Source organism: Spea bombifrons, chromosome 3, assembly GCF_027358695.1.
Source record: "Spea bombifrons isolate aSpeBom1 chromosome 3, aSpeBom1.2.pri, whole genome shotgun sequence".
Taxonomy (NCBI): domain Eukaryota; kingdom Metazoa; phylum Chordata; class Amphibia; order Anura; family Pelobatidae; genus Spea; species Spea bombifrons.
The window spans coordinates 55277902-55349990 of record NC_071089.1 but is presented as its reverse complement, the minus strand read 5'-3'; the positions used below and the strand labels follow the sequence as shown (position 1 = coordinate 55349990).

Below are 72089 nucleotides of genomic sequence, written 5' to 3'. Positions count from 1 at the left end.
GCTGTCACATTTTAAACTGCCCAATCCCGCGATAACCAGGAAGTTCGTCGGAAAAGGAGGAAAAAAAACGGATAAAAAAATCAAAAAATACAAAAAATACAAAAAAAAAATACAATACAAAAAAATATATATTAAAAAGATAATTACTGTTTTATTGTCCAATTGTTCATGGAGAGGGAATGTCAGGACCTGGGCCAGCAGGTCAGGTAGGAGCCCAGTTGTAGGGGATACCAGTGGTTCTGTCTGTATCCCTTGATCCATCATAACTGGTAGGTAGGTACAGACAGGCACACAACAGACAGAAAAGCAGGACTGGAATCGAAGAAAAAAAGGGAAACTGTGGCGAGGACAAGGGAACTGTGGCGAGGATAAGGGAACTGTGGCGAGGACAAGGGAACTATGGCGAGGACAAGGGAACTATGGCGAGGACAGGGGAATTCAGAATGGCAGGGCACGTGGCTTGGAAGCCCTCAGGCAGGGCACGTGGCTTGGAAGCCCTCAGGCAGGGCACGCGGCTTGGAAGCCCTCAGGCAGGGCACACGGCTTGGAAACGGCTAGACAGGCAGACAAGTCTGGGACACGCCGGGGTCTGGTACACAAATCTGGATCATGAATGTAGCCAAGGTCATACACAGGAGATCAGAATGAAGTACACAGAGCTTTAGCTGCTAGGAGACTAACAGGAGTCCAAGCCAAACAATGCAAAGGCCCACACTGAAGGGCAGAGCAGGTATATAAGGGCAGGGCTAAACTCAGGTAACATGGCTCGGCTGTCCCAAGTAATTAGAAAGGGGTGCTCCTGCAGAGACAGAGTAGGCAGGCTGCCTATGATATGAGTGGCATAGCTTTTACTTGAGGAAGGAAGCCACACGTGAGCAAGTTAGTTGAAAAACAGCGGTGTAAAGATATATTAGGACCTATAACGTTTAATCTGATGGCAGTTATATGATGTCTCTGACAGGAGCCCTGCAAAAGTAAAAGAAACACAATCTATGCATAACATACATGTTTTTACAAATATACATCGACTTGTACCTTTTGAAGGTTACATCCCCAATGACACACATCGTCATTCTGGCTGAGGGTCATCGTAATTGTCGTAATTGTAGTCTACAAGAGCTGAAGAGGCCAATTTTGCCAATATACATATATATATATATATATATATATATATATATATATATATATATATATATAGATAATTTATTTCCTGTTATTGTAACTTCCCAATTCTCTCCTCTCCTGTGAAATTTGAATGCATTTGTGAGACATCCGTTTATAGCAGGCAACTTATATGTGCATCCAGTAGGACAAGAAAACATTGAGGAAGCACGTGAAAGGTGCAGCCTTGCTACTAGTAAATGGTAAATCAAGAGAGATGACATGAGGAATATTTAACCATGGTAAAATAATAAAAGCCTGTCAATCATATTATATAACAAACCAAAATGACCAGCAGACATTTGTCTTGTTTGCCAGACGGCAAGTCTGGGCATGTGCTAATATACACACACTAACATGACAGTTTAGGTTTTCCTCCCATCATCTTACCTAAACAAAACCACTGCTGTCATCAGGGAGAAACATATATTCAAAATCTAATGTTGAATGGTCTATGTATTGAGTTGTTTGATGAGCACATGGTGCAAAACCCTTTCCTATATTTTTACATTTAGTAAATGGTGTGTCACCGTTTTATAGTAATTTTTCTTGTGATATAATATGGAACACACAAGTATGTTCTGCTTAAAAACTATTTAACCCTCAGTTGCTTAAATGTTCTAGGTGGGACAGCATTTGTTATGGTCCTACCATGGTCAATAACGATAATAGTACCTGACAGTTCTGAAGGGTTAAAACAATTTATCTTTCTTGTAACTTTTCTCCATTATCATTCCATCTCTGTTAGGAGTAGGAGTCATTTTGTACATTCAGACAATTAGTTACCCTGACTGGTTATTAACAGCCTGACAAGTAAGCTTGGAAGTTCACTCTTGATTGATTATTGCTCTGTGCCTGAGGTCACTATGGTAATGAACACATTTTGTCTGTTTTCCAGTTGATTTCATAGGTGGCTTTGATTCTTATGGCTATCAGGGACCCCAGAAGACATCCCACTTGCAGCTACAACCCATGTATATGTGAGTATTTAATTCTTAAATTTGAAAAGACAGCAATTGCATTGTGCTTTGTTGAATGTAGAGTGTAAAATACTGTGACAGAAACCATTAACTACATAATAAGATTTAACAAAGTATAGGAGGGAATTTATTTCTAGAGAAGAACAATGTTAAAATAAGGGGTCATAGTCTGAAACTAGAGGGTCAGAGGTTTAGATGTAATATAACAAAGTTATACTTTAATGAGAAGTTGAAAAAAAGGGTTCAAGAATGGTGTCAGGAACACAACAATGAGTGCAAGGTGTAGACTTGGCCTCCAAATTCCCCAGATCTCAATTAAATTGAGCATCTGTGGGGTGTGCTGGAAAAAAATTCCAATCCATGGAGGCCCCACCTCGCAATATACAGGACTGAAGGGATTTGCTGCTAGTGTCTTGGTGCCAGATACCACAGCACACCTTCAGAGGTCTAGTGGAGTCCATGCCTCGATGGGACAGGGCTGTCTTGGCCACAAAAAGGGACCTACACAGTATCTGGTAGGTGGTCATAATATTGTGGTATATTGGTGTATGTGTATAATTAGAATTACCTCCTAATTAAAGGCCTTTTTTAAATCAAATCAAAGTTCTTTTGAAATTCATAGATATTTTTTATTCAGTTGCAGTTGGCGGTAATTTTTTAAATTTAGTTGCTAGGGAATTTGCAGAATAACATCTGAACCAGTTTATTTTGCAAGTTACTCAAGAACTTTTGGTGAGAAAATTATTGAAGAGGAGAGAGGTTAAGAATATGTTTTTTTATGGATCAGTCAACAGTTCAGCCCTTTGATTGTGCCAGGAGCCTGGCTGCTGCCTTCTCCTCGTAGCCACCAGGAATACAATACTTCAATCTTGAGGTGGAACTAGCATCGAAGACAGCAGGAGACACTGCTCCTCACGAACCTTGGTGGCACTGTACCATAGCAATACAGTGCTTTACTGTCCTGACAAAGACAGCACCAAGACTTACCCCAATAACAAGACAGAACTCGTATTGAGGTAAAATAGGAATTGACTTTATTGGGGACACCACAGTTATTAATACACACAACATAATTGGATCAACTACTAGACAGTGCGGCACCTCCATAAAGTTCTATGATCAGTAATGCCCACCTGACAAATAGTCATTATTTCATAGTGGTACCAATGGAGAGCTCATGGTCTGAGGATGTTATATTCCAAAAATCGACTTGATCCAATATCGGGACCCTGAGCAACAGCGTCAGAAACATCCCCGGAATAGCTTGCGTGGTAGCCAGGCCAGAGATCCATAGAAGCGGCTGGGTAAACTCCATGGGTAAGGATGGGTAATAAAACCAGGGTTCCCAAATGAGCCCCCTCTCCGTAACCACCTCCGAGTGTTACCCACTCTGAGCATAGTGTAACCCCACAAGAGCAGCGTGGTGGGACAATTGATGTCCGTAGCAACGCAGTTTCAATTGTGAACTGGGCATTGCCACGGTTCCTAGCTGCTGTCAGAGCGCTTTTAGGCAATATAGGGCCCCTATAGCCGGCTAGTCTATGGGAGTCTGGTTAGGGCAGACCAGATGGGGTTTTCTGGTCACCATGTGCCCCCAATAAGAATAGAGTGACTTAGACATAAGAGGGGAATGTGAATCCTTGTAAACATTTAGGTGCCTGGTGTCAGAGCACTCAGCAGTGACATAAGATGTAGGTCCACCTACATGCTTTGCCCACAAAATGCTTCATCTCCTCCTTCTTAGCACCATGTGCCGTGTCTGATTTAAAGCTGTGTGGCCCTTTTATATTAGTGTTTTATGTGCTGGAGGTATGGCTCCTATATTTGATTAGAAGCAGTTTACTGCCAATGATTGGTAGCTTCAAGCAGCCTATTAGTGGCAACAGTCGTAGCAATCATGGTTTCTACTACAGGTAAGTCTTCTAATTTTTTAATCTTCTTTTAATTTCCGAAAAAGCATATTAAAGTACTTTCTGAGTTTAGTGGGCCTGTCAGGGACCTTCAATTGTCCCTTTAAGTATTGTGTACAATTACTTGCAGTCCTAGGACTGGGCTGCTGACCAGCAGAGCCATGGCGTAATTCTGGTTCTTGTGAATATGCACTTATATGTGCAAGCTACAAAGTACCTCTCTGAAACACCAGCTCTACCCAACCCCCCCCATCCTTTCACATAACCCCTTTTCTTCGGTATGCTCACCCTGCTTTTTGGATCCCTCTCAGTCTCTCTGGATCACTAAACTGTGTGCACAAATGTGGCATCAATAACAGTTGGTGGGAGGAATCCTGGTGCATTGCAGGACCAATCTCAGCATGATAAGACCAGTTCACTACTTTGCGTGAACTACCCTACAAATCAGAACTACCCTGCTTGAATTGGGAAGCGGGAGAGCATGTTGGGTGTGGTTGCTGTAAAAAATCCCTAAGGCTGCTAACTTAAACATTATATCAATATTTTGATTCAGTGTTTCAATTATTTGTTTAACATATAGTAACATATGTTAAAATATGTTTCAAGGACAATCATTGTTGAAAAACTATATTTCTTATTTTGGAGTAGTAATATGTTACAAAGTGATATATCTTATGTTAGTCTGTCCTGAAAGAAAAAAAAAACCCAACTGTATAAATTGAGTAGCTATTGATTTTGTGTTCTTTTGTAGGTCAAAATAAATCTGCATACAAATATGAGGAGCATTCCACATCTCTTCATGGAAACATTCCTTTGGTTTCAAGAGGGCATAGGTCTGTCTGAATTTACGGCGTAGAAGCAGAAAATGCCTTGTCCTAATAGTGCACAGGTGGAAGTATTAATAGATGTAATTTCACGGATCCCACAATCCAGACTAGGAACTATTTCATACCAGACGCTTTGGTGCCCTCTTGTGGAAACATCTCCAATGTTCTTTCTTTTTTGCACTGTTAGGCCTATATATATGACACTTTATGATCTAGATGAACACCTAAAACTGTGAATAATAAAAAGTGCCATAAAGACCTCTCAAGCGAAGGGCAGCAGGACACACTAAGTTGTTTTTTTTATTTTTTTTGCAGGTGGTTTCTATACATCATGTGCCTGTACTTTGCCTTAATCCAGCCAAAATGTCACTGTCAGAGGAAAATGTGCAGAAACTGCTGTAGGAGTAATTACTCTCTGTAAGACAGCTATCATTTTGCAAAGACTTTTACTATTCACAAGGATTGTTGTGCTCTGTGAACTGGATCTTATGATTGGACAGCACATTTATGTGCCATTACCGCTGCAATGTTAAACCTCCATGCTGATCACAGTTGTTTGTTAACCTAAGAAACAAACACAAGAAAAGTTGCCTTTGAGGGGGTTGTTACATTAAAATGAGACGACATCTCTGACAGTATTTGCATAGGTGTTATGATCACTCCAGTAATTTATTTCAATGGTGTAAAGTGCAATGACTATATATGGCAATATACTGCCCACAATTAATTACTATTTATATAAACCACAGTATATTTATTCACAGCAAACTACAGCTTCATCATAATGTCTATATGCTACATAGCCATCAGTTAAGTGACTTTGAAGCATTTAGGAGGCATTCATGAACAAGCAACTACTTCCAAGGGCTTTGTTTTGCTGTACTTTGGAAGTAGGCATTTAACGCTTTGCAGTGCATTGCGTGGTTTTCCTCTGACACCAAATGTATAACGTAGTAGGGGATTTTTTTTGTTTTCTAGTAATCCACTGATAAAACCCAGTACAAAAAAATTCAGAGGAAAAGAAAAAAAACTTGAACTTTATTGTTTGTGTTTTTTTTTAATGTATTTAGTACTTTACAAAATAAAAGTGGACATTGACAGATTTCTATACAAGAAGATAAAGTAGACATAGAACTAACAAATATTTTATACTTACAGTTGAAGTACAATATAGTGTATGTGAGTGCTTTTACTATGTGGAAGAAGGATTTTATTTTGTGAATATTTTGTGATGTCTGGAAAGTTGGTTAGTGTTTTAGAATTGCATATTTATTTCTTCCTGTGGTTGTGTGAATATAAAAAATGTTCTTTAGCTGAAAAAATGATACTGTAATGGGGGAATGTATTAGTAGTTTGTGTTTATAAATTACCGCAAAATATATACTTCTTGGATTTGTACCCTTTATTGAAAAAATATTACTTTAGAAATGAATCTGTTATATTTCAATTGCAGCAATTACTACATAGCTAAATTTGAGGCATGCCAAGAGATTAAGTAGAAGACGCTGGTTAAGTTAATGTGCAATTGTTGTTGGAATGCCTATGTGTATACAAAGCTCTTTTTAACGGTCAGTCCCTGTTTGGCCGCATGTTTTTCTCCCATATTACACTATATCTTTGTTCTCCTTAAAGTGGGTTTAAAATATTATTTACTTATTCTAGTTCCTATAGATTGAGAGTTATGCAATAAAAAATACACCCTGCATTGATTTGTGAAAATGCAGTTTTGCATTTTTGTCACGGTTTACCATGATATTCCAGGCAGTCCAGCCAGCTATTGTGTAACCAAAACTGCCATTCATAGAAAACTAACAGACTTGAATCTAGAAGCTGGAAGTGTGCTAGTCAATGTTTTACCAGGAACCATGGCTGTAAAAGATGAAGTTGCACTCACCAAAGGGTCAGTTTCAGCTGTCTCTTGGGATCCTTCAACAACCACTAGGGTCTGTGACATGGTAGAGGTCTGTGCATCTGGCAGCACAGACTTCTTCACTAGCAATTCACCCTTTAGGGACGAACATGGAACCCAGCACAAGAAGATGGACACAGCCGTGAAGTAGAAATCAATACAGGGCTGTGCCGGTGGTTGCACAGATCTTCATTACCACAGGTACAAATAGGCTAGGGAACCAAATCATTAAAGATGGTCCTACCAATGTGGTGTTCTACACCTGATCTGTCAACATGTCAATAGCTGTAGACTTTATATCCATTAATCATATACTGTGATGAAGCTATAATATAAAGTCACTAACATTACACTTGCTCTAACATGTCACATTTTATCCTGATTTATAGCATAATCCCCTTCATTTTTAGTTGGGACATCTGCGCACTGTGGCACAAGGCAGAGTGAAGGACTTCTTTGACTTTTTACTCGTCACTAAACAATAATTTATTTGTAATAAATGTCTACTGTGTTTTTTTTAAAGTATTTTTAATCACTCTATTGCCTAAGGATTTTATTTGTAAACGGCATGGGAGGTCCTATGCAAAAGATGGGTCTGGTATGAGGATAATCCTGCCAAAATTCTTACTTTGCAAAGGCAATCAAATGTCGACTCTTTGTTTCCTTGCAAGCTGGTGCGTACATATACATTTATAAAACACAGATCTGAACAAGTGTGGGCCTCACAGGCTAACTTTCTGTTGAATCAATTTTCTATTCCAAGTACCATTTAATTACATAACTTTTCCCACTATAGGTGTTTTGGAAACATTCAGTGCTAGGCATAGGTGTGAATAATACAAGAAAACCCATATTTCTAATTTAAAGTTTATTTCCTACCGAGCCCTACCCATTCTAGAAATATTTGACTGTTGAAAATGATAAGTTACAATTAAAAGTTTAAACTACTTTAGTGCACATAGGATGGGATCCAATTACTTTCAATAAAATAGTATCTTTAGAGTCTTGGAGTTCTCAAATTACCTGCAACTAACAAATCTGGATCTAGGAATTACCCAGTTATATTTTATTGGTACAAAGATAGGCTATTGGTGTGCCTTGAGGGACTGTTTCAGAAAATGTATGTAGATAATGCTTCATGCTTGAATCCATAGTAATTGTGAAAGAAAGACATACAATGGAAACTATAGTACCGAGTTCAATACAGATTTATGCCCACCTCTGTCCAGACCTTGGGACCAAGAAAGAGGCATTGGAGCTTTTAAGGAAACTATTCTCAATGGTTTTAGTTGCTTTAAATTTCGTTAGGTCAGCTTCATTCAGAGTAGCCTCAACTTTACAGTTCAAGTCAACAATTAATATTAAAACGGCTACCAAAAGAAAATCAATTTGCCTTCTCACAAAGAAGAGGTTAGCTGGCCCAGAACTTCCTGGACCCAAACACTTGTTAACCAACTTAACACCCCCACTCAACAGACAGACATGCCAACAGATGCAACTAAGCTGTAGGTGCACATTGATAAAGGCATAACCCAAAATGTGTACCCCAAAATGTTTGTGCTTCCACCTTGTCTATCATCCCATTTGTAGATTCATCTGCAACACCCCTGGAGCACTGTGTTTTCTTGGATTAATGCAATTTAGAGGCTTGCTAACAAACGTGAATGGAAGACGTAATGTCAGGACTGGGTTGGTAGCTAAGGCAGGAGGTGTAGAAACCCAGAAGCATGAAAAAGGATAGAAAGTGTAAACTGCTAACTTGTGCTGAAAAGATTACATAATGGAAACACTCACAGGAAAAATCTCAGGGATTAGTACACTATCGTTCACTATATGGTATTTTTGAATTATTGAATTCGGGTGTTTCAATCAGACCCATTGCCACAGGTACGTATAATCAAGCACCTGGCCATGCAGTCTGCATTTACAAACATTTCTGAAAAATCTGGTTTTTCTGAAGCACTCAGTGAATTCAAGCGTGGTACTGTGATAGGATTCCACCTTTTCAATAAATTAATTCAACACATTTTATTCCTGTTTATTCCGGCATTTAGGAACAGCAGCAACTCATGCTAGCCTCACATCACGAAGTGCAATAACAATAAAAGTGGTTTGTGCACTAAAATGATGAAAAGTGACACAAAATATAACAAAAAAATTAATATTAAATATATATTTGTTGTTCGGCTTGTCGTTGCATCAACCTTCCCAATCTGAGGTTGTCTTATGAATAGTTATTACAACTTTTGGTGGATGAAGGATATGAGGCTGTTTTTCATGGGTTGGGCTGTGCCCCTTATTTCCAGTGAAGAAAAATCTTAACCCTTTGCAACCTAATAAATTTTCACCATGTGTGCAAAGCAGGTCCAATGTAATTTTTGAAAAAAACCTGCGCTTTTAATTTAATAAAAAAAATGTTATATTTTCTTATAACTACAAAGCAATTAATAAATCCTATTTTTAAACCATATATATAAATACACAATGAATATTTTTCCATTGTATGGAACTTTTTTATAATCATCTTCATCTGTATTATAATATGGCTAATTCTTCCTTATAGTAGCGACATCTAGTGGTCTTGGTTTGCATTTTAATCTAAGGTCAGTTCCGGTCCAAGAGAAGACTCTGTGAAACAGCCCAGCAGCAAATAAAGATGGATGTTAATGTAGTCCCCAAGAGGTAGGATTAATAGCATGTAGTTGACCGAGCTAAACCCTTCATTGATGAATCTGTCCAATCTATTTGTAGTAAAATGTGTGTTGTGAGTTACACACAAAAACTATTTTGAGCAAAAATATTTATACCTCACTCCAAAATATATTAAATGTATAGTCCACATTGTAGAAGCTCTAAAGACTATTGATTTGAAACATTATTTTATATAGACCTAACATTACGGCAGAAAGTCATAAAACCATAATAAAGCCTTAATCAATTAATTAAAAACACATGCAATAACCCATTTCCAAAGTTAACCCATGCAAGTGCCATAAAATGTGTAATAAATGAATTACAAACAAAAAAAATGTATTCCCTGGAAAATCAAACCTAACTTTTATTAAGTAATCAATGAAATTAAAATATCAACAGGATGAATACTCGGAAGAAATATGCAGGGAAACTACCTGCTACAGAGATATAGCATGTAACAATGGTTTTGGGTCAGCAAAAAGATTTCCAAATCTTTACTATAAAGTAATAGCCATTAGGGAGGAGTGTGGTGAAAATGATCTATGGGTCTGACACAAATTTCACAGTGTGGATTGTCACACTTTCCTCAGGGAACTGCTTTATGCTTATTATACAATATTTTAAGGTTTGATTGCCCAGTATCTTCCTCCCTGTGGTCTTCTAATTATCAGCCTTTTGAGCCTCTATTTCTTTCTTCTGTATATTCTAAATAACTTAATTAGCTTTTAGCAATGTGGCACCAGTATTGGAAATAGATTCACAACAAGTTTAGTCAATAATTGCCTGGCCAATTTGAAAGTGGCACTTTATTGCACAGTCCTACTCAAGGATCTGATACATAATCTTTTAATCTCCTATCAAGCTCTATTAATCAGAATAATGGCAGGGAACATAACTAGAAACCACAGGGCCCTGGTGTGAAAAATTTCCCCAGGAGCCCAAACTTCACAATCCTTGCTCACACACAATAACACATCCACGTTCGCACACATACAATTACACATCCGCGCTCGCACACATACAATTACACATCCGCGCTCGCACACATACAATTACACATCCACGCTCGCACACATACAATTACACATCCGCGCTCACACACAGTTACACATCTATGCTCACACACACACACACACACAGTTACACATCTATGCTCACACACACTTATACATAGACATCCATGCTCACACACATACATATATACAAAAATAAACCCAAAACATACATACGTACCCCTAGTCCATCCCTGCTTACCTCTCACCTCTCCTGCAGCTCTCTCTTCCTGTGAGCAGCCTTGGTTTCACTGTGGGGTCACGTGATGTTATGTGACCCCGATATGTTCTTGTCTCCTCGTGCCAGTTCAAAATAGTTTAGAAAGGAGCGGCCCAGGTCGGAAGGGCTCTATCTAAACAATTATAACCGGTACGAAGAGACAGAAACATGTGGTCGCGCTGGCCGTTTGGTTGCGACCCCTGTACTGAATAATGGCATACAACAGGTTTCAATATAAGAGAAGAGGTTGCAAATTATTCATCTCATTAATTGAGATGGACATCTTTAAGCATCTTTGTTTCTTTTGTATGCGAGACATGTAGGTATTCATCCTTCCCTGTCCTCAAGTACTTGATTTACAGGAGATTAATTTGGCCAAATCTAAAATATCTGTTTGCTGATGTATCACTAGTGTCAAAAGAGAAAACTGCATTTGTTTTCTTTTTTTTAATACTTAGAGAGAATCTAAGTGCATCTAATGTCAAAGCTGCAATATACAGAGAGCAGAAAAAGTATGTTACAACTTCCTTTGTTGGCATATCAGAGGATTCCAAAGCAATTTCTGCTAAGGTATCGTGGGAAATTAAGACAAAATTGCTTTCAAATGCCCTGGCTATGTTTTTGTGAAAGCAGCTGGAAACTATTAAGCTAAATAACTTAACTCTTAACACTTGGGGACATTACATAACATCGCAGCAAAAGTAGCACTTGAAACTGAAGGACATAATATCCTAGGCTTTTTTTTGCATCAGTAGAGAAATCTACTGGCTATTTCGTGGATAATCACACCGAGGACAGCCAGGTCTACTATATCAGCAGGATGCAGCAACATTGGCTGTTCGCTGTTCAAACTATTTAACAGTGTATGAACCAAGATTTCAGAATATAATAACATTATCTGTTCCTTAGCAGGGCTAAAAATTGGGTAAGTTAAACACAGATGAACAACAACACATGACATGATTTATTCAACAAAAATAATGCCAAAATGGAGAAGCCATTGGATAAAAATGAAATACACCATTACTGCTTCCAGATGCTACGTTGCAGACAAGTGCTGCTACTCAAATGCCTTTGATTAAATAATCATCAGCAAGTGTGACCACCTCTGCAGAAGCCAAATCATTAGCATTTTATAGGTGTGTGTTAAATTTCTGCCTAGGAGAAACCTTGCTGATGCAGTATAATTACCCAGTGTGACATTTAACTTCAGCAACCTCACCTTGTTTGCGAGTTTGGATGTTCCTTGCCCAGTTTCCTACCTCCTATACATGTATTAATGTTTCAGTTAACAATTGTGTTTCAACCTTCATATTAAATTGATGATCATTAGCACCACCAATCATATACCTAACTATGTGTCTACAAAATCTCTGACTTTTTGCAAGTATACTTAGAACTGATGCTGTTTTGCAGGCAAAGGGTGGTCACAACAAATATTGATTTGATTTATAATTTTCTTCTGTTCAGTGACATCACATTTTGCTTAATGATAGAAACAAACTAACATGTCTATTTTTGAAAGCATTATTACTTCATAGCATTTTGGCATTACTTGCAAACTAGAGAAGCAAGACAGTAAACATATCCCACTCACTGACAAACCCATTATTAATTTCAGTCACTTAACTTGTGTCCAGGGACACAAACAGAACAAGTTTTAAGAATAATTGTTCTAGAGTAGGGGTGTCCAAGGTTTTTCTGCAGTGGGCCACTTCATCAGAAATGTATATGTGCGTGAGCTACACTCATTTTTCACTGAGAGAAAATATGGCCTTTAATAAGATATGCAGATTGAAATAAAGTAAATACACAAAACCTTAACTTTTTCTCTCACTGATTTATGGGCCTAGAAAGGTTTTTCCTCTGAAGTGACTACAAATTCAGGATTCTGGATAAGTAAAAATTAAATAGTTCCATTTATTCTAGGGATGCACCAAAATACAAATTATGGACTGGAACCAAAAATTCAGGACCCCCTACCTTTAAAAATAAAAAAAAACCCACACTTTTAATAAAAAGTAACACACCAAAATTGTAAAAAAAAACAACTGTTAATATCTATATATCTGATATTAACTTCTCTTGAACCGCACAGAGGAAGTAGGAATGGAGCAGAGTCATGTAATGTGCCGTAAATTCACGTGACTCTACTGGGTTCTGCTTCCCTTGTGCGGTACAAAAGACACTGCTCGCACAGTGTGTGCAAGCAACCCACAGGTAAGCTTAAGGACCCTTGAGATCCCGGTTGCCCTGGCTGCAGATCTCACGTGGGCTGCACCTCGAGTTCCGGCGGGCCACATTTGGCCCGTGGGCCGCATGTTGGACTCCCCTGTCCTAGAACTTAACCTGAATTATGGCCATCAATTCAATTCAATTCCCTGGTGCGGGGAACTCTGATCTCTGACAGTCGTGGAAGGTATGCGCGACGGACGCAGACAACCCCCGCTGCTAGCCACACCTCCTTCCGGCTGCAGCGGACGTTGTCTACGCGGATCGCGTAGACGTCAACCCGCTGCCCCGGCGATACAGTAGGAAGCACTGGTAAGTGTGTGTGTGGGGGGGTGTTAAATGGGGGGGGGACAGGAGGATCCAGGTCCCCTGCAGCGGTGCGGGGGATCTGGATCTTAGTCTCATAATCAGACCTCTATTTGAGGTCTGATTACAAGACGACCCCGATTAGAAGACGAGGGGTATTTTTCAGAGCATTTGCTCTGAAAAAAACCTCGTCTTATAATCGAGCAAATACGGTATTATGAGAAAGTGCTAAAATTAGCATTGTATCTTCTCAAAAATTCTGACATGGAAAGAGTTAAAAATATAAAACAAATAAAACAATTTCAAATACCCAATGAATGGTTTGATAGGGTAAATTGGAGTGGCCAGGTTCAAAGATAGGACATATGCACAGGCTGACCAAAATGGGGGAAAAATACCAGCATTTGAAATACCTTGGAGAGTCTAGTTTTGAAAAATATATGGTTTGATGGGGTAAATTGCATTGGCCGGACTGGGACAAAAAATAGGCCCGGGCATTTAAGCCTGAGCAGCCCATATTTATTTATTTATTTATTTATTTATTTATTTATTGTTAAAGCCCACCCTTCATGTACCATCTTTGCATTTAATCATTCACACAAATCATTAACACATTCATTAATGCAGTCTCACAAATCATTCAAGCAATTCATCCTCACATTTATTCATTCATTCTCATACGCATTCACACTACCCCCTCTCATCATCTTATCTGCCCCTTCTCACTATGTTCCCCCTTTTCACTATGTAACCCCCTTCCCCACATCTCAATATGTACCGCCTCTATCTATCCCCTCTCCCCCTTTCTCACTACCTAACCCCCCTCTGCCCCTTCTCACTGCAGCCCCCTCCCTCACCCTACTTACCTTGTTGCCAGAGCAAGCAGCAACTGCGACCACGCCTGTGGCAGGGCAGGATTGACTTAGGGGCTGATGGAGCTGCAGCTCCAGGCTCCTACCTTAAAATAGGCCCAGTCAGGACCGGACTGACTGGGCCTATATGGCCGCATTAACGCAGAGCCCCTTAAGCCCGCCGCAACTGCAACCGGGTCCACCACTCTAAGGCAGAGCCGGCCTTAGGTGTTCTGGCGCCCTGTGCGGACTACTCCTCTGGTGCCCCCCCATCCCAAAAAGAGAAAGGAATAAAAACTTGTAACAAAACTCCCCTTTCTCACTATCTATCCCCCTGTATCACTATCTACCACCTCTGCCTCTTCTCACTGTTATCATTATATACTGAGGCAGACATTGACGGTGGTACAGCATAACACCTACCACTATATACTGAGGCAGAAATTGACGGTGGTACAGCATAACACCTACCACTATATACTGAGGCAGACAATGACGGTGGTACAGCATAACACCTATCACTATATACTGAGGCACACATTGATGGTGGTACAGCGTAATCCCTATTACTATACATTGAGCCAGTCATTGACAATAGTGCAGCATAACCCCAATCACTATATACTACGCCAAACATTGATGTGGTGTAGGCCTACCACTTCATTGTCTGGCTTAGTAGTAGGGATGCACCGAAACGAATTCTGGACTGAAACCGAAAATGCAGCATTTACCTGTCCGAAACCGAATATGACCTCCCCACACCATAAAAAAAATCTAACACTTTTATTTAAAGTAAGTAACACACCAAAATAGGACAAAACAATTAAAAAACAATATTATATGTATATATATATATATGATTGTTAACAGCAATCACATTCCTATCATGCCCAGGCATACCCAGATTCCAGGATGTACTTGCAGACTTGGCATGATAGGAGTATGATTGCCCTACCTCTTTAAAGTTCACTTACCTTTCAGGAGTCCTGCGGTGGGGGTGCAAGGCCTCTGCCTCCCAGCTCTGCCACTGTATGGAACAGTATAGAGTGATGGGAGTTATGATGTACTTTTAGAGCATAATTAGATAATGAAAAAGACATTGGAAATGGTACAGCATTTTTTTAGATATTATCTTGATCATAATGTATTTTACAATAAAAAAATTAGATATATATTTCACCATATTATGTGTGTATATATATATATATATATATATATATATATTGTGACAGGGAACAGGGCATGGTGGTGGATAACATGTACATTTCCCACAAAATACTGCAGTGCAATGTGTTCGATAACCCCAGGGAGAATGTTTTGTTACCAACAAAATAATGGTAATGTTGTAGTTATGTTTGGGTCCCTGGGGTGGAGCATTTGGAGAGAAGGGAGGGCCAGTGCTCCACTCCACAGTTTACTTGCAGCAGGTGATGAAGCCAGTCCAGGAGTTCTGGTTCTCTCAGATTGTTACTCACCTGTTACCAATGAGCAGCAGGGGGCTGCTACAAAAAGGAGCCCTGTGAGTTATTCAGGTGAGAAACATACAAGCAGTGAGTGAGACTGCATTTTCTCCTAACAAATCTGCTGAACGGTTCCTAAACGAAAAAAGGTCTGTGCTAAATGTTTTTGTTGGTAGCGGGTAAGCCGTCCAACGATAGTTAGTTGCTGTTTGTCAGTAAGTGCTCAGAGAGCAAGGCTTTTCTTTTTGTTTGTTTTATTTATGTTTGTTTACAGACCTTTTAATAAAAAGGACTACAATTCTACAAATACTTTAGCCTTATGTGGTATATCAAACCTTAAGACTGTGTGGTTACATGATCCCAGCTCACATATGGTGGAGAATGCGGGTACCACATTGATAGTCTGGAAAAGGAAACAATACCACGAAACATAAACATGGAGGATGTTATTAAGGCTTTACTACAGGCAGCAGCCACACAGCAACAAGCTACAACTGCCCAGCAACAAGCTACAACTGTCCAGCAAGAAAATATTACAGTCTTGCAGCAACTGGTGCTTGCACAGAAAGAGGAACAACAAAATGTTACTCGTGCCATGCAGCAGGAGATCCAGGGCCTATCTGAGAGGCTGGCCAGGTATACTGCAGAAGTGCCACATAGTTCTAAGACTCTGGGAGTGAGTAACTATTTGCAAAAGATGGTGGCTACAGATGATGTGGAGGCTTACCTGATGGCTTTTGAAAGGACAGCTGAAAGAGAACGTTGGCCTGAATCTGAATGGGCAAGCCTTTTAGCACCGTTCCTGAGTGGAGAGCCTCAAAAGGCATATTATGATTTGGAGCCTGCAGAAGCCTGTGACTACGGTAAACTGAAAGCAGAAATTTTGGCCCGCCTGGGAGTCACGATAGCGGTTCGGGCCCAGAGATTTCACTGCTGGATTTATAATCAAGACAAAGCGGTACGGTCACAAATGTTTGATTTAATACATCTGGCCAGGAAATGGTTACAGCCAGAGGTTAACTCATCTAGCCACATCGTGGAACAGCTTGTGATGGACCGGTTTCTGAGAGGATTGCCTGTTTCCCTAAGGCGGTGGGTCAGCCAGAGTGATCCTAAAACTGCTGATGAACTAGTTGCCTTGGTGGAACGGTATGTGACAGCTGGAGAATTTTTGCAACTCTCTAACCAGGAGAGACTTAGGACCCCGAAGATCCAGAGTCCCAGTAAGTTTGGTAAGACTGATCCAGGGAAAAGGGGGTCTCGGGAGGAGCAGATGGGGTTTTACAACCCAAGGGACACTACAGCAAAAGGCAGGAATTTTGTGAGGCTGGAAGAGACCACACCATCCTCAAGAATAATGCCTAATTATACAATTAAGTGTTTTCAGTGTAAAGAATATGGACATATTGCAAAAGACTGTCCTGAGAATGTTGTTGCAATGGAATGTAATGTTGGTGATCAGTGGGGTGCTTATTCACTTTTCTCTCGCTCCGTATATACTGTCACACAAAATGAGTGTTTGAAGGGCCATCCCTGGTGTACTTTAAAGGTAGAGGGAAAAGAAGTAAATGCTTTACTAGATTCGGGGAGTATGGTTACACTTCTAGACCAGAGTCTGTTAAAAAACACTCCAATAGATGACTCCCAGAATCTAGAGGTTGCCTGTATACATGGGGACATACACCAGTACCCCACTGCTGAGGTGATTATTGAAATGCAAAGTGGTACTGTAAATCATAGAGTTGGTCTAGTCAACGGATTAGTCCATGAAATGATAGTGGGCAGGGATTTTCCTTATTTTTTGACTTTATGGACAACTGCTGAAAGGGTTAACTCAGTACCAGTAGAGGGCGCTGTGAGTGACTTTCCCTTTTCAGATTTATTGGGGGATGACTTGGACAGAGAAGCTGCTGCTAGGAACAAGCCTTTAAACCCTATTGAAACCCTAGTGGGGAATAACACTGAGCAGAGTGAGGCAGGTCCTTCTAATATCACGGAGCCTGATGTAGAATTGACTGACCTAGAAGGTAACCTGGGTAACTTCAGAGCTGCACAGTGGGAGGACCCCACTTTATCTGGGGCAAGAAACCAGATCACTATGAGGAATGGGACCCCTGTTAATCCTGGAAAAACCCTGATTTATCCATACTTTGTGGTAGAAAATGATTTACTGTATAGAGTTGAGAAATTAGAGGCGGTTAAACAACTATTGGTACCCCAGGCATACCGACACACAGTATTAAATCTTGCACACAGCCATATTCTGGGAGGGCACCTAGGGGTTGAAAAAACAAAAGAGAGAATCCTCAGGAGATTTTATTGGCCAGGTGTAATGGCGTCAATTACAAATTATTGTTCCTCCTGTCCTGATTGCCAGTTAACTGCCCCTCTTACAGCGTACCGTAGTCCATTAGTGCCCTTACCTATTATAGAGGTTCCATTTGAACGCATTGGTATGGACTTTGTGGGCCCTTTTGTAAAATCTGCCAGAGGACACCAGTACATATTGGTAATAGTAGACTATGCTACGCGTTACCCTGAAGCAATACCTATGCGTACAACTTCAGCAAAAGCTATTGCTAAGGAACTAATGTTCATGTTCAGCCGGGTTGGGATTCCCAAGGAAATACTGACAGACCAGGGAACTCCATTCATGTCCCGAGTTACAAAAGAATTATGTAATCTCCTTCGTATAAAGCAATTGAAAACCTCAGTATATCACCCACAAACGGATGGTTTGGTGGAAAGATTCAATAAAACCCTAAAGTCTATGCTTAGAAAGGCCATTGATAAAGATGGGAAAAACTGGGACTGCCTTTTGCCTTATTTAATGTTTGCTATTAGAGAAGTCCCGCAAGCCTCTACTGGGTTTTCTCCTTTTGAACTCTTGTATGGTAGACACCCTAGAGGATTGCTAGATATAGCCAAAGAGACTTGGGAACATGAGTCTACACCACACAAGAGCATCATAGAGCATGTAAATCAGATGCAGGAACGGATGACAGCCATTATGCCCATTGTTAGAGAACACATGAAGAATGCTCAACAACGTCAGCAGACTAGCTACAATAAAAATGCCAGAGTCCGCACGTTTAAACCAGGAGATAGAGTGCTAGTTTTGGTTCCTACTGTAGAGAACAAATTCCTAGCAACGTGGCATGGACCTTATGAAGTCATTGAGAAAGTGGGAGTAGTGAATTATAAAGTAAGACAGCCTGGAAGACGAAAGGAGGTACAAATTTACCACGTGAATCTACTTAAGCCATGGAAAGAAAGAGACGTGCTTGTGACCGTAGAAGCATCAAACCACCCTCCAAAGGATAATGACCCTGCTGTCATTATATCCGAAACCCTGACAATACATCAGAAGAGGGGGGTAAAAGACTTTATTAGATTAAATAAAGATGTTTTCTCCACAGTTCCAGGGAGAACTGCTGTAATAAAGCATGATATTGTCACCGAACCAGGGAAAAGGATCCATCTTAAGCCGTATAGAATACCAGAAGCTCGTAGAGAAGCAATCAAAGAAGAGGTGAAGAAAATGTTGGACCTTGGGGTAATCGAAGAATCCCAAAGTGACTGGTGTAGCCCAATTGTGCTTGTACCAAAGCCTGATGGTACAATCAGATTTTGCAATGATTACCGGAAACTTAACACAATATCCAAGTTTGATGCATATCCCATGCCGAGGGTTGACGAACTTGTGGAAAGACTTGGAAAAGCCCGGTATCTCACCACACTGGATCTAACCAAAGGCTATTGGCAAGTGCCCCTCACAGACCGGGCAAAGGAAATAACTGCTTTTTCTACTCCAGATGGACTTTTTCAATATAAAGTATTACCTTTTGGTTTACATGGGGCTCCAGCAACATTTCAAAGAATGATGGACCGAATCCTAAAACCACATACCCTTTACGCAGCGGCTTACTTGGATGATGTGGTTATACATAGTGAAGATTGGGAGTCTCACTTACCAAAAGTGCAGGCCGTCCTTAATTCCATACGAAATGCTGGACTGACGGCAAACCCTAGTAAGTGTACTATTGGCCTAGAGGAGGCTAAGTATCTAGGGTATTCCATTGGGCGAGGGTTAGTCAAGCCACAACTTGCTAAAATTGAAGCCATACGGAATTGGCCACGGCCATTGACTAAGAAACAGGTGAGAACATTCCTTGGTCTTATTGGCTATTACAGGAGATTTATTTCCAACTTTGCAACTATAGCTGGTCCCTTAACTGATCTCACAAAAGCTAAAGCCCCTGTCATGGTGAAGTGGTCCCCTGAAGCTGAACAAGCATTTCAAAGTCTCAAGGAAGCTATTTGCATTCAACCTGTACTGGTCACACCGAATTTTTCAAAGGAATTCATCCTACAAACCGATGCATCTGATGTAGGATTGGGAGCAGTGCTTTCCCAGGTAACTCAAGATGAAGAGCACCCAATCTTATACCTAAGTAGGAAACTTCAACCCAGAGAAAAGAATTATTCCATAGTGGAGAAGGAATGTTTAGCTATTAAATGGGCTGTTGAAACTCTGAAATACTATTTGTTGGGCAGGAGGTTTAAGCTAGTGACCGATCACGCACCACTAACTTGGATGAGTCAAAACAAGGAGAAAAATAGCAGAGTGACACGCTGGTTCCTTAGTTTACAACCCTATCATTTCTCATTAGAGCACAGGGCAGGCTCTAAACAGGGTAATGCTGATGGTCTTTCACGTAAACATTCACTTATGACCGTGGTCGCTCACCCCACAAGGTTTGAGCTGGGGGGGAGGATGTGTGACAGGGAACAGGGCATGGTGGTGGATAACATGTACATTTCCCACAAAATACTGCAGTGCAATGTGTTCGATAACCCCAGGGAGAATGTTTTGTTACCAACAAAATAATGGTAATGTTGTAGTTATGTTTGGGTCCCTGGGGTGGAGCATTTGGAGAGAAGGGAGGGCCAGTGCTCCACTCCACAGTTTACTTGCAGCAGGTGATGAAGCCAGTCCAGGAGTTCTGGTTCTCTCAGATTGTTACTCATCTGTTACCAATGAGCAGCAGGGGGCTGCTACAAAAAGGAGCCCTGTGAGTTATTCAGGTGAGAAACATACAAGCAGTGAGTGAGACTGCATTTTCTCCTAACAAATCTGCTGAACGGTTCCTAAACGAAAAAAGGTCTGTGCTAAATGTTTTTGTTGGTAGCGGGTAAGCCGTCCAACGATAGTTAGTTGCTGTTTGTCAGTAAGTGCTCAGAGAGCAAGGCTTTTCTTTTTGTTTGTTTTATTTATGTTTGTTTACAGACCTTTTAATAAAAAGGACTACAATTCTACAAATACTTTAGCCTTATGTGGTATATCAAACCTTAAGACTGTGTGGTTACATGATCCCAGCTCACAATATATATATATATATATATATAAAAATATGGTGAAATACTCATTTGGCACACAGAAATACTTGCTCATCTCACCCAGGGACCAGAGACCTTAGCAGATGTCAATACTGTCTATTGATAAGGTGCACGATGTGAAATGTCTCAGGTCCAGACAAGGAGCTTCACCGTGTGCCACAAGTGCTGAAAAAGAAGTTCCAAATTCAACTCTATGGAAGCTCACTTAGGGGACATTGAGGTTCATGTGATGGCATACTCTAAAACACTATTTTCTTGCCCCCTATTATTTTCCTACAAAAGTCTCTGCTCCATCTAGTAGTCATTAGCATCTATTAGGATCTTTTGAAGTGGAGCAGCTTTCTGTGTGCAAAAACATGTCACTGCTTATACAATCACATCTGCAGAGAGAAGACCAGAGGTCTCCTGGTCCCAGCCTTTCATCTCCACACAAGGCAATTGAAATATCAATGAAACTGCTTTTCTTTCTTAAAGCTATCAGGAAATGGTTTTCAGATCCTCTCCACCCTTTTAGAAGTAGGCCCTAATACAGCAAAAGTAATCACATTCCCACAATTTGTTTACCTACCTAGATATAACACATTGTTATATGTTACAGACCTTAAGATAAAGATACATAATATATGTAAAGATACATATACATGCAGGAAGACATCTTGCTTTAATGGCCGCAATAAATAATCGTTATACATCCTAACAACTCTAGGTATACACAATTTTTCAGTTGCATAAGGTGATGTTATTAAGGGAAAAATATGGGTGCAGTCTGCTATGTTTCTGTAAATGTTTATTGTAATTAGGTTAACAATGCTGCATTATTAAGGACATATTTAAGTATTTCCATGGATTTTTCTGTGATAAAGTCTACATTTTCTACTGTTCATTAATGCATTAATGGTCAGTATTACATTATGCATATGTTATGCACTCTATTACATTATGTATATGTTATGCACTCTGTGTATTGGGTAATAGAAGTAGATACCAATGTTTTTTGGCTGTTGAATGGCCTGAGAAATGACTCCATCATATTCCATAACAGAAGTTCACTGTTTTTTTTTTCAGCATATTCTACGGGGGTTGTATCAGAGCAATCGGAAACCATCAAAAGCACTCCAGTAGCTATTTCAGTTTCTAAGCTGCACACCGTACATTGAAAACTGCTCCCATCATTTCTGCATATGTAAATTTGTGGTCCACAAAAATGTATTGTTACAGGTTTGGCCAATCTCTGATAATTACCAAAATGTTGATACATAGTCTTTACATTTCTAAGAATGGCATACAAAATAAACACTGCACGGAAGTGTATTTACATTAGATTAACACAATAATAGATTATGCTCTTAGTAAAAAAAAACCTAAAACATATAAAATATATTTTTCTTGTAACAACCAACCTCAAAATGTCTAAAACTTTCTTACTTATAGCACCCTTTTAAACACTTCACAAGCTAAGTAGCTAATGTCCTAGGACACATCTATTTTTTGTGGTTTGGGGTATGTTTAATTTTGATCAAATAATTGACTTTCTATTGTGAATTTATATATCCCACATACTGCAAGGTAGCCAAAAGTGGTACGGAAACCACACCACTGATGGAAAGTGGGTGAACGCCGCAGTTCTGCATCTACTTAGTGGCATTATTTCTTTTACCTTAAACAATTTAAGGAATGTGTATTAAAATTCTTGAATATGCGTTTTTTTATCTGTGGGGCTGTATAGGACAATAAATTGTCCCTTTCCTACTAGTTTGGTTTTACTTGTAACTAGGACCCATGTGACAGAAGAGCCTTCTCCGCCCTTCACCACCTGGTGTGATACTTCTCAAGTCATTACCACAGAAAAATTGCAGCTTTTTAAGTAGAATACATTAACAAAGCACACACACCTAATGGGAAACAAAGTGACCCATTAACTTCTTAATTAATATTAGTGTAATCCGCTGTATGTGAAACAGGACACATCCTTCCAGCTAATTACAGACTTATCAAAGATTTTAGGTACATGTTAATAATAAAACTGTTTTATCATTGAGTTCCCTGAGAAGCAGTTACTCTTAACTTGTTACATTCCTGGTGAGTCATTAAGCCATTGTTAAGGTCAATATAAAAAATGATCAGTTCAACTATGTCATTCTATATTAATTAAGTTTTCCTATTCCCGATTAAATAAACAACTTTCCCTGAATGAGTAAATATAAAATATGACTTTAGAAATCGATGGACGAAGACTTTTATTTTGCATGGACTTCTGCACATTTTACGGCATCAAACTTGGCGCATGCAAGGAGCTTGGACATACTTAAGTTTGCTGCAGGCTTCTCCAGAAGCATACAGGAAGAAAATATTATTTATTATTGTTATTATTATTATTATTAATAATAAAAATGACTGCAAACAGATGTGCATGCATTGATTTGTATGCAGGAAGAAAATAAGAAAAGTTATAATGACTGCAAAAAGATGTGCAAGCACTGTTTGGCCCGTTAAATGCGAAAATAGGCTTGTGCATTTTATAGTACACATACATATCGAAGAATAGATGCTAAAATTAGAAATACACAAATTACACAAACTAAATTATAAAGAATCTGCTGGTATACAAATAAAATGTACAGTCTCTGAATACGTCTGGTGAATGTATATATTGTGTATATATATATATATATATATATATATATATATTATATATATATATATATATATATGTACATAATGGCAAATGCAGATAAATCACATAAAATAGAGACAGCTGCATAATACCATAAATTATATAAGCATAGTACAGAATATGTACTCACTGTTTAAGGCACTTAAAGGATTTAAGTATTTAATGTGAGAATTCCCTGGATCCAACTTGCACTATATAATAAGAAATCGCAAATTGACTTTGTTAACAAAAAAAGACTTGTCAAACAGTATCACAGCAACAATGTCCAAATGCTTGTCCCAGTATCACATAAAGTGTGTAAAGCAAAACACCTCAAAACCCTATGCAAATGGACAGGATAGTGTGAAAAGGGAATTAAACTTATTTTCAATAATGCTAATTATTTGGTACTTGTGTTAATCAAGATTTAGTAACACATTAGCTGTCCATACTGTAGGTGTTTCCCCATGTAGTTAATTAATGAGCATCCATTTTGGTAATGCAGACATTCCAAATTGATCCAAATGCATACAGTAATACAAAATGTGTCTGCCATTACACATACATATGAGATTGGGGCTCATTTAGTATCATGCAGGAATGCAAAGATTTTAAAGCAATATTGTCTCATGTTAAAAAAAAGCAACTGGTTATCCTAAGGAAGTTTTCATAGATGCTCACCATATATATCAGGGGTGTTCAAGGTTTTTCTGCAGTGGGCCACTTCCTCAGAAATGTATATGTGCGTGGGTCGCACTCATTTTTCACTGAGAGAAAATATGGCCTTTAATAAGATATGCAGATCGAAATAAAGTAAATGACACAAAACCTTAACTTTTTCTCTCACTGATTTCTGGGCCTAGAAAGTTTTGTTTCCTCTGAAGTGACTACAAATTCAGGATTCTGGATAAGTAAAAATGAAATAATTCTATTTATTCTAGGGATGCAGCGAAATTAAATTCTGGACCGAAACTGAAAATTCAGAATTCACTTAGCTGAAACCGAGAATGACCCCCCCCACACACACACAAAAAAAAAATAACCACACTTCAAAGTAAGTAACACACCAAAAGTGTACAAAAAAAATCAATAACAATGTTAATATACATATACATATGAATGTTAACAGCAATCTCAGCATGTACAGGTTGCCTGGGCATGATAGGAGTGTGATTGCTGTTAACAATCATATAGAAATTAATATTGTTATTGTATTTTTTTGTCCAATTTTGGTGTGTTGCTTACTTTTAATAGTTAAGTTAACACACCTAAATTGGAAAAAAATCCAATAACAATATTAAAATATATAATTGTTAACAGCAATCACACTCCTATCATGCCCAGGCAACTAGTAAAAGCTAGAACCTGGGCATGATATGACTGTGATTGCTGTTAGTGATCACACTCCTATCATGCCAAGTCAGCCAGTACATGCTGAAACCTGGCTAGCTGCCTCCTTGTGTAGTGATACTGCCAGCAGCATGGGGTCTGCAGATCACTTACAGCACAGAGGGAGTAGGAATGGAGCAGAGTCATGTGATGTGACATAAATTGACGTGACTCTGCTGGGTTCTGTTTCCCTTGTGCGGTATAAAAGACCCTGCTTACACAGTGTGTGCAAGCAACCCACACGTAAGCAGCATGGCCCTTGCAATCCCGGTTGCCCTGGCTGTAGATCTCACGCGGGCCACACCTCAAGTTCCGGCTGGCCCGTGGGCCACCACTGATATTTATCAGTTTAGTATCTGGTGTGATACTTCTCAAGTCATGGTATGTGACATATACATTAGCACATGACATTGTTGACGTGTCTGCTATATTGGGGGAAAAAAATGTAGATTTTAGATTTTTCATTTTAAGATTTAGATCTACATATTTAACAGATGCCAGAACATTTTTTTAATGTGTAAATCACTTTAGTGTTTTGTCAGGAATCCAACATTTAGGATTGTCTTTAGAATTAACCGCCTAATAGATTTGTTTTTATATAATACTATCCAATCCGCAATACATTTTACTTTTATATAAATATGAATAGTTTATAAATATTTTAGGTCCGTGTTGCTATTCAGGTAGACAGACATTATTACTTTAATGATGTTAATTAACTTTTAACAATTGGTCTTTAATAATCACCTTAACGTTTCTATTGAACACCAAAATAACATTTTTAATTATCATTATCAGAAAAAAATGACAGAAGTATACTGCTACATAATCGCTTGACAATTATGCTGGAATGCAAGACTGTCAAGAAGTAATTTACTATCTAGTTATGTGTTAAAAATATGGGTCTCTGTGCCTTCAACTACATTTCAACAACACTATGATAAATCAGTGGAAAAAAATATTTGATATTCACCAGTGGGTTCAATAGTTGTGAGACTTATACACTGGTTTTAAAATAGTTAATCCTCAAAGTCCCCAGGCTAAGACTCTTGTAACAATTGCAACTAAGTATTCATCACCACTGATCATTTTGTGAACCCTAATACAATACAATCAGAACAGTAAACAAACAAAGGGTGCTGTTTACTATGTACATATAATAGTGTCTTTACTTTGGGTGAAATTGATTGACCTTCAATAGGTTACAGGAAACCTTCTTCTATGATCTGATCCCGTGTACAAATCTCCATTTCCTCTCTCCTCCCCTCAGGCAGAGCTGAGTTTTGTTTGTTGAGGACAAGAGAGTGTGAACATGTTCCCCTTCACCTGATTGGGATCATTTGCATATTAATACCCTATTAACATTTCAGAGTCTAGGGAGGGGCATATATGTCAAGGGCCCTTCTCAGAGCTCATTAATAATCAAGCCAAGACTGCTTTGAGTAGCTAATCTCCAGCATTGGTCTCCAGAGAACAACTTGAAATCTTCCTGGAAACAGTTACTTGAAACTTTCTGGATACCTTGTGTACTTTTTTTCATTTGCACCATGCTGCAAAATCCAATATTTCCAGGTTATGTGCAACAAATGGCAGATCTGCCCACCTTTCCTATGACTACACAGGTTAAGCAGAGCCCCAAGCTTTCTTTCAACATTGACACCATTCTGGCCAAGAAGGATATATTCACCCACAAGGCGGCACCAGAGATGGTAGTTTGGCAACCAACCTGTCCTCCTCTTGTGTCTTATGGATATTCATATGACATGGCACCCTATCCATCTGTGTGGGTACGTCGACCAACAGCTTGCCACCCCACCCTGCTTTCCCAACACCAGACAGCCAGCTTGCCCAAGGTACCATGCCACCTCACAGACCCCTTCTGCCAAGCTATAGGTGAGCAGTCTCAGTTAGTTGTGATCTTTCATTAAATCATAATTGTCGCAGGCAACATGAGTGATGTCCATGCTATACAATGTTTTAACCTCAGGTGCCGTAGCTGAACAAACATGGCTTGTAGCGCAGATACTTCATGCAAAGTCTGTGCTTCCCAGGCTGGGAGCTTTACCTGCTGTTTAACCTTCAAGTTTTAAAAAAAAATTATTTTAACAATTGCCCTACATGATTGTTTTTTTTATTTTTATGGGGGTTTTTACTATCGCACCACATTAATGTAGAATTAAAAATGTGTTATTTCGGACCATTTGGTGTGTTCAGAAATTGCTTAATCTTTTATACAACACTATAATGTAAGACAACACGTTGCATTAGCTATGACTCTTGCTCTTTATTATAATACCTTTCAGTCAGAATGGATTTGCATTTCCTGTGTGCTTATATTGCCATCGTGTGTCTATTTTAGGAATTGCATACACGCATTATAGCAACTCCGTGGAATGTGTATCCTGGCGTTCAGGACAATGCAAAATGAAAAGGGTCCGGACAGTTTTTACCCAGGAGCAGCAGGAAAGACTAGAGAAGGAATTCCTCAAACAACAGTACATGGTGGGCACCGAGAGAGTGGATCTGGCTTCTACTTTAAGCCTCTCAGAGACACAAGTAAGGACACTCCTGCTGCTAGTCATCACATCATAACCTGTTCTGATGACCCCTTGAATTATTTGTTTTTTATTTTAACCCTTTTGATCTGAGGGTAATGGCATTTGGGCTCTTTAACTCCTCTTTGAAAGAGAACCACTGGTGGTCTTTGGCCTGGTGCCACCCTTTTGACTGAATCCACAATTTATCTGCTGGTTTCATAAGGTACAGAACATTGACTGTAGGAAGCGGCTTCTGTATTTAAGTTACAGAAAAAATTGTGATGTTTAGTATATAGATGTGTGTGAAGTGCTTGCCATTCAGATTTTTTAACACTTTGTAGATATGTCTCTTCAGAGATTTACAACCTCTGGTTCTGTCTGAATATGATCAACAGTTTCATTATCTGGCATATATCAATCATTTTTATTCTTTTTCAAATAAGCATATCAAATAAGCATATTTTTTATTATTATTATTAAGTAGCTCATGTTAAGCAAGATGCATCTACTTCTATTTTTACTCACTTGGCTGAGTTGGCTATTCTAACTATGCATTGCTTTATTATAGGTAAAAGTATGGTTCCAGAATCGCCGTATCAAATGGAGAAAGCAGAGCCAAAAGCAAAAGAAGGCCAAGTTATCTCAGTCTGGGGTATTTCCTGCAGACACAAAAGTACTAATAAAGAGGAATCCAGGAGCAGAAAAGACACTGTAATCTTAAAACTTTATGCATGAAAGAAGAATATTCATGTCCTCTAAATAACTGACCAGGTCTGCTTTCCATGGATAGTCAGACGGCGTCACCATGTATCCTGTAGGCAGAGAATTTTCACCATGAATTACGTGAAATCATTACAGATTATGACCTAGAATTATCACAAGACATTGAATTGGTGAATTCATTAGAGATGGATGCCTTCTGGTCCTTGCAAGGGTTGTCATCCCTATGAGAAGGCTCTTAAGGCTTAACCTGGTTTCTCCTATTACCTTTCTAGTTGCACTTAAGTTACGGGTTCGCAATAGTGGTTGACATTAGCAATGTGAATGCAGAAACCTGCCTATGTCTTTGGAACAAAATGCAGATTAATCAATTTTTATTTCAGCAGCAGACCCATTTTGGTATGCTTCAGCACTCGGGTTTCTACAAGGCATCACAGCAACAGTCTTTGAGATAATGTATACCAAGGGTTGTACTCAGTCCTAATAGTTGCTTAAAGTTCAAACCACTGACCAGTATTCATACTTCAACGAACACTGCGTTAAAGTGGCAGCATGTCACACAGCCTCTAGTCTCTGACTTTGCATTGTAGTATTTAAGGGTCACTAATTTCATTCAGTAGTAGAACATGCTTAACAACGTTGACATCCAGCTGATGTCGGACTACAACTTTTTGATAAGAACGAGAGAACGCTGGAATTTCTATCCTTGTATAGAATGGAATGACATTTTCCTAACAAATGGTTATTTATTATCTATTTTTATACAAATTATTTCATTATCTAGGCTTTATATTCACTATAGGGAATTAGCTATTAATCATCAATTTATTTTAAAATGTTGTAACTTCAAACCACTTGTGTTTTACTGTGCAAAATATGTAACTGTTGCTGGTTTTTATGATTGCTTCTCCCATTCAAATAAATACACATAGTGAATTCACTTCTGGTGTACTTAGTATTTTTAATAGATTTTTGTGATAACAATCTGAGTTGATGGCGAAAAGCTTTTCTACTGCTGTTAAAGACATTTTACTTAATGAGCTATTTTAGTGTGTTATCATTACAGTATTGCAACCAGATCAGGGGGACAGTAGCCGCTGGGCTGCTTCAGTAAAGACAGATTGCAATATTTCCAACGTTTTTCTTGACTTGCATATGGACTTGAATGGCACCTCACCTTCAGGTATGAAGTTATAGTTCTTTGATATATGTCACTGCCAAACAAACATCTCCTGAATACAGTGATACCACCAATGCATTGGTTTGTTTGGGGGCTAAATGGTCATATTTGTGAGGTCATTATCAGGTCAGTTTGCACCTATGCCTAATTTTCCCTACATTTTCATGTTTTCACTTGTAACTGAGCTCCAAACTACCCAGGTTGTCTAGAGCTCAATACTGCAGGGTCACGCAGAGTGTGTGGCCCTGCCCCTTTAGGCCCCACTCCCTTTGACCAGGGAGGCAATATTGGTGAGAATGCCAAGAACGTATTGTAGCATTGGCGGAAACTTGGTGATATAATGTGCACCATAATAACTAGGCAGATTATGCTAATGATGTGGGTTGGGACGTGTGGGCAGAGCTTTGAGTCCGTAGGTGTGGTAAATTTTCAAGTACGTAATTGATAGCTGTGCTGCAAAATGTCCCTGATTTTGGCAACTAAGCTTTTACCTTTTAACTATAAATATATATATATATATTTTTATTTTTTTTTTGCTGACTGCATTTTCTTTTTTTTCCCATATTACTCTTTTGCTCACACTTTCTCAGCTGGTCTACAGCATGTTGCATTATTGAGCTCTGTGGACTGTGCTTTATAGTTTCAGCTGCTCTACATGATGCTTAGGCCTTTCCTAGATTTAAGTCTTGCTCACTTAGCAGCCTCTCCCTCAGCACATTATCTAGTATACCACACACAATTCTGTATACCAAACTCACATGTTTTGCTGAGGTTCTTGTCACATATGGATCAAATGATTCTTCGGGCTTCTGAACAAAGGTAAAGGATTTGTGCCTTTCATATGTCATTTCTTTTAGGTATACAATATTCTTCAAACATATGCATTATTGGCTTTAATTTAAGGTAATTTTCTTCTTGAAACACAGTTATTGTACACCTCCAGTGCTTCCTCCTCACGTGCAAAAACAGCTATGCTTTCATGTTTTCACCTTTTCTGTCAGCGTCAATGACAGAGAGATATAACCCAAACCTTTGTTTTACTATCCTCTCATTTCAAGCAACATTCCCAAATCAAGTTTTGGTAGCAGTTGTAGGTCTTCCATTTGTCTGTTTGAAAACTGTTCACGGCTCTCCAAAAAATGGCAGACTGATGGAACTAGCCTCAGCGCTGATTAAATATTAATATAGGTGTTATTTTCATATGTGTTTGTTGAAAGAATGATGTTTGTTTACTCGCTCTCTTACGCTCCCTGTTTCCCTACCTTCTCTGCCGATCACTTTCGCATATTCCTAATCTTTTATTTTCTTCCCGCAGGATATTGAACTTCCTCAGAGTTCAATTGAGGGCAACATAATGGCACTTGCAGTGACGTCCTCTACCCCAATTGGAGGGTCAGGTAGAGCATGTGACCACAGGCGCCACCATGTTTCCTTCAGTTTGTCTCAGGGAACCAAGAAAACCAGACAGAAACAGGAGATGCTGATAAATAAAACACCTTTTATTAAATAATAGAAAAATATCAAAAACAAATGTAAAGTACAATCAGGAATCGTAGTCAAAAATACAAGGCAGAGGTCAAAGCCAAAACAGGTAGTTAGAAGAGCCAGGTCAGGAACACAGAAGGCAGCAGAGTCAGGAACAGAAGCCAGGATCAGGAACCAGGAGAATCAGTAAGCCAAGCATCATACACAGAATCAATAGCAGAAACAGCAGGAATGTACAAGGAGGTCTGAAACCACGCAAGGGCAGTGAGGTACTGAACCTAGCAGCTTAACTAGCCAGAGCACCGCAAAAAGAGGCTGGCTATTTAACAAGTGATCAGATAGAGGTGTGTACCTGTTTACTGAGCAGAGAGAAACACTGCCTGTGATTGAATTTGAGAACCTCTCATCCACACCAGACACTAAGACAACCGACTGCGTTATTAACAATGATTGTTATTATTACTACAGCTACAGGAAATGAGACGGACACAGAATTGGACGATGGTGAAGGTAGGAAGACATTCAGAGAGAGAGAGAAAACATGAATAAGAGTCTGAGAGAGCGTGAGTAAGAGTGAAAAAAAACTTGAAATGCAAACAAAAGTTTGGAGCTCTCTGCTTCATTGTCGTTTCTTTTCTAGGGAGCCCTCCTTGTTTTCAGACATTTGTATGAATTGAAGGATTTGGCAAATTGTGTTAAAATTTGTATGAAATTACTATTGCCATATTTACTGTGTGTTCAACGTTGGAGCTTCCTTGGGTTCTTGTTTATCTGAAGATGGTCTCGTGAATTCCATGTATTCCACAACCACATACATACTAAAGCCTAGTGCAATTACACACAAAAGTATGTAGAGCTTCATGTATACACATAGAAATGAGCTGTATGCATATGCAATCACAAAGCCAACTGCTTCCCACAGACAGAAGTTGGCAAATGCAGCCTCCTTGTTCTTCTCAAACAAAACTCCATATAAAGCTGTAATAAAACAAGACAAAATATTTAGTAAAATGTGTAGACATAATACATTCGTACTCAAAACTATTTGCATAAGCATATTGTTTTATTGTGATACTTACAGCTGACCTGGGCTTGCCAAACTGAATCAGAAATAGCCCAAACACCAGAAATGACAAAGAAAATTACTATCTGGTCTGCGTGAGGTTTCCACAACAAAAGGACAACGATGCATGAAATGTTGATGATTGCACCTATGGAAAACAGAAATAATGCAAGGAAAATGTATTATGTTTTTGACATGCTAGAAAATTTAAATAATAGCTATAAAGCCTTAGGCAAGTTATTCTCAACTGCAATGTTAAGGCTGTAATTACAAAATTACTTCAAATTAGATGTTTTCAATGATAGTAAATCATCAGGACATACCAGGCTAATATGGTGGCAAATAGTCACAGATGAAGGATAAAACTAACAAGAGATCCTCTCCCTATCCTCCAATTGAGGGAGAGGACATCACCGCAAGCGCCACCATACTGCCCTCAGTTCTCTCCCCTGATTGGAGGATTGGGGAGAGCACGTCATCGCAAGCACCATCTCAGTTGGTATTGCAAGCACCATCTGAGAGCTATTTTGGTGGACCAACAAAGAAAATAGCAAATTAAGGAATGAAGATCGAAGAGAGATAAGAAGGGAGAAGATAGAAGAAGATGTGGAAGCGGACGTGGCCGGGAGAAGCGGAAGTGGTCGGCAGACAAGGTAGGGAAACATTTAGAGAGTGTGAGAGAACAAGAATTAAAATGTAAGAGTAAATGTGGGCATCTGGCAACTCATTTTGTTCCTGAATCAAAAATGCCCCAAATTTTCAGCCAAATCGATTGGACAAGGAACAAAATTTGTTGCCCAAAAATGAACCAAAAAATGTGTCCAAATCGTTTTTGGCACATTTGCACGTCTAATTTTCAATTTGTGTATGTAACAGCTCAGAACACTACTGTTTTAGTACATATAATCTCCCACACTAATATTATATGTCAGACAGTCTTGTAATTGTATACATGTTATATAGTATATATAAGCGGTACTTTTGTGTATATATTGAAGTTTTTTTATTTTGAAACTTACCCAATACGAAGATGAAAAATCTACCAGTGTATTGAGAAATCTTTCCAAATACAATTGCACTGATGGAATTTGTTACTCCAGAGCAAATTATGACAAATCCCACCATCCGGATACCAATTGCACAGGTAACATAATCCTAAAGATGGGGAACAAAGTATTACTAAGTATTCAATGTGATGCTATGAAATAATATTTATTATGTCATAGGCAATGCAAGCTTTGTTGTTAACAAACTATTAGAACAAAGAATATGGTTAAATGTGCTTATGGTGTTCAACTGCTGTTGCACACGATCATTGAAGTCAATAGAGTTGGAGCGTTAAGACTTACACGGGTGTAGTCTCCTGTAATGAATCCCTGCTCCAGTCCACTGAGCATGGTAATAGGAATCAGTAAGCACTGGCGTTTATCTTTTAGATGCTTGAATGTTGAAAAAACAATTGAACATAATGATTGCTGATCCTCATCTTTGTTGTGCTCATTTTTTAGATTGATTTGATCAAGACATAACAAAATAATTAGAATGCCAATTACGCCACACCCTAGAAGAGAACAAATATGCAAGTTTAAAAGAGTAAACCTTGGCCTATTGTCAATTTACCACAGTAAAGTTTTGCAGGTTATTAACTATTTAGATCACAAATCTAAAAGGAAAATATTTAATTAACAGGGAAAAATAAGATGCAAGGTGTTTATCATAAATCACATGACAGCCATCATATGCACTATAATGCATATTTTCATGGAGCCCCCTTTGCAAATGCATGGAGAGATCTTTCAGAATTTTCCCATATGCTTTTGGCCTTTAAGAATTTGCCTTGTAGGAGACGTTTGGCAGGACGTTTCACATGGCTCCTTTCTCTATACTGGAAAAACATGCTGGTAGGTGGCTGATGGTTAAAATCCTGCATGTGTGCAAGCCAAGGAGCTTGGGTAACTGTGCAAATGTTCATTTTGATGAACCACCCCCACTTGCATGTGAAAAAACTTATGGCAGGAGTGTCCCTATTAGTTGAAAATATTTTTTTGCATAAAAATGTAAGGATAAAGTAATGGTTGTAAAAATAAGGAGCTTTTAGCAACATTATACTGACTGCTTCTACAAATAACAATTCGAATCAGTTTCATATGATGCAAAGTACAACATACCTGTGTATGCCCCAAGAATTGTATATAGCACACTGTTTGATAGACTTGGACCTGTTGCGTTTAGAGAGGAAAATGAATGGACCGGGCAGGAACCTGCTCCACAACCAGTGTTGTTCAAGACACTAATATAGTCGTCTACAAAAAAAATGCATTCATTTGTTTAAATCACTAAAATGAATCACATACGTTTATAAATCAGTGACATCTTGCACCTCCCTGCATTAAAAATTCATGGCACACATGGGACAGGTAGCTGCATATATCAGCATGAAGTCTGGCAATTGCTTGTGTAAGATTTTTGAGGTGGATATGGGCTTGGAGGTGTGAAAAAGAGGCAATAAATAATTCACTACATGTTTTTTATGATAAGAAACTGTTTAAACATTATTCTATTACTTCACAAAATAAAGCTAGTAGGGTAGATCTATGTCAGTAGTTGGCAAATGGATGGAAAACATGCTAAAGAATGGTAATATTCATATGAATTGAAAATGTAACAAAATATGCCTTTTAGTCAATTATTATGAATCTCCGCTAAAGAGGCCAACCCCCACCCCACTCAGACGAAAATGAGGCATAAGGCTGCAAATTTTCATCTGAAGTTTATAGGCTCTTTCAGTTCCGTTCTCCCTGAATGTATCCCTACCTTCTCTGTTGACCACTTCCGTGTCCCATAGCTCCGTTCTCCTGATGAAAAATTCCACCAAAATGGCAGAGCTTCCGGTGACATCCTCTCCCCCTGATTGGTGGATTGAGGAATACACGTCACCAGAAGCTCCACCATTTCGCCCTACGATAACCTTGTATGAATTTTTTTCTGGGTAACTAAGATAATAGGCTATAACAATAACTCCTCCCTGGTCTATCTAGATTTGAATAAGGCATTTGACCTTGCAGCTGCAGTTTAATGCAGATAAATGTAAAATAATGCACTTGAGACATAAAAATCCCAAGGCAGAATATAACATTGGATACACCATTCTGTCAGTGACAACAGAATAAGAGGTACTTAGGAGTAATTATTTCTGATGACTTAAAGGTAACCAGACAAGGCAATAAAGCATCAGAAAAGGTGATCAGGATGCTGGGTTGTATTGTGAGAGGCGTTAGGAACAGAAAGATGTGTGGTCAGGCCTCATCTAGAGTATCGTGTATAGTTCTGGAGATCCCATCTCCAGAAAGATATTGACACATAAGAGAGAGTTCAGAGGAGGGCTACAAAAATGATAAGTGTACAGAAGGAGAAATTATTTGAAAAGAGGTGCAGTGTTGGAACAAGAGGACATAGTCTTAAACTTGAGGGTCACAGGCTTATATGTAATATAAGTAAAGTTCTACTTTACTCAAAGGGTGGTGGAGGCTGATACAGTGAGGGAATTTAAACAGGCATGAGATAGACATAAATCTATCCTCCGTATGGGGCCAGATCATGGACTGAATACCTTACATCAGGGAAAATAGGCAGACTAGATGGGCTGAATAGTTCTTATCTGCCATCAAATTCTATGTTTTTATGCTAATACTTTTGCATTATTAAATAGAAATTGCCCAAACCCATTTTGATGAAATTTTCCGTGAGAAAAATATTTACCTGCAGAAGTTGTAAATTGAAATATTAGCGATGAAATGAGATTGCCCCATATTCGACAGGTTTGAACAATGAAAAAGAAAATTCCAAAATATTGATTAACAACATCTTTGGAAGCTTTTCCAGTCATTTCGGCATACTTATTACCAATGGCTGTGATATAGATGCTCTTTGCAGCCCATAAAGGCCCTGCTCCTACTCCGAGAAGTACTGAGCCTAAAATAAGCGTTGGCCTAGAGAGAGAGAGAGAGAATTAAGGGTTGTACAAATAATAATACAATTGCAAATTGTAAATTGCAAATGGTAATTGTTTCTTTAGTGCTCAGGCATGGTTTGCTAATATGATGCAGGACTAAATGGATGGTACTGTCTGATTTATTACAAAAAAAATAGGCTGAAATAATATTTACCAGCTTGGATAGAAATTTCCTAGAGTAAATGAGAGATAGCACATCATTGAGGCAACAATAGTCCATTTGCATCCTAATTTTTTCATGAGGATTGCTGGTAAGAATATTGACGATAATGTTAATGCTCCATGCATAACACTTAGAGATGCAACACCCAGGCCTTCATCATGGTTCATGCTGCTCTGTAGAAGCAAGAAACAGAAAAAATCAATATACAACTGATGGATCCCACAGACACTTAGGTGCTGCAGAGCTGCCTTGTGTGTGTAGATTAATGAGAAGCAATAAAAGCACGTATACCTGAAAAGGACCGGTTGATACTAAAACTACACAATGGTGTTGTAACTGATATACAATGACATTATTATGCAACATGAACATGTCACATTAGGTTCAAGATTTCCAAATCCTTCCACTCGTTTTGTAGCCATGTACTAACACAATTAAAACAAGTTCTGCAAAATATTTTCTCCACCTGTATTCTGTGTATGTTAAGGCCAAATCAGATGACAGCATAACACCTTCCTCTGTGGAATCAATCTGAACCTCACCCTTCCCAGCATAATTCCCAACCTTTCTAGTTTCACCCTGTTAGAAGTTGCTTCTGTGCTTCTACATACAAACAGGAAAGTGACTCTAAGGCATGGTGTAATTATCATGTAATGGTGTCATTTTTGTTGGGAAATAGATTTCCAAATGTATGCAAGTAGTTATTAACATTATATTAACACCATATTAACAATTGAATAAAACGTTATTAAGATAATACAAATTACAAATATTTTTACAATTAAACTTTGTATACATTACTGTAAAATATCCCATAGTATACTAATTATTTTTACTATAAATGAGGATAAAGATCTAAAATGAGGATACAGAGCTAGCCGACTGCCTAAACAAATTCCTCTGTTTACAGAGCAAAGTGAAGGGAAGGGACCTAAGTTAGAAAGGAAACTCTCTGAAGTGAGAACTGACAAATTCATGGGACCCAATGGGATACACCCAAAATTAATAAAAGAGCTTTAGGGTGTCCTGACAAAACCGTAAGCAGACTTATTTAACCAATCACTATTGACAAGAATAGTTCCAAAAGATTGGAAGTTGCCAATTGTAGTACCACTTTAAGTTCCTTTAAATCCGAAAAAATGGGCATACCAGATCTGTCAAATGGTTCTTATCTGCCCTAAAATTCTATGGTTCTATGTTGTTTTAGTTTTGAGTGTGATTTTTAGGAAAGATGTTTTCTCACTAAGAACCCCTGTTGCCAAAAAATTGAAATTACCTGCAGTGTCATTAGTCCAGCATAGGCAGTATACAGAAACAAAATTCCGATTGAAAGAACCACCAAGTTTTTTATAGGACTCATTCTCTTTTTTGTCAGATCGATGTTTTTGGGAATGTATGTTGAAATATAATCCTGAAAGAAGCGGAAATCATGGGTTATTTTATTTTTCCAAACATATATTACAGAACAAAATATAATATACCAACTCTCAATATCTCTTAAAATGTATCCATGTAAACATGCAGTTGTGGTCCCTGTCCAATAAAAAGTTTAGTAATAACTACTCATATGTGAGTTTCTCAGTGAACACTAACACTAGGAGTGTACTAGGAAGGGCAGGATGAATGCACATTGAACAGTTCAGCACTTAATGAGAAAAAGAGACTAATCATTTCTAAAACAAGTTTGGATAGTTAATACAGTTGGCAGGATGTTTTGCTTTTACTAATCTGATGTTACCATACTCGCCTAGAAAGAAAACTTTTTATACAATACAATGCAGGGTAAAATAGTGTGCGTTCAGGATTTATTTCTATATTGGAAAAAGGTCAGAAGTTGCTAACTTAGGAATTAAAAATACAAACTCTTCTTATCTGTATTGCTACTGTGCAGTAACTGGTTTACAATCTTGAGTAAGAAACATTTAATTATACTTACTGTTTGTTTAACTTAGGACTTCTTGTAGACCTTACGAGCATCAAAAGGCCAAGTAGTCTTTAATAATGTTTATTCAGATGACAAGTATTGGAAATCTAAAATACCTGGTCTTTTATATACCCGGCTTGTCATACAATTAATTGTGTAATATATATGTGCGTTTATTATATTCATCATGTCATTGTGTGGTAACAAGATCGTTTCAGTGTAATTGTCACTTCCTGCATATTACTGTTTTCTTGGAAATATTAAATATATAATGTGTATATGTGTAAAATATATAGTTTCAATATAGATACTGTATTATACAGTATATTATTGAATTCATTTCTCACAAATATGACATCCTTTTAATTAATCTGGGGTTTTTTTGTGCCAGTGGAATCTAAGACTCATCAGAAGATTGTAAAGAACACATATTCTTTAATGTGATAATGTTGCTTTTACTGTTTCTATAAACAGAAAATGTATATGAATAATGTTTCACATTATTGAAATACAAAATACAGGTCTGCTGAAAATACTTGAATGAATACTTTGATTTGTCCAAATCTGTTCTGGCAGTTAGGAATGACACTTATATACAATCAGTTCCCTGCCACCAAAAAGCATCATCATTGCACCCAGATAATAAGTTAATTTGCAGATAGGGTTGTCACCTTTTCCTCAAAAAATAAAATATCGGCCGTAGTTGTGAGTCAGTGAGGACGGACCTACTCAATGTTGCATGAACCTATAAGACGGAGCTTCAGGATCCTCATTACAGGTACTCTGTGACAATGGTACATCAAAATTCCCATCAAAACATCTTGAGCCAGACAGAAACGGTGGCACACTATGACTCCTATAATTATAAAGTGATGCAGACACTGATAGTGGAACAACATGACTCCTATCATATAGTGATCCAGACATAAATGGTGGTACAACATAACTCCTATCATTTTACAGTGATCCAGAAACAGATGATGGTACAGAGTTACTCCTATCATTATATACTGATCCAGACATTGACAGTGGTACAGGATGACTCCTATTATTAGATAGTTATCCAGAAACAGACGATGGTACAAGATGACTCCTATCATTATAAAGTGAGGCAGGCACAGATGGTGTTGCAGCTTGACTCTTATCATTATATAGTGATCCTGTCATGTCCCCAGCTGCCTTAACACTGTCAACAGGTCGGAGACACAAGTCCTGGTGGGCTTCTAAGCTTGAAAAGGACCATAGGGGAGCATGGCCTGGCTCCATACAATGTATTATCATTGCTATGGAGGCACCATAGCAACCCAGCAACACATCAATTAAAGAGCCATTCTCCAGGTGTGAGATGCCTACCATGATGTCTATGTATAGCCACAGCTTCTTTCCTTCCTTGCTTAGTTATTAAGCTAACTTGAGTGTATCTGTTGTTCCTAAGGTTCCAGTTTCCTGTTATAATAAAATGTTGTTCTTTGACCTCCAGTCTGTTTCCTCAACTTAGCTACCTGTCCCAACCTCTGCTTTCATTTCACTACGCCTTTTAACTCATCTTCTTGTATTATACTTTTTGGAATTTTTGCCCTTGTGGACCCATTCACAGTGACTCCAGTTGTTTCCATCTCTAACTGCTTGGAATAGTGTCCCTGTTTGTACAATTGTGCTGCTATCTCTCCTGCTCCTGGACTCCATCACCTGTGGTAAGAGACCCTATCATTACATAGTGAGCCAGACACATCTGTTGAGCAAGGCACTGAAGGTAGTACTGCATAACGCCAATCAGTATGTACTGAGACAGACATTCATGATGGTGCACTATAACCCCCATCACTATATACTAAGCCAGTATTGACAGTGGTATAGAATAATTCCCATCTCCCATCATCATTTTTATTTTTTTGCTTTTGTACTCTCACTACCTCACACTCTCTCACTCACTCTTACTCATGCTTTCTCACTTTTATTCATAAATATGACAATGTGGGAGCTCTGAGGCTTGAAGAAGGGCTACCTGAAAATCTGAAGCAATAAAAGCTACGTTTTACATCCATATTTGAAGATTTTGGTTCATGTCTCCTCCATTCCAGGATTGTGCACTACCAGGTAATTGTGTTTTTGTATTGCTTTTTATATTGTTAACGTAAGAAAGCAGGCTGTGACCTGAGTCTTTTTCAGATCAGATGATAATGCAATTTAGAGAAGCACAAAAATGCATAAACAGGTTGAGGGTATATTACCTAGTAACATTATAATATAAAAGTATGAAATCCTTCTGACTAATAACATAGAAACTATAAAGTGATGTGTCACTTTAACAAGTTTAGCACACTCACACAATAGTATATTTCTTGTTCATTAAAATAGAAGTAATTGCAATTTAGAAAACTCTGCTTGCAAATTAGATGAGTCACTTCTATACAGACATTTTTCTTATCGCTTGTGTTAGAGCAAACAATGCCATAGATGATATGTGTAATTCCTAATTTAGCATGTTAACTAATCTTGTCGACCAACATTTAAGGAGAAGGTTGCAATCACTGTTGATTCAGGTTGGGAAAATTTCACTTACAATTTGATTTCGTTAGCACATACTTTTAGGAAGTACTGATTTAATTACTGTAACTGCTGAATGATTTTAAAAAGGAAGCTTAGGTATGTTTTGTATATTTGAGTAGTCATTCGCATTTTGAAAGATGTCTTGTAAAATATAGTCATGTTGCTTTGCTTTACTACTTATGATTATGTGCATTTGACCCTTAGCCTACCTATTTCAAATAAAGCCACAATTGTAACATAATCCCAAGATTTGTGACTGTTTCGAATCGCTTTTTGATTTCCTGCTGGATTTTTGTTTTGCTCTGTACCTGCAAATATGATGAATAGGAGCATCCTATAATCAGTTACTGTCACCAATGTGATATAGGTGATGATCAATAGACGCAGCCACATATAGGTTGACATATACAGCTTATACTAGAAATTATAAACGTGTCATGACATATAATAGACATGTGTAACCATGCTGTGCCTTGTGACAAAAGATGTTATATTAAACTCAGTCGAAAGCTCCACAAAAAGCAATACATCCATGTTGGGATAAGATAGATCTGATTTTGTAGCAGGCTCAATAATATATGGCCATATTGGGAATCCCTAATATTTATGCCTGAGAGATGTTTTTGAACAGCATTTATAGGAATTGCAGTATACCTATAATAAGTGTGCTCTGATTTATTTTTTTGTTGTATTAATAGTTTCAGCAACAAGTTTAAATTGTGTAATTGTTAAGGGAAAAAGCTTTTTATTTTTGTTCCTTCTATGTATAACAAAATGTAGAACAATAAAATTGGACCAAATCTACATTCCCTCTTAAGGCCATGCCATATAGGCTTAAGTAGCATTTGGATAGTGATGACCAGCTTACACAAAACAGGTAAGGGTAATTTGGCTGGCTTTTGCATGGGGGTGATACCTTTAAATATATAAAATGCACTCAATCACCAAGGGAGTCATGAATGAGTGTAACACTGATCTCCAGGAGTGATCTGAATATGCCAGTGGGTTAAGGCCAATCCTGGTAAGTAATAACCTAACATATCTGTTTCCTGGGGAAGGGCAAAAGAGGACTGTCTCTCGGTTCCAAGGCTCCCAGGACTGCAACCGGGCACCAAACGGAATTGGTAGAAAGGACGTAATTTGTTTACTTGGACCAGACAGCTTCGTTTTCGTATGACCGAGGGACAGAACGAAAAGATCAGCAACGGGACACAAGTCCGAGACTTTCAGAAATGATGAAGAATAAGGCATAGTGGCTGGCTTACCATTCACCAGGACTGCTACTGGCCACCAGGGGGCATTGGTAGGAAAAAAACTTAGTGTACTCAGACCGGATTGATTCGTATGACTGAGTGACAGCTTGTAATGATTAGAAACGTGACACAAGTCAGAAATTTGAAGAACCGAAGCTGAATTAAGTATAGTAGCCAGCTCACCAAGCTGCCTGCATCCATTACATAGAAGCTTAAGCACTATACATGTACCATGTACCAGGACTAAACAGAATGTCCATTTAACATTAGCAAAGCTCTTACCGGCCATCAATTGGTTAATGACTGGGGGACTTTACTGGCTTGATCTTGCAGACCTCTAATAAAGGTATTTCCAGGTGAGAAGAAACCAGAGAAGGTTCGTTTAAGAACTACAATATGTGATGTTGGACTCCTGTTAGAAAAAGCTTCATAGCTAAATGAAAGGGCTAGGTTAGAATAACAATAAGCCGCAAAGGTTAGGAGAGTGCTAATCGAATAAACATTGGAGGGAGGCAATGAACGTACGAAGGCAGACAGGCTGCTTCAGGAGCAGCGGGGGCACAGGCAGGCTGGTTAAGGGTCAGTGGTGGCATAGACAGGCTGTTTTAGGAGCAGCTATGGCATGGGGAAGCTGTTTTAGAGGCAGCAGTGGCACAGGCAGGCTGCTTCAGGGGCAGAGGCAGCACAGGCAGACTGCTTCAGTGGCAGCAGTGGCACAGGCAGGCTACTTCAGGGGCAGCGCTGGCACAGGCAGGCTGCTTCAGGGGCAGCACTGGCACAGGGGCCGAGGTGACACAGGGAGGCTGTTTTAGGGGCAGAGGCCTACCACGTAAATGTCTGGCTTACCGTATAGTGATAGGGGTTTTGCTGCACTACCGTCAATGTCTGGTCCAGTATATAGTGATGGGAGTTATGCTGTACCATATATGTTCAGTAAATCTTATTTATTTAAACATATTTTTATAGGCAGAGATGGCACAGGCAGGCTGTTTCACGAGCAGAGATGGTACAGGCAGGCTGTTTAGGGGGTAGAGATGGCACAGACAAGCTGCTTAGGGAGCAAAGATGGCACAGACAAGCTGCCTGGGGGGCAAAGATGGCAAAAACAAGCTGTTTGGGTGCAAAGGTAGCACTGTAGGACATATTGCCCCAAGGCCCTGGAGGGCTGTTTACGGGGTAGAGATGGCACAGACAAGCTGCTTGGGTGCAAAAGTGGCACTGTGGGACATGTTGCCCTAAGGCCCTATGGATTCTAGTTATACCCCTGGTGTGGTGTATGAGCTTGACCATCTAAGCCCATATACAGGGCTGGTGTCCAAATATTTCCAGAGCTGCTTTTTATTCCTAGTCTGGCCCGGGTATAGAGGCAGCAATGCAACAGCTTGTACAGAAAGTACAGGGCAGGGGCGTCCAACATGTGGCCTGCGAGCCAAATGTGGCCCGCCGGACCTTGAGGTCCCTGTTGCTTTCCTGTGGGTTGCTCGCACAGCAGTGTCTTTTGTTCATTCATTAGACAAAATACTGTTTTACCATTCCACTAATGTGTATTTTTTCTTAAAAAATATTTTTTTTTCTTTAAAATAGCACCAAACTTTAAGGGTGTGGCCTATATTCAGGTGCGGCCTACAGTGGGGCAAAAAAGTATTTAGTCAGCCACCAATTGTGCAAGTTCTCCCACTTACAAAGATGAGAGAGGCCTGTAATTTTCACCATAGGTACACTTCAACTATGAGAGACAGAATGAGACAACAAAGTCCATAAATCACATTTTTAAAGAATTTATTTGCAAATTATGGTGGAAAATAAGTATTTGGTCAATAACAAAAGTTCATATCAATACTTTGTTATATACCCTTTGTTGGCAATGACAGAGGTCAAACGTTTTCTGTAAGTCTTCACAAGGTTTTCACACACTGTTGCTGGTATTTTGGACTATTCCTCCATGCAGATCTCCTCTAGAGCAGTGATGTTTTGGGGCTGTCGCTGGGCAACACGGACTTTCAACTCCCTCCAAAGGTTTTCTATGGGGTTGAGATCTGGAGATTGGCTAGGCCACTCCAGGACCTTAAAATGCTTCTTACGAAGCCACCCCTTTGTTGCCCGGGCGGTGTGTTTGGGATCATTGTCATGCTGAAAGAGCCAGCCACGTTTCATCTTCAATGCCCTTGCTGATGGAAGGAGGTTTTCACTCAAAATCTCACGATACATGGCTCCATTCATTCTTTCCTTTACACAGATCAGTCGACCTGGTCCCTTTGCAGAAAAACAGCCCCAAAGCATGATGTTTCCACCCCCATGCTTCACCGTAGGTATGGTGTTCTTTGGATGCAGCATTCTTTCTCCTCCAAACACGACGAGTTGAGTTTCTACCAAAAAGTTCTACCTTGGTTTCATCTGACCATATGACATTCGCCCAATCCTCTTCTGGATCATCCAAATGCTCTCTAGCAAACATCAGACGGGCCCGGACATGTACTGGCTTAAGCAGGGGGACATGTCTGGCACTGCATGATTTGAGTCCCTGGCGGCGTAGTGTGTTACTGATGGTAGCCTTTGTTACTTTGGTCCCAGCTCTCTGCAGGTCATTCACTAGGTCCCCCTGTGTGGTTCTGGGATTTTTGCTCACAGTTCTTGTGATCATTTTGACACCACGGGGTAAAATCTTGCGTGGATCCCCAGATCGAGGGAGATTATCAGTGGTCCTGTATGTCTTCCATTTTCAAATAATTGCTCCCACCAGGCCCGGACTGGGACAAAAAATAGGCCCGGGCATTTAAGCCTGAGCAGCCCATATTTATTTATTTATTTATTTATTGTTAAAGCCCACCCTTCATGTACCATCTTTGCATTTAATTATTCACACAAATCATTAACACATTCATTAATGCAGTCTCACAAATCATTCAAGCAATTCATCCTCACATGAATTCATTAATTGTCATACGCATTCACACAATTCATCCACACATTTATTCATTCATTCTCATACGCATTCACACTACCCCCTCTCATCATCTTATCTGCCCCTTCTCACTATGTTCCCCCTTTTCACTATGTAACCCCCTTCCCCACTTATCAATATGTACCGCCTCTATCTATCCCCTCTCCCCCTTTCTCACTACCTAACCCCCCTCTGCCCCTTCTCACTGCAGCCCCCTCCCTCACCCTACTTACCTTGTTGCCAGAGCAAGCAGCAACTGCGACCGCGCCTGTGGCAGGGCAGGATTGACTTAGGGGCTGATGGAGCTGCAGCTCCAGGCTAGTACCTTAAAATATGGCCGCATTAAGGCAGAGCCCCTTAAGCCCGCCGCAACTGCAACCGGGTCCGCCACTCTAAGGCAGAGCCGGCCTTAGGTGTTCTGGCGCCCTGTGCGGACTACTCCTCTGGTGCCCCCCCATCCCAAAAAAAGAAAGGAATAAAAACTTGTAACAAAACTCCCCTTTCTCACTATCTATCCCCCTGTATCACTATCTACCACCTCTGCCTATATACTGAGGCAGACAATGACGGTGGTACAGCATAACACCTATCACTATATACTGAGGCACACATTGACAGTGGTACAGCGTAATCCCTATCACTATACATTGAGCCAGACATTGACAATAGTGCAGCATAACACCAATCACTATATACTACGCCAAACATTGATGTGGTGTAGGCCTACCACTTTATTGTCTGGCTTAGTAGTAGGGATGCACCAAAACGAATTCTGGACTGAAACCGAAAATGCAGCATTTACCTGTCCGAAACCGAATATGACCTCCCCACACCATAAAAAAATCTAACACTTTTATTTAAAGTAAGTAACACACCAAAATAGGACAAAACAATTAAAAAACAATATTATATGTATATATATATGATTGTTAACAGCAATCACATTCCTATCATGCCCAGGCATACCCAGATTCCAGGATGTACTCGCAGACTTGGCATGATAGGAGTATGATTGCCCTATCTACCCCTTCTCACTCCCTTCTGCCCCATCTACCCCTTCTCACTCCCTTCTCCCCTATCTACCCTCTTTCCCCTGTCTCACGCCCATTTCCCTATCTACCCCCTCCTAACTATCTACCCTCTCCCTCTTTGAAGTTCACTTACCTTTCAGGAGTCCTGCGGTGGGGGTGCAAGGCCTCTGCCTCCCAGCTCTGCCACTGTATGGAACAGTATAGAGTGATGGGAGTTATGATGTACTTTTAGAGCATAATTAGATCATGAAAAAGACATTGGAAATGGTACAGCATAACACCCATCACTCTCACACACTTACCAATCCACACATATATACCAATCCACACATATACCAATCCACACATACACTAATCCACATATATACACCAATCCACACACATATACCAATCCACACACATATATACCAATCCACACACATATATACCAATCCACACGTAAACCAATCCACACCTATACCAATCCACACATATATACCAATCCACACGTATACCAATCCACACACACATACCAATCCACACACATACCAATCCACACGTATACCAATCCACACGTATACCAATCCACACGTAAGCCAATCCACACATATACCAATCCACACGTATGCCAATCCACACGTATACCAATCCACACATATATACCAATCCACACATATATACCAATCCACACATACACCAATCCACACATATATACCAATCCACACATATATACCAATCCACACATATATACCAATCCACACATGCACCAATCCACACATATATACCAATCCACACATACACCAATCCACACATATATACCAATCCACACGTATACCAATCCACACGTATACCAATCCACACGTATACCAATCCACACACACATACCAATCCACACACATACCAATCCACACGTATAGCAATCCACACGTATGCCAATCCTCACGTATACCAATCCACACGTATGCCAATCCACACGTATGCCAATCCACACGTATACCAATTCACACATATATACCAATCCACACATATATACCAATCCCCACATATATACCAATCCCCACATATATACCAATCCACACATACACCAATCCACACATATATACCAATCCACACATATATACCAATCCACACATATATACCAATCCACACATACACCAATCCACACATATATACCAATCCACACATATATACTAATCCACTCTCACTGAATATTTTCCTACCTTTCCTCTTTTCTCCTTACAGCTCCTTTTCCTCCTCTTCGCTCCTCTTCTTCAGTTCTTCTGTCTTCTCTGTCTTCTTCCGGTTCAGAGGGCAACAGCTGCTGTGCGCCAGGGTTTGTTGTCAGATCCCGGCGCACAGCAGCTGTTGCCGTGCAGATCACAAGGGAGCGGTATCGGAGGTCTTTAACAGACCTCTGGCTCCCTTGAGTGATTTTAAGCCGGGTTGAACCCGGCTTAAAATCACTCAAGGGAACCGGAGGTCTGTTAAAGACCTCCGATACCGCTCCCTTGCGAACCTGCTCCTCCAGCGGCGGACATTACTGTCCGTCTCTGGAGGGGTGCCGGGTGCCGCAAGTTGGCACCCCCTGATGAGCGGCACCCGGTGCGGACCGCCCCCTAGAGTGTGACGCCCCCTAGAGTGTGACGCCCTGTGCACACCCCAAAGGCCGGTTCTGCTCTAAGGGGCCGGGAAGCACCCACCAGGGCCGGCCTTAGGGGTCTGCGGCCGCACAGGGTTTAAATTAAAACATCGGGGTTTTTTTTCAACTTTATTTAACATCCTCCATGTTAAATAAAGTTAAAAAAAACTTTATTTAACATGGAGGATGTTAAATAAAGTAAAAAAAAAAAAACCCGATGTTTTAATTTATACCCTGTGCGGCCGCAGACCCGTAAGGCCGGCCTTGGTGGGGACTTCCCGGCCCCTTAGAGTGGCGGACCCGGTAGGTAGGGTAGGGGCCTGGAGCTGCAGCTCCATCAGCCCCTAAGTCAATGCGGCCCTGCCGTGGCCCGGCCCACCGGGCAAATGCGGTCCGGGCCTGGCTCCCACAGTTGATTTCTTCACACCAAGCTGCTTGCCTATTGCAGATTCAGTCTTCCCAGCCTGGTGCAGGTATACGATTTTGTTTCTGGTGTCCTTCGACAGCTCTTTGGTCTTGGCCATAGTGGGGTTTGGAGTGTGACTGTTTGAGGTTGTGGACAGGTGTCTTTTATACTGATAACAAGTTCAAACAGGTGCCATTAATACAGGTAACGAGTGGAGGACAGAGGAGACTCTTAAAGAAGATGTTACAGGTCTGTGAGAGCCAGATATCTTGCTTGTTTGTAGGTGACAAAATACTTACTTTACCGATTAATTTACCAATGAATTCATTAGAAATCCTACAATGTGATTTCCTGTATTCTTTCCCCCCATTCTGTCTCTCATAGTTGAAGTGTACCTATGGTGAAAATTACAGACCTCTCTCATCTTTGTAAGTGGGAGAACTTGCACAATTGGTGGCTGACTAAATACTTTTTTGCCCCGCTGTATATTCAAGCCAATATTTTCTCTTGCACCCAATGCAAAGACTCACCTAAATATCAAAACATTTTAGAAAAATCAGCCTTTCTAAACTCTAATTCTTAGGGCAGAGCAACTCAACCTCTGTCCATATATGAAACAACACTGTTTCATAATCGCTGGGTGAAAACAGTCCCTTAGAAGAACAATCAAAATCGAGTATCCACTTATGATTATATTTGCTGTTGGCACTTCTATGGCACCCTATAAAATGTCTGCAGTCTACGCTGGCCTATTTTATGTTAAAATGTGATATTCCTTGCATATTGTAATGCTATTATTTGAGGAATGTAATGCTTTCTGATGCTTTCATATTAGGTGGAATGTGATTTAATTTGCTGTAATAGCTGGAATGTCAAACATTTCAAGAATATCTTAGATTTTGAGATCGCATTGCTCTTTCCCTATTACATTTTTAACTTAGGGTCAAGCCAAAGTCTCCATAACAAAGAGAGCCTACCACTGGAACCAGGAGACAGTAATGTTTAGTAGTGTGACAGTAGAAATGAGCAGTGGCTAACAGTACTTTGGTGTGTTAGATTGGACACACCTGGTTGCTGTGATTACAGTACTCTTGAGCTGATCAGGAAGTGTGGCGGTGCATGGCTTTCTTATGGCTAAGATGCTCTCAGGAGCTCAATCCTGTCAGCTCATGAATTTGTTTGGCACCCCAGAATTCTGGCATCCTAACTTGGTCTATTTTACCAATCTAATCCTGCTCCACGATTTGGTTTCTGAATTGAGTCCTGGAATTCCCCACTCCATGTTTTCACAGATTCACAGATGACATTGTAGTGGCTATTGTATTTGACTAGAAATCTAAACATCCCTAGTTTATACTACGTCCATTTGATACAAGAATACATTTTAAGTGGCATCCATTTTTATGGAAAATTGTCTCAATATAAATAACGGCATTTCCCATATTATTATATGTCATGTTTAAAATACCCCTAAAACCTTCCAATAAAGTCATACAGGACATTCAGGAGATAGTTAATAACTATAAAAATTAGAGGACAGTCTTGGGTGTCTTGGAGAACTATGTACTGCTCCAAGAGTATGGATGGACTAGGAGCCCCTAACTTAGAATTGTATTATTTAGCAGCCAACCTAGCTCATGCAATAAAGAAATCCTCCACAAGGTTGTTTGACCTGCTTAGATTACACAACACTATTCTCATCGATTACACAAGTGTTGTGGTTAAACAATCTCGAATTATCCCTACTACCCAGTTGATATTTGAAATCTGAGATTCAAAAACCAAATGTATTCCTGACCTAAAACACCCTCAGTCCGTCTTCCCCTGTGTCCTCTTTGGAACTGACCTTTGGCAATTTCTCTAATCCAAAGAATTATCTTCTATAGCCAAACTCTTTGATAGAGAGACACATTTGAAAAAGGTGGCATATTTTGAAAATCAATTTTTAAAAATACAATAAAACATCAGTGTTCACAGGTTCACCAAGTAATTTGTCACTTTATATTTTTTATATAACTTAAAATTTTATTAAAGTGCCTTCCAATTGTACACGTCTTTTTGCAATTGTATATGTACAGTATGTATAATACAATGGACAGTTTTAGATAATCACGGTATAATAATTACATAACGTTATTATGGATTATAGGGACAATTTGAAAATACAGGAAAACATAATTAAATAAATTAAGATATACAGCAGAGAAAGAGCAGTGGTGCACTACTACTTAAGAGTCGCTAACAGCCTGAGTGTACCAGGGAGTATGATGGGATAACAAGACTATTTAAGTCCTACACATGGCTGGGTAATATATAACACATAATATCTGTTGAATGTAATAAGTTTATTCTGGTAATAAATTACACATTCAATAAACAGAAGCATAATTGCAAAACATCCTAAATTTTAGTAAAGCAGTATTAACAAAATTATAGGGCTTACTTATTATATTTGATATCAACGTAGCTTCAGTCCTCTTTAATCTCTTGCAAAAAATTGCAGACATCTTTAAAATCCCTATATTATTCTTGCTTTTTGTTACTGTTTATTATTTCCTTGAAATATAAAAAATATGCATTGCACTGTAAAATTAAAGAATAAAGTTATTGTCTTTAAATAACATAAACGTGTTCATAATCTAATAAATGTAATGTTACCTTCAGAGCTTAAATAAACAGTTTAACTATTTCATATTTTTCACAGTACTGAAACAATTGAGATACTCATTACACCAGTTCCATACAGTATAAGGAACTTTTGAAATAGATTGACAGAACAAATATTGCCTATTTTTCCTTACATAATAAAATGCAGTCAATATAGTGTTTAATATATACTGCTAAATATATATTAAATCCAGTATAATATGTAGATTCAGAATATTTTAGAATTCGTTTTGTTGTTTAGGCTTCTGGAGTTTCAGTTTCCTTTGGTGCCTCTTTGACAGGTGCAGATGTTTTCACATATTCCATGTATTCTACAACAGCATACATAATAATGCCTAGGACAACCACACACAGGAGTATGTAGAGTTTCATGTATACACATAAGAAGCTGCTATATCCAAAGGCGATCACAAAGCCAACTGATTCCCAGAGACTGAAATTGGCAAACGCGGCTTCTTTGTTTTTCTCAAACAAAACTCCATATAGTGCTGTAATAAAAAAAAGAAATTAGTAAAATATATAGAGAGAAATTATGGCACAAAAAGCGTAACCATGCTATTGTCCTTATTTCTTAATACATACAGCGAAGGGAAGTCAAAGTCAGGAGACTAGCTTCTGACGAAGTGGTGATATGGTTAACATATGTTTAGCGTACTGGGTCATTTGAATACTTACAGCTGATCTGGGTTTGCCAAACAGCATCAGCAACTCCCCAAACACCAGAGAAGACAAAGAACAGAGCAATTTGATCTGCATGTGGTCTCCACAACAAAAGCGCAATGATGCAGCCTATATGTATAACAGCACCTGTATATAACAAAAATGACACATTACATGAAAACAAGAATGTCTAGTACAAGTAATTCATACCTAACATAAAGAGAGAAAATTGGCCAGTATACTCCGCAAGTATATATATATATATATATGTTTTCATGTAAACACACCTAGTATGAAGAGAGAAATTCGACCAGTGTATTCTGCAAGTTTTCCAAACACAGCCGCGCAGATGGCATTAGGTACTCCAAAACTAATGATTGCAAAGCCCACCATTCGAATCCCAATTGCACATGTCACATAGTCCTATGGAAAATAAGTAGTATACAAAAAAAGATGTTTTGTTTTCACATATTGATGATATTATCATGTATTAGTTTAAAATAGTTAATAGTTAGTTAAAATCAGAGAATACAATTACAAAGTCAAATAAATACAATTGGTAGATTAATGCTACTTGTGCAGAAATATTCTAGTATAAGTATATTTATTTTCTGTGATGAGTATTTATCCAGTTTTTTTTTAATTAAAATGCTGTATAATTGTAAAAAGCATCATAATAGAAATCATTTAATGAAAGCCTACTTATTTACAAATGGAAAGATCTGGGTGTAAAACTTACACGAGTGTAGTCTCCTGTAATGAATCCCTGTTCCAGTCCACTAAATATAGTGAGAGGAATAAGTAGGCACTGGCGCTTATCTGTGAGCTGCTTGAATGTTGCAAAAAACATTGAACAGACGGATTGACTTTCCCCTTCTCCAATCTCGTTGTTTTTTGGACTGATTTCATCAAGAAATATTGAAATTAGAATAATGGCAATAATTCCACATCCTTTAAAAAAAAAGAGCCATTCGTTATTTTTCAGAATACTAGTTAGACCATCTTAGCATTGTGTTATAATGTAACCAGATATATTGGGTCATATGTATTAAGGGAAAATCTATGGTGAACTACAAAATGTGGACCTGTCACCACAAAACAAAATAATTAAAAAGCCCATCTGTTTGCTTCACACTTAGGACTTTTCGACATAGTTCCACTTTATATATACCGGCATATGAGACAATATTCTCTTTTCCCTTTTCTGTCAGAATAAAGTAGTCCTGGACTCAGTGACAGCATGCTCTGTACCAAAGCTCAGCAAGTTGTTTGCACACAGATACAAGTGTGCTCCACAAAGATTTCCGTTGTCCGCCATTCGGACTACGAAAGTTGGTAAAGGGAGTTCCCCTTTAATAAAATATCTGTCCCATAATAAATAACTGCATGTATGCAAGACACATAATTCAGTAAATGCAAAATGATAAGATTACTTGTTGATTACTCAGTTTTGGGCATTTCTAGAGGAGATAGATTAGTTGCCTAGTTATGGGATCTGTTAGCAATAGACAGGTGCATTTGAAATTAATGCATTAGTATAGATGTACTTTGAGATATAGACTCATAAAAGTTTGTAGCACACAGAACACAAAATACCTGTATAAGCCCCAAGAAGAGAGTACAGCACAGTATTCGATGGGCTTGGGCCTGTAATATTTCCAGATATGAGTGAATCCATTGGACAATGTCCTGCTCCACAAAAAGAATTATTCAAAGCACCCAAGGATTCTCCTATGAAAATAGATATGAACAATGTAAGTAGACCACATAGTCTAATTAGTACATAGTCACATTAATGTACTAAAAGTGACCTTCAATAATCATTCATTCCTAAAAAAAAAAAATTCAATCCTTAAATATTTGTACATCTCATTATTGTCAGCATGCATTCCTGCAATGTTTAATAAGTTGCGCTACAGCAGAGGTTGTCAATAGACAGTGCTCCCATTGTTTTTAAATTATACTTCTCATGATCTATCTTAATCCTGATAAAAGAGTTTCATGAAAATTGTACTTTAATGATATTCAACAAAAAGGGAAAAATCCCTTCAGTAGCTCACATTTTCCTCCTGCATTGCACATAATTTGTGTTTTAATCTATGAATCAGCAATTGACCTAATTTAAGTAGGAATACATTTTGGTTTACTAAAATGCTGCCGTGTTTTCATAGGAAATAAAAATTTACCTGCATCAGGCGTAAGGTTGAATATTAGGGATGAAATGAGGTTACCCCATATTCGACTGGTTTGAACAATAAAAAAGAATATTCCAAAATACTGATTAACAACATCTTTGGTAGCTTTTCCTGCCATCTCAGCATACTTTCTTCCAATGGCTGTGATGTATGACCTCTCTGCTGGCCATAAAGGTCCCATTCCAACAAGTATTGAAGCTGGGATCATCGTTGGCCTGTAGATCAAAGTAAGTTTAATGATCTAATGTTTCTTTAGAATTGTTCCTGTATGAATAACTTCCTTTTAGATTACATTTTGTCCCAGTTAAATCTTGACAACCCATTATTGATTAGCCTATTAACCATAATAATGTTATTTTAAGGTTATTGAATTAATTTATGTAAAGCAAAATAGCGATTCACAAGAATATTTTGAGGACAAACGAAACATTGTACAATATTTTCCAGTTCTATAATTGTTCATAGTTCTAAAGAATAATAGTTAGTTTACCAGCTAGGATAGAAGTTTGCCAATGTAAAGGAGACATAGCATGCCATCGATCCTACTATGGTCCATTTGCAGCCAAATTTCTTCAAAAGGATTGCTGGTAAAAACATTGCTGATAAGGTAAGTGATCCATATAAGACACTAAGAGATGCAACTCCAAGACCCTCATCATGGTTCAGACTGCTCTGTGTGGGCAAGAATAAGGAAAAATCTGTGAGCCACCCTATCACAAGAGATTTGTAATAAAAAGCAAATCACTGGTCAGTTGCTAAATCCACTTATTAACTAAGGATGCTGTGATTGTTCTTACCTTTTGTTTTCTTACAAGTTTTATAGAGATATAATAACAGTGATACATTCTAATGACATTACTTTCTCACTACATTGCGAAGCAATTTTGCAAGTCTGCATATATATTAAGCAACAAACTCTTTGCACTATTTAAATTCATGCTTAGTACATTGTTAGTCAGAGTTTTAATAATGATTTTTAAACTCTTTATCCAAAATGTGTTTTCTCTTATCATTGTGAATTTATCTAGATCATATTTCCTTAGTGGTTCATTTACCTGTAATGTCATAAGTCCAGCATAGGCTATATACAAAAACAACATTCCAAAGGAAAGAACAAGGATATTTTTCATGGGTCTTAATGCCATTTTGGGTGCAGATTTCAATTATGTTTAGATCCAGCTGATATTAAAATGAAATGTTCCTGAAATGAAGTAGAATTTTATTAAAGAATGGCATTTTCCAAAAACAATTTTAAATCACAAGAAAAAATATCATAGTATTTGCATTTATAAATTTATAAGTAGTGGTATGTTATCTATTATATATATTGTGTTATATATATATATATATATATATATATATATATATATATATATTATGTTTTATATATATATATATATATATATAACACAAAATATATATATATATAAAACACAATATATATATATATAACACTATATATATATATATATATATATATATATATATATATATATATATATATATGTATATATATATATATATATATATATAAACCACAATATATATATATATATATATATATATATATATATATATATATATATATATATATACATTTTTATAAAGTGCTATTGTACTTACCTTCTCTTTTGGCAGTTTGATATGTTTGGCTAGCTAAACTCGACATGTCTGAACAATCTTGTGCCTGGTCTTTTATAGTCTCCACCTATGATACAAGCTGAAAGTGGAATGTAATTTGTTAGTTACCTAATCTAATAACTTCCCTGTGTGATAACATTTTTTTATACATATGAACTAGTAATATGTAAACTAGAATGTTAAGCGTGTTGTATTAATACTTCCTTAGAAAGTTTCATCTTTCCTTATGCCCTTTTCCCTGATCTCAGCCTTTACTTAAAATGCCTTGGCCAGTCCTGTCCACCATAAAAATTTAATTTGCTGATCTGTGATGAACCAATGTTCATATTCTGAATTGTGCATTCTGGTGGGCCAACCTTTCATGGTTTCTTCTAGCTGATCCTTATCCTTAAACTGCCCCTTCATAATGTGTCATTATTGGACACAATACAGCCACTTGGTGTAAAAACTAGGAAAGCTTGAGCCAATGGACAAGCACATAAAATTTATATATTATTTGTATTTAATTTAATACTTTCCTCACAGGGGTTTCTTCTCCATTTAGATCTACCTTATATGAGCAGAAATGATTTAACTCTCTGGCTAAACATCCTACTAGCAGTTAAAATCTGTTTAGCTAGGAATTGGAGAAATTTGATTCTTCCTTTATGGCCTGAGATTAAAACTCAGATTAATCAACAATGTTCCGCTGAAAAATACTTCTTTAAGAGATCTAATGCAGAAGAGAAATATAAGACGATTTGGCATAGGTGGCTTCTATATATTGGATAATGATTCCTGTGCATTGTAAAAAATTTAAAATATTGATAATATACTCATACTTATCTCCATGACCCTTTTCCTTATTGAATCTGTGTCTATACTCCCTCTCCTCCCTCCTTTGAATCTCTCTCACGCAAGATTGGTATGATTGTTAGTAATTTGAATGAGAAATCCTAAAACAGATTATGTTGGGCATATTTATCATCATGTGATGTTACTTCTATCAATCCACTCTGTTTTAATACTGTGAAATGATTGAATGTCTTTGTTATTTGTTTAAAAATTTTATTTTTCTATTGAAAAATATTCTTAATAAAGATTGATATATAAAAAAAATTAATATATTAATATACTAGTGTGATATTGGGAGTTATGCTGTACCACTGTCAGTGTCTGGCTCAGTATATAGTGATGGGAGTTATAGTTTATCACCGTCAATGCCTGATGCAATATATAGTGATGGGCGATATGCTGTACCACCATCTGTGTCTATTTTGCTGTAACGATAAGAGATACACTGTTCACCCCTGTTCTGTTCAGTGTCTGGATCACTATATAATGATAGGGGTTGTACTGTTGTTGTCGTGATGATGGAAGTTGTGGTATACCACTGTCAGACTCAGTATATATATATATATATATATATATATATATTGATGGGAGTTATACTGTACCAACGGAAGTGTCAAAATGTGAATAAATCACTGTGTTTGGGGAATCATGAATTTCCTACTTATTTTTTATATACTTTCCTCAAAATAACCTCTGTATAGCTAGAGTGGGGGCACAATATTCCGTTCTTGCCTCAGGCGCAAAAAAAGAGAAAGCTATGGCTTTTCCCCTTTCGCTCAGCTGCTAAAGTCAGAGCGATGGATGTCACTGACACATTTACTGTAATGCTGTTTGGGAAGCAAAGGTATCCCTGATGACCTGTTTGGGTCCAAAATGGCACGGACAAGGTGTTTGGGATAAAACGGCAGAGCCAAGGGGACAGCCTCTGCCTATTCCTTAAAGCGGGGGAGAGGGTGTACCCGAAGGCACTGCCTTTTTGTGGAAGTGCCCAAGGAGGCCTGGTTCAGAGAGAAGTAAATGAAGGATGAAGATATGGGGAGAAGTGAATGAAGAAAGAAAGACAGGCGAACAAGAAGCTGAAAAGATAGGGAGACATTGAGAAAGATCATGAAAACATTTAAATGAGAAAGATAGAGCGTGACATAGTGAGAGTGAAAATGCAATTGCAAAAATCTGAGCTCTCAGCTTCATTTCATTTGTTTCTTTGGGGTATCTCCCAGTTTTCAGTCATTCATACAAATTGACGAAATTTGGAAATGTATTTAAAACTAAAATTGGTACAAATTCAAATGCACGAGTCTATTAATCATTGATCACATACCAATTTATTAGGCTTAAAATATTAAAAATGAAATAAATATTGTAAAAATGTGTGTTAGTCAAATGTAAGTGACAAGCTTAAGCCATTGATATTGATTGGTGACACTGATCAATAATCAGCAAACTATTCAGAGAATACATAGTAATTAACAAATGTTTATTTTTATCAATAATGTATATGTGAATTATTTTTTTTATTATCTTAGAATCGGAATAACCTCTCTCTCTGACAGCTGTCACTTATGTGAGGGGTCATCCAGTGGCTGTCATGATGATCAGATCACTTCTATTGGTCAGGTATGATAAGATCTCCATTCCACTCCTGATTGGCAGAGACTGATGGAAACTGACCAGCTCATTGCTGCTGAAGACTTTTTACCAATGCTGGTGCTACATAAGAGTTAAGATAAGGCTTTTTTTCACCTGTGGTCTACATACAAGGGCCACATATATTAAGAACCAGGGATGGATGAATTGCTTAATGACTTATTTGAATCCAGTGTTAACCCTTTCAATGTCTATGATGAGATTGTAGCATTTTAGGGGTTAATGCTTGTGTTTTTTTAGTCACAATGCTGATTGGCTCTGGCCCTAGTATGTAGACCACAGGTGAAAAAACCCTTATCTTAATTTCCCTTCAGGTATTCATTCACACGTCTAAAAGGAATACAATCTTGTTGTAAAGGAGGGTGGAGCTCTTATGTACTTAGGATAATTATTTCCTTTTGTCTTATGATATCAACTTTATGTCAGACTCTTGACATTGCTCACATATGTCATACAATAAAAATGTATTAAAAATTCTTCCTCCAGGATGTTCTGTGTTAATCAGGTCAAGCTGGATGTGAAAATGTATTACCATAACTAATTTAGGCAATTAAGGAAATGAAAATTGTATTCATTTTTACTAATTGTCATAATTTGCATTAACCGAATATACTATAAATATGACACTATATTCTCAGTGATGCTGTGCTATGTAACATGAGCAATGTGATATTTTGCTGTACCAACACAAATATCAGAATGCGTCAGAAATAAATGACACAATAGCATCAAGCTTCCTGTAAGTTTCACAATTTCTTGAACATCAGACATATCAGCATCAGACATATCAAGAAATATTTGTCCTGACAGGTGCTGAGTTGACCCTTCACAAGAGAATAGTCTAAAAATACAATCTTAATATTCTTGCAACATCTAGTAATTACTGCAGTAGATGCCATAAAAAAAAGTTCCAAGCAAGGCATAAGATAAAGGTGTCATGGGGAAAGGATCATCAACCAGTCCTGTGACATTGGAGTGTGGACATTAAGGGGTAAACAAACAGCAACCAGCTCTCAGTCTAATTCTGACCTGTTCACCCAAAACCCTCAAAATGACTTCCTGCCACTTTTGTTTAATGTTTTAAGAATACCTAAGAAGGCTTCAGTAAGCCCCTAGACTGCTGAAATTATATAAAACCCAATCAAACCAAAAATATATATTTCCAAATTAAGAAAAATTAAAATATAAGAACACAAGCTCTCGTCGAAAGCTGTGAATTCAATCATAGAACAAACACAGAACTGGTTAATTTATATTTCATCTTTGTAAAACAGTCATACAAAAACATGGAAAACAGTTTTGAAATAAACAAGAAATAAACATAGAAAACATATTGTATACCCAATTAAAATAATCTTTTTGAATCATTGTTTCACTCAGATTCCTATTTTTATGGGAATAATCTCTCTTTGTCTCTAAGAAGTCACCGATTTGGTGTCAGGTGTCTTCAAACATGGCATTTGCACCAATCTGGATTTTTTTCACCTTGCATCTGTGAGGTCATTTGTTTTTTTTCAATTCTTGCATGGCATCAAGACATGTTTCTGAGCAATATTCTCTATGTTAAAATGAATCTAAGTGGTTCAAGTGGAAAATATTCCACTTGTACACAGCAAGCAAAATTAAAATTTTTAGTTCCCTAACTAGACAAAAGCATTTTTTGATTCAGAAACACAATTTGAAAGGGATATTTTCATAGAAGCAGCATCTCGAGGCTAAGGAAGAGATCCACACCAACAGAGAGACAATGGATAGCTACAGGGCTGAATTTCTTCAAAAACTGGACCATTTTAATCCCTTAGAGTAAGGAAGGTGATAAAGCAGCAGAAGTAGGGCACTGGGCAGGCACGTGCAGACAGACACATCCAGCCACATGATGCATGACTTATTCTCCCCCAATACAATAACACCAATGGAACAGTCAGGAGATCAAGCCAAAATAACGCTGGAACTTGTTTGGAACAGCTAAAGGTTAGAAAAAAAAACGTAGTCAACGGTATGGTCAGAAGGTCAAAGCTAGGAACCAGCTTGGAACCACTGAGGGGTAGATATAATGGTGAAGTCAGTCAAGTTGCCAAATGTAAGAGGGCATAGGTTCAAGTACAAGTACAGGAACGGGTATAGGTCATGAACAGGGAGGGAAGCTTCAATGGAGTTGTAGTAGAGACACTATTGCAACTGAGCACCGGTATGTTTAAATCGTGCCATTGCTGCTATCCAAAATACTGTCTGTGCAGCTGACGGGAGCCTTTGGGCAGTTGTTGTCCCCTTACCTGTCACTTGTCTTGTTATATGGCATTGCCTTCCTCATAATGTGTGCCGTCTGGGCATACCTGGGCCTTCAACTGTTAGTAGTTTTTTATTTATTTCTGTATAGTCAATACAGGGCCAGAGACTCCCATCTTTTTTTTCTTGAAAAAAATAATTGGCCCCAGCAGCTGATGTAGAAGGTTGTCTGCCAGATATTCCTTCAAACACTTCAGTTTCTTACAGGGGGTAAATTAGGGTGACCACATGTCCTGGCAACCACATGTCCCGTCAGCCATCTGTGACAATGCATTGTCCTGGAATAAGAATTTGGAGTTAAAGAGGTCTCAGCCAATAAGGAAATACTTATCAACTATCACTCCTTACGCCAAAAAGCCCTCCTTACACCAAGCTCAGTGAAAGCTGCAGCCAGCACCAGGTATGTGTGTATGACTGTGTTTGTATGTGACTGTGATTGCCTGTGTTTGTCAGTTTGTGTGACTGTGTATGTAATATCTGGTTATAAAGGGGTTAATTATCTGAATCTCCTTGTGTCTAGTGATAGAGGGTTAATTCTCTGAATCGACTCATGTCTAGTAATAGAGGGGTTAATTATCTGAAACTGCTTATGTCTGTAAATCTAAAATCAACATAAAATGCATTTTACGTGCAACAGTCAACCAAGTTCACAAGGCAAGAACTGGTTTGTGTTGGGAAATGCAACAGCATGTACTGTATAAAATGTATGACTAGCCCTTGAGCTGTAGATGGTGCTGTGCAGTTCTGATTTCTGTTTGTATATGCCTTGGAAGTTTTTGGTACACTTACAGGAAGGAAGTCCTGTCCCTCGTTCATTCCTTTTGGGCAATAATTGTATTACTCATGAACTTTGCCACACTATTTCAAGCATGTTGTTTTGCCATCCACTTCATGGACCTCAGGCTACCTTGCCATCTCCCATCCAAAATAAGGACACAGCACAGGTTTTTATTCTATACACACTGTACAATTAACACATCATTATCCTAAATGATCTTAAAAACCAAACACACACTGACATTCACCAAAAAAACATTAACCCTTTATTCTGAATAATTTATCGAGATCCCATAAGAATTAGGCATAAGCATAACAGTGTTTTCCGATGCTTGAGCAATCCTCCAAGCATGGTAGTGCCCAGGGCCGGCCTTTGGGGTGTGCGACCTGTGCGACCGCACAGGGCGCCACACTCCAGGGGGCGGCGCCGCGGGGTCCGCCGTCGCGGGGTCCGCTGCCGCCAGTAGCGTACCTAGCGGGGGGGGGGGCGGTCCGCACTGGGTGCCGCTCATCAGGGGGGCACCCGGCACCCCTCCAGAGACGGACAGTAATGTCCGCCGCTGGAGGAGAAGGCTCGCAAGGGAGCGGTATCGGAGGTCTTTAACAGACCTCCGGCTCCCTTGAGTGATTTTAGGCCGGTTCAAGGATCTCCCTTGAACCCGGTTAAAATCACTCAAGGGAGCCGGAGGTCTGTTAAAGACCTCCGATACCGCTCCCTTGTGATCCGCGCGGCAACAGCTGCTGTGCGCCGGGGTTTGTTGTCAGATCCCGGCGCACAACACTGAAGCCGCGCCCACCGCTGTCCGTGCCCTCTGACCCGGAAGAACTGAAGAAGAGGAGCAAAGAGAAGGAAAAGAAGCTGTAAGGAGAAAAGAGGAAAGGTAGGAAAACATTGAGTGAGAGTGAGAGTGGATTGGTATATGTGTGGATTAGTGTATGTGTGGATTGGTATGTGTGTGGATTGGTATATATGTGTGGATTGGTATATATGTGTGGATTGGTATACATGTGTGGATTAGTGTATATGTGTGGATTGGTGTATGTGTGGATTAGTGTATGTGTGGATTAGTGTATGTGTGGATTAGTGTATATGTGTGGATTGGTATATGTGTGGATTGGTATATGTGTGGATTAGTGTATGTGTGGATTGGTATATGTGTGGATTAGTATGTGTGGATTGGTATGTGTGTGGATTGGTATATATGTGTGGATTAGTGGGTTGGTGTATACGTGTGGATTAGTGTATACATGTGGATTGGTATACGTGTGGATTGGTATACGTGTGGATTGGTATATGTGTGGATTGGTATACGTGTGAATTAGTATATGTGTGGATTGGTAAGTGTGTGAGAGTGATGGGTGTTATGCTGTACCATTTCCAATGTCTTTTTCATGATCTTATTACTCCCATCATAACTCCCATCACTCTATACTGTTCCATACAGTGGCAGAGCTGGGAGGCAGAGGCCTTGCACCCCCACCGCAGGACTCCTGAAAGGTAAGTGAACTTCAAAGAAGGAAAGGGTAGATAGTTAGGAGGGGTAGATAGGGAGAAGGGAGTGAGACAGGGGAAAGGGGGTAGATAGGGAGAAGGGCGTGAGAAGGGGTAGATGGGGCAGAAGGGAGTGAGAAGGGGTAGATAGGGCAATCATACTCCTATCATGCCAAGTCTGCGAGTACATCCTGGTATCTGGGTATGCCTGGGCATGATAGGAATGTGATTGCTGTTAATTATATATATATATATATATATATAATATTGTTATTTAATTGTTTTGTTCTATTTTGGTGTGTTACTTACTTTAAATAAAAGTGTTAGATTTTTTTATGGTGTGGGGGGGTCATATTCGGTTTTGGCCAGGTAAATGCTGCACTTTCAGTTTCAGTCTAGAATTTGTTTCGGTGCATCCCTACTACTAAGCCAGACAATGAAGTGGTAGGCCTACAACACATCAATGTTTGGCGTAGTATATAGTGATTGGGGTTTTGTTACAAGTTTTTATTCCTTTCTTTTTTTTAGGATGGGGGGGCGCCAGAGGAGTAGTCCGCACAGGGCGCCAGAACACCTAAGGCCGGCTCTGGTGGTGCCATAACCCAGATAACTCTTCAGGGGCCTCTATAGCCATTTGGCTAGTGCTCTTCTCATAGCCCTTGCTCTTGTGGCAAAGTCTCACGGGACCCTGCGCTAGACAAAATGTTTTTTATGCTAAAAAGTTAGAGGCTCCTGCACACAGCTACCACTTACTACATAGAACATTGCTCCTGGTGTCAAGGACCAGGATCTGAGGTACTCCACAGAGCCGGACATGGCCCAGGACAAGCCCTCCAACTAAGCCTAGCCAGAAAAACCCTTGCTGCTCTGTGTGTGAAAAATATCCCCCTTCACGTGTCGAAATGCCCAGGACCCCGTAAGTAAAAAAGAAAGAGTAGGCCATGTGTTGAGTAATTCTGATTTATTATCTTTTTTTCATTCTTTTATATAACAGTTAATCAACCTAGGCAGATCTCACACCAAATGAAGAACCTGATAGATTCCCACTGGACAATTTTTCTGATAACCTCATCAGGGAGACCCCATCTAGACACCTCTGTTGCTGCTCCAATCTGAAACAAGTGTGACCTAAAATCCGATGGTGTCAAACCCAATTAGAGAAGGCAATGCCTGAATAAGTTAAGCTGAAAAAGGGACAATAATCAGCTATCTTCATGAACTGTCAGAGTAAACCAATAAAAAATTAGAATCAGGTAGAGCATGTGGACGTATACTCACACCCTCACCCATTTAGTTTTGGCTGACCAATATGCCTATGCGGAGGGCTTAAAAAAAGACCAATGAAAAGCCAACTGAAACAAAAGGATCTCATACTGTGAGAAACAGACCAGCCACAGCTGCGCCAACACAGACAGCAAAAGTTAGAAAGTGACAGGGCGCTGAGGATCTGCCTGTAGTATTTTAAGGCGTGACGCACTAGGCACTCCTTCGACAGGTCAGCCATTCCCAACAGCTTAAAATAGAATGCCAGAGCTGCCAAGTGGCATTTAGCCCCGGACACTGAGACCCCTGACCCAAACAAGTGCCCCATATACCACAGCCAAACTGCAAATATACCAGAGGACGAAGAAGCACTGCCAGCCCTACGAAGCAGATCCAGCCATTCCCTCCAACTCCCAGCATAGGAATTCCAAGAATCTCTACAGAAAGGTCAGAGCCTGCTGTCCCCAGATTCCAGGCCTTGCAAGGGCAGACAGCTTTCCTAGAGCCATCTGGCAGAAGCAGTCCCACTGCTGGCAAGATAAACAGTCAACGGTCTCATTATGAACATGATCTGCCCTGACCCATGTTAAGCTGTAGACACCTCAAAACCAAGTGCCTCCACAAAAGAATAGAAGATAGAGAGGAGCCTGCGGTGTTGTTGATGTTGTCACACTGAAACCTGGCCTTCTTGTTTCTAAGGGAGCCCAATATTCCCACTGCCACGACAATGGGGGGGGGGAGCCAGGTTTCTAGTGAGCCCTACCCTTGGCCACACACCAATCATCTTGAAGATAGGCACCAAAGCTAGTAAATCAGCAGCTGCTCTATGCTTATACCGTCTCAGCCAAGGATGCATCATGCCTTCTTGCCCTTTTGGTCCAGCGACCAAGCATGTGGTAAGCGGGTGAGAATCTGAGCAACCTGAGCATTCATGCTGGAATTTGCACAGGTTGCCCCACTGGCTTTGGTTGTGTTTCCAGCAAACCCCACGTTTCCCTGAGGAAAGGCAAGCTTAGCAAACCATAGTTGGAAAACACCCCAGCCCCAGCCCCATCCTAACCCTTTGCTAGAATTAAATTTATGTATTCTGTTCATGTCTATTGTTGTTTGTTGTTTCAATTGCTTACTTTTATTTAATCTGTATACTCTGCATGTAAAACTGGTTCTGGACTTGGCTCCCTAGAACATATTTGAAAATGGGAGGAATTTCAACATATTCTTCCTGGTAAAACACTTTTTAAATAAACAAATAAATAAACTCATCTCATGTTTTGGTTAAAGTGTCTTTTTTTGCGAAATGCATTTTGGCAAGGAGAAATTATTTTCTTTAGAATGGATTGTAGCCGGTGTCATTATTTAGAATAGTGTTTTTACCTCTTGGTTAAGCAAGGAAATGGGCAAAATGAGGACATTTCCTGTGGGTCTATATCATCTCACCTTGGACCTAAACCTATCTAGAGATTTGTACTCACTTTTGAGTGATAAGATGGATAAAACACAGATAAAGCAAGCGTGTAGCAGTTTGCGAAAGTAATAAAAAAGTGATGACCAGATGACAGGGCAGCAGCAATGGGTGGTATGTAACTGGGGAATTATGCAAAATGTAGATCTCAAGCAACCCAGAAGTATATGTCATAGGAAGTTGGTAATAAGGTATGGGGAGCTCCTCGTTGTGAAATAAACAGCAGCATCCAAGTAAGTCTCATCCAGGTAAGCAACGGCCGGAGAATGATGTAACAAGTGGCATATGCAAGTGAAAAGCAATGTAGTGATCAAAAAAGATGAGGATTGCTTGTATATGGGGCAACCACAAGCTCTTGTTCAATAAAAGCTGGGAACAAATTCCAATGATAAGGAAGGATATTATCCTCTCAATATGTTTCCTCTGTGAAAGGGAATAAAAACAGATTTTTATCAGCACTAAGTTACCAGAGCCAGCCCTTACATGGGTCACTGTGGGTCCATGGGACCCATGCAGAACTTTTACAGGGGTGGCAAATTGCTGCCCCAAGGCACGTTCTCTCTGGGGTTGTTAAGCGGTCTTGGAATGTTAGTGTGGTGACTGTGTGTGTCTGGGTATGTTACTGTTTTGACACTGTGGTCCTGGATATGTTAGTGTAGACACAGTGTGGGTATGGGTTTGTTAGTGTTGTGACTGTGTGTATGTGTCTGAGTGTGTTAGTGTGGTAAATATGCATGTCTGGGTATGTTACTGTAGTGACTATGTGGGTCTAGTGTATGACTGTGTATGTGTGTCTGAGTATGTTAGTGTGATTACTGTATGTGTCTGGGTATGTTAGTGTATTGACTGTGTGTATCTGGGTAGGTTAGAATGGTGACTGTGTATGTGTATATTACCATATAATAGTGATAACTGTGTGTGTGTGTGTGTGTTTGTCTCTGGATATGTTAGTCTGGTGACCAGGGCCGGCCGAAGACTTAACGCCGCCTGGGGCGAAGTTTAAAACGCCGCCCCCCCCGTCGACGTCGGGGGGGGGCATTTTAAACTTCGCCGACGCCCCGGTACTTACCTTTAAACAGTCCTGCGACGAGTCTCCCTGCTCTGCCACGGTGCCGGCTTGTAATGCTGAGCGCCGGAAATTGACGTCACTTCCGGCGCTCTGCATTACAAGCCGGCACCGGGACCGAACAGGGAGACTCGCCGCAGAGGAGAGAGAGAGGGGCGCCGAGCGGGTAAGCGAAAACCACTCGGTGCCCCTCTCTCTCTCCTCCGCTTCAAAAAACAAACAAAAAAAAGCGCTTGGGGCGGCAAAGTGCCGCCCCTTCTAAAGTGCCGCCTGGGGCAATTGCCCCAGTCTGCCCCATTATAGGGCCGGCCCTGCTGTGACTGTGTGTGTCTGGGTATGTTAGTGTAGTTACTGTGTGTGTGGGGGTATTTAAGTGTAGTGACTGTATGTGACTGGTTATGTTAGTGTGGTAATTGTATGGGTCTGGTTATGCTAGTATGGTGACTGTGTGTGTCTGGTTATGCCAGTGTGGTTACTGTGTAGGTCTAAATGTATGTATCTGTATATCTTAGTGTACTGACTATGTGTGTCTGGGTTTGTTAGAGTGTTTCTGGGTATATTGGTACGGTGACTGTGTGTGGGTGTGTTAGTGTGGTGACTGTGCGTGTGGGTATGCTAGTTTGTGTTTTTTCATATGTGTCTGTGTGGTTTGGCTAGTTTAGTGTGGGTGTGTCTGCATGTGTGAGTTTGCCAGGGTATGTTAGTGTGTGTCTGGGTATGTTAGTGTTTGTCTCCTTGTTTTTCTGGATATATTAGTTTGTCTGGGTATGTTACCGTGTCTCGCTTAGTGTGTGTGGGTGCATGTTAGTGTGAGTCTCTGGATGAGTGTATTAGCATGAGTTTATGTGTGCATTGTTTGGCAGGTGTGGTTTTTCAGATGAAGGGGCAGCATTTTTTTCTTGGACCAAAGCAGCACTGTATCTTGGGCAGGCCCTGTAACTTTACTTTATACAACACTCCATGGGAGTTCTTCTTTAAAAATGATTTCTGGAAAAACTACTGAATATTATTAGAGGTTTATCAATACTCAGGTGTGGGAGAAGAGATAAATTAATGTTTCAGTGTTGTATTATAAAAGGTATAGTTTAGAATATACAAAACAAACCACATTTACTGAATTAAATGAATTCATTTTATTATTCATCAAGTTAGATTAACGGAACAGAATATTCAAAAGAAAACAGTTACTAATGTATGAAAAGATGTAACTTTGAAATGTTGCCTGAACAATATCATACATCATTAATCAGACATTATGAGGTATCTTTCAAGCACTAGCAAAATATTTCAACCGTGCTTGTCTGAGGAATATAAAGGTCAAATCATAGCAAAATAGCTTTGAAAACTGTATCCTATTCTATGGACCTTGGTGAACATATCTTTTAGAATAATTCCAATAAAAAACTCCCCTTATGTAATGTATAGTTTACAACCTAGAAATCAAATATTATAAAAAGAATATATGTTGTTGCTTCAGAACAATTTAATGTACTTATGAACAAAAAAACATGTTTTGTGATATCCATAACTTTATTGTTTCACAGTTTTTGAATAAATTCCTTGTCCTAAGGAACAAAGCAATATCTATTTATTCCTGCATAGCAGAGGTATTAAATAAATAATAAATACAATACATATATATATATATATATACAAGATACTTAAGACTTCTTTTGTTATCTAGGCTGCCGGAGTGTGAGTCATCTTTAGCTGCTCCTTGACTGCTATTTTCACATATTCCATGTATTCAACAACAGCATACATAATAATGCCTAGGACAACCACACACAGGAGTATGTAGAGTTTCACATATACACATAAGAAGCTGCTATATCCAAAGGCAATCACAAAGCCAACTGATTCCCAGAGACAGAAGTTGGCGAAGGCAGCCTCTTTGTTTTTCTCAAACAAAATCCCATATAAAGCTGCAATGAAAAAAGTATATATATATATATATATATATATATATATATATATATATATATATATATATAAAATAAATTGAAAACTCATGACACAACACAAAAAGGAAATGTGCAATATTTTAAGTCCCTTTTTTGAATTGGGGCATGCAGAACCCTTTGACAGAGTCAAAATCAGGAGACGAGCTTCTGAGAAAGTAGAGATACCATAAACCCAGCATACTGCATTATTTGAATACTTACAGCTGATCTGGGTTTGCCAAACAGCATCAGCAACTCCCCAAACACCAGGGAAGACAAAGTACAGAAACATTTGCTCTGCATTTGGTATCCACAACAAAAGTCCAACAATGCAACCAATATGTATGAGAGCACCTGTATACAACACAAAATGACACTTTACATTAACACCAAATAATGTTACAATTCACCCTTCATTTTAATATTATGAATGTTCTTTATTATTTATTTTTAATGTAGCTAAAAATATCATACAATATCTTCCCTATTGCAATGTAGAAATTGCATGCAGTTATAGAAAGAAATATCCAGTATATGTCATTCAAAACATTTAATAATGTGATTGCTCTGATATATAACACATACATATAGGAGTTAATGTGTATTTCTAGTTGTAGAAATCACACTGAACATGAAGATAAATCACTAAATTATGTTTGGATATATGTTTTCCTTGTAATACGTACCTAGTGTTAAGAGAAAAAAGTGACCAGTGTATTCTGCAAGATTTCCAAACAAAGCTGCGCATATTGCGTTAGGTACTCCAAAACAAACAATTGCAAATCCCACCATTCTGATGCCAATGGCACAGGTCACATAGTCCTACAAAGAAAAAAACGTTTTATGTCCACAATAGTTCTGTTTATTATTTAAATATGTATGTTTGTATAGGTTATATATTATATATGTTGTATAGAGTATAGATTACATAGGTTTAGGCTTAAATTACAGTGTCATATAAATATTGCCAGAACAATTATGATTCAGCAAAAATTTTTCTAAAGAACTCTTATTTTCCACAACGTAGTATTAAAAAGCTACATTAGAAAACATAATGTAAAAATATCATATCACAAGAGAAACAACATGCTAGACAAGAATCCACAAAAAAACACATGTATAGCATGTATAGGGGTGTAAGACTTACACGAGTGTAGTCCCCTGTAATGAATCCCTGTTCCAATCCAATAAATATGGTGAGAGGGATAAGTAGGCACTGGCGCTTATCTGTAAGTTGCTTAAAAGTTGCAAAAAACATTGAACAGGTGGACTCTGTGTTCTCTTCTACAATTTCCTCGTTCTTTGAACTGATTTTATCAAGAAATATTGAAATCAAACAAACGGCAATAATTCCACAACCTACAAAAAAAATTCCCAATGTAAAATTATTGTAGTTTATTTTACATTTTAGTCATAGACATTGAGTCTAGCACACAAATATACGGTATATTTGCAGTTTGATGAGATAAACCGTATCAATACCTGTGTAAGCCCCAAGAAGAGTATACAACAGAGTCTTTGATGGGCTTGGACCTGTGGTATTTTCAGATATAAGTGAATCCGTTGTACAATGTCCAGCTCCACAAATAGAATGATTCAAAGCATCCAGTGAATCATCTGTGAAAATAGTTAAGAGCAATTGAATTGGACCAAATAGTCATCAATATATTTGATATTGCCTGATACTAAAATTGTTTTAGCCCTTTAAATAGCTGTTGCTTAACAACAGCTTCTATCATCCTATCCCTATTCTATCCTTTAGAATATTAAAATATTAGTATTTTGAATTTATTTCAAAAATAAAAATCATATCAAATAGAATCTGTTGTTAGTAAAAATAAAAATACCTTTTGCTTGAAAAAAGGTTATATGTGTATATAGGGAAAACATACCTGCATTAGGTGTATTATATAAAATTAAGGATGAAACAAGGTTGCCCCATATTCGACCGGTCTGACAAATAAAAAAAAATATCCCAAAATACTGATTAACGACATCTTTGGCAGCTTTTCCTGTCAGCTCAGCGTATTTGCTTCCAATAGCTGTGATATAGGCACTCTTTGCTGCCCATAGCGGTCCACTTCCTATTCCAAGAAGTATTGACGTTGGAATCATTGTTGGCCTGCAAATCAAAGTGAGTTAGATGATGCATATAAGGAAATATGGAACCTCTCTGTCACTCACTTCCTTATAAATCAAAATGCTCTGTGTTTGACTTGGGAACCATTATTATTATTTCACAAATAATTATTGGACCTAGTTTCAATTCTAGTTTGTCTGAATGAATCAAACAATTAACCCTAATCATGCTATTACACATGTATACAATTAATCCCAGCATGGTAAATATTAAAATAACCACTGTTTCTTTTCAGGTCAGATAAAGCAATACTAAAGAAACACAAACCACTATTTCTTTGTTCTATGAATGTTCAAATATTTAACCCTTTACTCCCTTTATTATATACTGTAACACTTGGAAAAATGTGGTTGCTATGACCTCTAGATAGTATATTCTTTCAACTGAGCGTAATCGTATCTTCATGACAAAGATGGAAAAAGGAAAAAAATGTTTAAAACATTTACATTTTAACCTTTAAAATATAACATTTGACATTTTGCTTAACATTTAAGTAACTCAAAACTATATTGTTTTGGAAAAAAACTATAATAGTCTCCAAATATCTATTACCCGTTCCAGTGATAATAGCAAGTAAAAACACTTTAAAAAAAATCTGTTTGCTGTCAAAGAAACTGTGTACTGCATAAATAAATGAATTTTGTTTTAAAACCCATGAACATAGATTATTCCTGTATTTGTGGGGTGTTGCTGAATATTAATATTTTTTTCCATTATAAAGAGAATGCAAAATTCCAAAGAGTGTGCAGAATTTGTTTTTCAATTTTCATCTAGCATTTTTAGATTTTAGTGTTATTAGATTTTATTGTTAATCAACAATGTTATTGATGTATTGAAATGAATTCAGACAATGCCTTATTTGTCTTAATTAATAACAATGCCATGCATCATGCTAACTATTACACACCCTTACTGTCTAACACAATTCTTGTTAAAGATTTTATTTACCAGCTTGGGTAGAAGTTGCCAAGAGTAAAGGGGATATAGCACACCATCGATGCTGCAATGGTCCATTTGCAGCCCAATTTTTTCATAAGGATTGCAGGTAAGAACATTGACGATAAAGTGAGAGATCCATACATTACACTTAAAGATATAACACCAAGGCCTTCATCATGGTTCAGACTGCTCTGTGTTGACAAGAAACAGCAAAGTGTTATTACACCAGTGATCTATTATGTAGAGGCTGCAGTGCATCATCAGGTCAGTAGCTGAATCCTCTAGTATACTTAGATTGCTATAACTGTTTGCTTCAGCATATGTGATTGATGTAAATACTGTGTGTATGTGCATATGTGCACTCTGTCAGTGTGCGTGTGTGATCTACCATTTCATTGCAGATCTGTTTTACTACTAGATCTTTCCACTTCGCAATTATAGCACTTAAAGTGGACCAGGGCAAACCTAGCAGGGCAGACATTTCAGGAACTCAATTGTGGTAAAGGTGGAATCCTATGACAGTGCCACGTTTAAAGTCACTGACCGATTCAGTATGACCCATCCTACTGCCAATAATTGTGTATGGAGATGGCATAGCTATGTGCTCGATTTTTTTAAACCTGTTGGCATTGGCATAAGAACCTCTAAAAATCTGGGGGGAATAGCATTTTTACTGGCATTTTACTTGCATCCAGCCCCTCCTTTCTTTTCCCCTCAATCCTTTAGCAAATATAAAATAATTGACGACTATTTTTTATGTCAAACTATATTTCCATGAGTGACTTAAATTATACTTTTCAAATTACCTGTAATGTCATAAGTCCAGTGTAGGCTATGTACAAAACCAAAACTCCAAATGAAAGAACAAGAATGTTTTTGATGGATGTTAGTGCCATATTTTTTTGGGTGTTTTTTTTTTATTAATGAAACTCAGCTGACGAAAAAATAGTTCTGAAATCAAACAGGCCGAAAATTATGAATATTATGCTGTTAACATGTTTATATTGCAAGAAACATAACTGTGGATACTTGCACATTTCTAAATAATGTTATGTTTATAGAATATATATAAAAAAATTGTAAAAATGATACTTACTGCCCCTGCCAATAAGATATGATAAGCTTAGAATGTTTTGACGCAGGTCAATTT

The 72089-nt window shown here is 38.7% G+C and overlaps 5 protein-coding genes across 5 annotated transcripts in view; 2 read left to right on the top strand and 3 right to left on the bottom strand.

The window, feature by feature from the left end:
• The window catches only part of NKAIN2 (sodium/potassium transporting ATPase interacting 2), a 261254-nt gene extending 254657 nt beyond the window's left edge, over positions 1-6597 (top strand). Inside the window, exons 6-7 of the mRNA XM_053461246.1 lie at positions 2060-2141; positions 4803-6597. Of these exons, the coding sequence (XP_053317221.1) occupies positions 2060-2141; positions 4803-4812 (92 nt within the window). The 3' untranslated portion in view covers positions 4813-6597. The remainder of the gene's footprint in view (positions 1-2059; positions 2142-4802) is intronic.
• Positions 6598-26591: 19994 nt separating this feature from the next.
• Positions 26592-31511, top strand: LOC128483964 (homeobox protein not2-like). Its single transcript, XM_053460285.1, has 5 exons — positions 26592-26937; positions 27404-27600; positions 28150-28254; positions 30797-30878; positions 31435-31511. Exons 1-5 carry the CDS (start codon positions 26592-26594, stop codon positions 31509-31511), a joined length of 807 nt encoding a protein of 268 aa, XP_053316260.1.
• A 182-nt stretch (positions 31512-31693) lies between these two features.
• On the bottom strand, positions 31694-37564 carry LOC128483963 (protein unc-93 homolog A-like). The gene is made up of 8 exons (XM_053460284.1): positions 37481-37564; positions 36196-36377; positions 35789-36018; positions 34198-34332; positions 33379-33590; positions 33049-33184; positions 32046-32177; positions 31694-31944 (listed from the first exon to the last, which is right to left on the bottom strand). Exons 1-8 carry the CDS (start codon positions 37562-37564, stop codon positions 31694-31696), a joined length of 1362 nt encoding a protein of 453 aa, XP_053316259.1.
• A 13267-nt stretch (positions 37565-50831) lies between these two features.
• LOC128483962 (protein unc-93 homolog A-like) lies at positions 50832-54594 on the bottom strand. The gene is made up of 8 exons (XM_053460283.1): positions 54505-54594; positions 53940-54121; positions 53441-53664; positions 52851-52985; positions 51994-52205; positions 51542-51677; positions 51270-51401; positions 50832-51082 (listed from the first exon to the last, which is right to left on the bottom strand). Exons 1-8 carry the CDS (start codon positions 54592-54594, stop codon positions 50832-50834), a joined length of 1362 nt encoding a protein of 453 aa, XP_053316258.1.
• Positions 54595-67597: 13003 nt separating this feature from the next.
• LOC128483961 (protein unc-93 homolog A-like) lies at positions 67598-71835 on the bottom strand. Its single transcript, XM_053460282.1, has 8 exons — positions 71746-71835; positions 70949-71130; positions 69753-69982; positions 69343-69477; positions 69008-69219; positions 68547-68682; positions 68083-68214; positions 67598-67842 (listed from the first exon to the last, which is right to left on the bottom strand). Exons 1-8 carry the CDS (start codon positions 71833-71835, stop codon positions 67598-67600), a joined length of 1362 nt encoding a protein of 453 aa, XP_053316257.1.
• Positions 71836-72089: the final 254 nt, after the last annotated feature.

Excerpts from the sequence above, each read along its gene's own strand:
- LOC128483961 (XM_053460282.1), bottom strand. The coding sequence starts at position 71,835 with ATGGCACTAACATCCATCAAAAACATTCTTGTTCTTTCATTTGGAGTT. Across the intron at positions 69,220-69,342 it reads TCTTCTTGGGGCTTACACAG|GTTGTGGAATTATTGCCGTT; the intron begins GTATTGATACGG and ends TTTTTTTTGTAG. Across the intron at positions 68,683-69,007 it reads TTACAGGGGACTACACTCGT|GACTATGTGACCTGTGCCAT; the intron begins GTAAGTCTTACA and ends TTTTCTTTGTAG.
- LOC128483963 (XM_053460284.1), bottom strand. The coding sequence starts at position 37,564 with ATGAGTCCTATAAAAAACTTGGTGGTTCTTTCAATCGGAATTTTGTTT. Across the intron at positions 34,333-35,788 it reads TCAATTTACAACTTCTGCAG|ACGACTATATTAGTGTCTTG; the intron begins GTAAATATTTTT and ends TTTTTTTTGTAG. Across the intron at positions 33,185-33,378 it reads TTACAGGAGACTACACCCGT|GATTATGTTACCTGTGCAAT; the intron begins GTAAGTCTTAAC and ends CCCCATCTTTAG.
- LOC128483962 (XM_053460283.1), bottom strand. The coding sequence starts at position 54,594 with ATGGCATTAAGACCCATGAAAAATATCCTTGTTCTTTCCTTTGGAATG. Across the intron at positions 52,206-52,850 it reads TCTTCTTGGGGCTTATACAG|GATGTGGAATTATTGCCATT; the intron begins GTATTTTGTGTT and ends TTTTTTTTAAAG. Across the intron at positions 51,083-51,269 it reads TTGGCAAACCCAGATCAGCT|CACTATATGGAGTTTTGTTT; the intron begins GTAAGTATTCAA and ends TTTTTATTACAG.
- LOC128483964 (XM_053460285.1), top strand. The coding sequence starts at position 26,592 with ATGCTGCAAAATCCAATATTTCCAGGTTATGTGCAACAAATGGCAGAT. Across the intron at positions 26,938-27,403 it reads CCCCTTCTGCCAAGCTATAG|GAATTGCATACACGCATTAT; the intron begins GTGAGCAGTCTC and ends TGTCTATTTTAG. Across the intron at positions 30,879-31,434 it reads TACCCCAATTGGAGGGTCAG|CTACAGGAAATGAGACGGAC; the intron begins GTAGAGCATGTG and ends TTATTACTACAG.